The 72,089-nt window shown below is 36.3% G+C and overlaps 4 protein-coding genes across 8 annotated transcripts; 1 reads left to right on the forward strand and 3 right to left on the reverse strand.

Annotated features, from left to right (window-relative positions):
- Positions 1-8,986: 8,986 nt before the first annotated feature.
- Positions 8,987-15,108, reverse strand: LOC113348012 (ABC transporter C family member 8-like). Of its 2 annotated transcripts, XM_026591701.1 has the most exons (12): positions 14,788-15,102; positions 12,527-14,481; positions 12,121-12,441; positions 11,916-12,002; positions 11,194-11,817; positions 10,950-11,114; positions 10,570-10,864; positions 10,284-10,498; positions 9,894-10,199; positions 9,719-9,782; positions 9,369-9,608; positions 8,987-9,296 (listed from the first exon to the last, which is right to left on the reverse strand). In XM_026591701.1, the coding sequence occupies exons 1-12, from the start codon at positions 14,801-14,803 to the stop codon at positions 9,175-9,177; spliced, it is 4,410 nt and encodes a 1,469-aa protein (XP_026447486.1). In that variant the 5' UTR covers positions 14,804-15,102; the 3' UTR covers positions 8,987-9,174. The 2 variants fall into 2 exon arrangements, 1 of the variants encoding a protein (XP_026447486.1); XR_003359405.1 differs by lacking the exons at positions 8,987-9,296; positions 9,369-9,608 and having other exon boundaries at positions 9,894-10,218; positions 14,788-15,108.
- Positions 15,109-43,130: 28,022 nt separating this feature from the next.
- LOC113348016 (glucan endo-1,3-beta-glucosidase 1-like) lies at positions 43,131-44,466 on the forward strand. The gene is made up of 3 exons (XM_026591707.1): positions 43,131-43,288; positions 43,379-43,630; positions 44,176-44,466. The coding sequence occupies exons 1-3, from the start codon at positions 43,216-43,218 to the stop codon at positions 44,208-44,210; spliced, it is 360 nt and encodes a 119-aa protein (XP_026447492.1). The 5' UTR covers positions 43,131-43,215; the 3' UTR covers positions 44,211-44,466.
- Positions 43,627-51,232, reverse strand: LOC113348014 (ABC transporter C family member 3-like). 4 transcript variants are annotated; one of them, XM_026591706.1, is made up of 12 exons: positions 51,107-51,232; positions 49,478-49,533; positions 47,931-48,884; positions 47,727-47,813; positions 47,026-47,655; positions 46,749-46,913; positions 46,343-46,637; positions 46,016-46,230; positions 45,621-45,926; positions 45,255-45,318; positions 44,854-45,093; positions 44,435-44,743 (listed from the first exon to the last, which is right to left on the reverse strand). In XM_026591706.1, exons 2-12 carry the CDS (start codon positions 49,496-49,498, stop codon positions 44,631-44,633), a joined length of 3,090 nt encoding a protein of 1,029 aa, XP_026447491.1. In that variant the 5' UTR covers positions 49,499-49,533; positions 51,107-51,232; the 3' UTR covers positions 44,435-44,630. The 4 variants fall into 4 exon arrangements, with proteins under 4 accessions (XP_026447490.1, XP_026447489.1, XP_026447491.1 ...); XM_026591705.1 differs by lacking the exon at positions 51,107-51,232 and adding an exon at positions 43,627-43,734 and having other exon boundaries at positions 44,610-44,743; positions 47,931-49,562; XM_026591704.1 differs by lacking the exon at positions 51,107-51,232 and adding an exon at positions 44,295-44,425 and having other exon boundaries at positions 44,610-44,743; positions 47,931-49,562.
- LOC113348013 (ABC transporter C family member 3-like) lies at positions 50,911-57,416 on the reverse strand. Its single transcript, XM_026591702.1, has 10 exons — positions 54,727-57,416; positions 54,531-54,617; positions 53,798-54,427; positions 53,567-53,731; positions 53,103-53,397; positions 52,787-53,001; positions 52,367-52,672; positions 51,891-51,954; positions 51,464-51,703; positions 50,911-51,356 (listed from the first exon to the last, which is right to left on the reverse strand). The coding sequence occupies exons 1-10, from the start codon at positions 57,097-57,099 to the stop codon at positions 51,244-51,246; spliced, it is 4,488 nt and encodes a 1,495-aa protein (XP_026447487.1). The 5' UTR covers positions 57,100-57,416; the 3' UTR covers positions 50,911-51,243.
- Positions 57,417-72,089: the final 14,673 nt, after the last annotated feature.

Here is a 72,089-nt window from a genome sequence, read left to right on the forward strand (position 1 = left end):
TTTCAGAAAAAGTGATACTTTCGCCCCGTTTCAGAAAAAGTGATACTTTCGCCCCGTTTCAGAAAAAGTGATTTTTTGCCCCGTTTCAGAAAAAGTGTTTTTTTGCCCCGTTTCAGAAAAAAGTGATACTTTCGCCCGTTTTAGAAAAAGTGATATTTTTGCTCTGTTTCAAAAAAAGTGATATTTTGGCCCCGTTTCAGAAAAAGTGATATTTTACCATGTTTCAGAAAAAGTGCTACTTTTACCCCGTTTCAGAAAAAAATGATGCTTTCGCCCCGTTTCAGAAAAAGTGACATCTTTGGTTGTATTTTCTAATACATTTTCTTTTTTGGAATTTTTGAACATCTTTGGTTGTAATGGATCTTTATGAATTTTTTGAATTTTATAAGGGTAAAATGAGAAATATGCTCCCTCGGTTTCTAAAAAATATGCTTGTTTGGTTTTCACAAAAATCAAGAAAACTAATCATTAGTGCCACTTTTTCCATGTGTTTTCCTAATCTATCATTTGATCCCCACTCATTGGTTATTAGAAAAAAGAGGAGAGAGAAGTGGTCTCCTTTTTATATTAGGAGAAAAAAATAGAGAGAGAGAAGTGGTCCCTCTATAAGTATAGTAGTAAAATCATAACATTTGACTTTTTATATATGGAAACAAACTTATTTTTTTGACATACCCAAAAAAAACCTGCTTATTTAGTAGAAACGGAGGGAGTATAAAATTGGCTACAAACATGATTTTAAAAGACATTATATAATGATATTTATATAGATAGGTAAACCTCTATGTAGAACCTTTTACCTATATAGAGGAAAAAACAAACATGTTGTTAGCTACGCCTTATTTGTTGCTAAACCAACATAAAGTCTATCAGAAACATGCTAGCATATCCCAAACTTTTATTCTCGAAGAGTAGCACCAAACCTTGGTCTCTAGAATTCTGGGATTATATACGATTCCAGGGCCTATGCACCCAATGGGCCTTTGTCACTATTTTTTTTTTGTTTCTTGTACGCTTAAGGAAATAGCTTAACAATCTTAGATACTCGTGGTCGCTCATGCATCCTCTATTAACGGGAGAACAATCTCCCTTTAGATGGCCAAAAGAATCTAAAATACACATCGCTAAAAAGATAGAAAATATTTAAGTTTGTTGCATGGAGGAGATAAAAGGAGGAAGAGAATCAGACATACTTCTCATTCATTGTGTTTCTAATTAAATACATGTAGAAAAGTAAGAGAGAGTAGCTAGTCCCATTACATGTATAGTTAATGGAAGAGAAAATACAACAGGTGTTAAGCATGAAGGAGACATGAGCATGCACTATGACACATGTAGGTAGTGGTCAGACACATGTCACTACAACACTCCCCCTTGGATGACCACCATTACAGACTCATTGCGTTGTTAAGACCTTGCCAGAAAAATTCTTCAAGGTAAAAACTTGTCGAAGGAGAAAGACGATATTTGAGCTTCTAGAATGGCGTCAACTTTCAAGATTTTTCTTCTTTGTAGAACCGTGTCAGGAAAAACATTTGGTAGAAAAACCCGAACACATACAAAGATAAGAATAACCTCAACCGAGAAGTTATATTTCTGGTGATATTGTTGTCTCATTAAAAATCTTTACGGATAATAAAACCCTGTGGGAAAAATAACTTCGGTGAAGGAAAAGAGTGCAACACACCTTTACGTCAACATCACATCGTTAGATGCTCCCCCTGATATCGACATCTCCCCATGATTTGTATTATGGTATTATTGTTGTCTCATTAAAAACCTTTCCGAGTAGTAAAACCCAGTGGGAAAAAGTGACCTCGATGAAGGAAAAGAGTTCAACATACCATCAGGTGCTCCCCCTGATGCAGGACAATTTCTTTAGACTAATATACTCATGGGAGTGGACAGTTCCTTTAGTCCTATGGGGTCATGGAAGTTCGGACAATCTCTTTAGTCTTATACTTCTTACATGTTTTTCAAATATGGACTTAGGTAATGACTTAGTAAATAAATCTGCCACATTTTCGTCAGATTTTACTTTACTGACCTGAATGTTTAGAAGACATTGTTGTTGCTGATTGTAAAAGAACTTCGGTGATATATGTTTCGTATTATCACCCTTGATATACCTTTGCTTCATATGTTCGATGCAAGCTGCATTATCTTCGTAAATGCAAGTTGGCTCTTTAGTGGTAGAACTCAAACCACATGTTCCTCGAATATGTGTAATGATAGACCTTAACCATATACACTCACGAACCTCCTCATGTAGCGCAATGATCTCAGAGTGGTTCGTGGAGGTATCCACAAGGGTTCGTTTGGTCGATCTCTAGGATATCGTTGTATTTCCGATAGTGAACACATATCCAGTTTGTGATAGACCTTTTTGTGGGTATGAGAGGTACCCAGCATCAGCAAAACCAACCAAAATATTATTTGGGGTCTTGGTGTAAGGAGTCGCAATTACATTAGCATCTCTCCTTTCGTCTTCATAGGGATAAAACAAATCCAAGTCAATGGTTCCCTTTAGGTATCTAAAGATATTCTGTATACCATTCCAATGACGTTGCGTTGGCGCTGAGCTATATCTAGCTAACAAATTCACTGAGAATGAGATATCTGGTCGAGTACATTGTACTAAGTACAATAATGCTCCTATTGCACTTAGATAGAGATATTCAGCTCCTCATACATCTTCACCATCTTCCTTTGGACGAAATGGATCTTTATGTATATCTAAAGTTCGACCAATCATGGGAGTGCTAGCAGGGTGCACTTTGTCCATATTAAATTGCCTGATTATTTTATGGACATATGCAGACTGGTGGATTAATATTCCACAAGCTCGATGTTATAGTTCAAGTCCTAGACACATTCGAGTTTTCCCAAGATCTTTCATCTCAAATTCGGATTTCAAATAGCTTGCGGTTTTTCTTAGTTCATCAAGAGTACCTACTATGTTCATGTCGTCGACATAGACAGCTATAATAGCAAACCCGGAACTTTCTTTCTTTATAAACACGCACGGGCACAATTCATTATGTGTATATCCCTTCCAAATCAAATAATCACTTAGACGGGTATACCACATCCGCCCGGATTGCTTTAATCCGTAAAGTGAGCATTTCAACTGAATTGCAAATGCACTCCGTGGTTTAGAGTTACTTGATTTTCGCAATGGAAGTCCATCTGGAACTTTCATGAATATATTTGTATCAAGATCCCCATAGAGATGTGCGGTAACCACATCCATAAGTTGCATTTCAAGTCCTTCTGAAACTACTAAGCTGACTAAGTAACGGAAAGTTATGACATCCATTATAGGAGAGTACGTTTCTTCGTAATCAATCCCAGGGCGTTGTGAGAAACCTTGCGCCACAGGGAGATCCTTATATCTCAAGACTTCGTTCTTCTCATTACGATTTCTGACAAATACCCATATATGTCCTACAGGCTTTACACCTGGTGGGGTTAGCACTACCGCACCAAATACTTGTCTTTTTGCCAGTGAATCTAGTTCAGCCTGGATTGCATCTCTCCCTTGAGTCCAACCTGCTCTATTTTGGCATTCTGCAATAAAGCGTGGTTCGATATCATCGTGCTCTATAATCTCTCGAGCAACAGTATATGTGAATATATCATCAATATGGGTGGAGGATCTTTCCATCAACACGTATGAACTTTCACAATCCATAAAGATTTATTTGTTCTCTGGAATCAATTCAAACTTTGGGGAGTCCCCCAATAATGATTCATGGACATAACTGTAATCAGAGACAATCTCATGAGATGGATTGTCTGTATTGATGATATATGGATCAGTTTGTGCCTTACTCGACCTTTTCTTCCTTGGCTGAGTATCGATCGGACCAAGTGTCTCCCCCTCTTTCTTTTGGGGGCCACGGCCTCAGCTACACTTCCACCAAGTGAAGCCTTGGTACCTATATCTATTGTACCTTTTCCCTTGTCGGGAATTTCTAACCTTGCAGGCACGTTTGCAGCTGGTATATGTGATCTTGTCACTTTAGCGATATCAGTAAATGCATCAGGCATTGAATTTGCCACATTCTGAATATCGATAATTCTTTGCACTTCACTTTCACATTGTGGAGTGCGGGGATCAAGATGAGACAACGTGGGAACACACCACGATAATTCCTGTCGTTCCCTTTGGAAGTCCTTTTCCATACGTCCCGCTAACGACGGGAAGATTATATCATCAAAGTGACGATCCGCAAATCTAGCGGTAAAGAGATCGCATGTCAAAGGTTCTAAGTAGCGGATAATTGTTGGGGATTAATATCTAACGTAAATACTTAGTCGTCTTTGTGGACCCATCTTAGTACGTTGTGGGGGCGTAATAGGCACGTATACAACACAAACAAATATGCGTAAATGTGAAATATTAGGCTCATATCCAGTTACCAACTGGTACGCAGAAAATGGTTGCTAGCAGTGAGTCTAAAGTGAATAAGTAATGCTGCATGCAATATGGCGTACCCTCGGGCAGTAATATGCAGGTTGGAACGCATAACCAATGCCTTAGCTATCATCTGTAACCTCTTGATGGTAGCTTCTGCGAGACCATTTTGAGTATGTACATGGGGTACGGTATGCTCTACATCAATTCCATTAGACATACAGAAATCATCAAATCCTTTAGATGTAAATTCTCCAGCATTATCAAGTCTGATAGACTTGATTGGATGATCAGGGCGGTGAGCCCTTAGTCGTATAATTTGTGCTAGGACCTTTGCAAATGCAACATTTCTTGTGGACAATAATGTAACGTGTGACCAACGGGTCGAAGCATCAACCAGAACCATAAAATACCTGAATGGTCCGCATTCTGGATGTATGGGTCCACAAATATCACCTTGTATTCTTTGTAAAAATGGAATATTTTGTTTGGTATCTTTAGCATAGGATGGTCTCGATCCTGTCTTTGCTACAGAACAAGCTTTGCAGAATGAGCGATGTGCCTTCGATAAGGACACCGAAGAAGCATGGGACAGGGGGTGCGCTTCAATTACTTTGGAAGGCGAAGGTTGTGCTTCTCTTGCTTTAGAAGGCATAGATTGTGCATCATTTACTTTAGAAAGAACATTGTTACTCTGCATTGTAACAATCTGTTTACCCATTGTCTTTTTCATTCGAAAGAAGGGATGTCCGTGTGAGTTCTTCAAAACACGGATCATCATATCATGACCTGGGTGCCCTAGTCGATCGTGCCAAAGCTTATATAAGTGACTGGCCAACAGTTCATCGTTGGCAACAACATGGGATTCAATAATCCTAATAGTAGTGATATACAATCCACTAGATTGACTCATTAGTTTCTCTAAGATGCGCTTCCTTCCGCATTCATTAGAGGTCACGTATATGTACTCAATTCCATTTTCACAGTGAGTTTCCAAGTGATAACCATTTGCAAGGATATCCTTGAACTCAACAAAGTGCGGTGAGCTCTTGGTGCATATAGAGCTTCTGTGACTTTAATCATTGTGTCGTTTGGAAACAAGAATTGGGCAGTACCAATATTTGTGTACGTACCTTTTAGATTACACGACATCCATACATCTGAAGACTTAAAGAAAAATGTGGCCAAGTTGATTTGTAAGTTCCTTTCTCCACTCAGCACTTCCATGCTCAAAAAACTACACAAGTGAATTCCGAACACTATAATCAGTAAAGCCCCCTAAAATGAACGTACAAGTCCATTATGAAACTGAGTGCCTAAGTTACTCAATAAATTTACGAGATATACCAAAAGAGTGAAGAGAAACTACTTTAAAGAAAAATGGAAAAGCTCCAAAATTGGCTATTCAGACCTTTTGAATAACATAATTTCCAAATACATCGGTCACTAGTTTAGAAGCATGGGGAAGAACTTCTTGAAACACTGATGCCTTTTCTTATGTACCACAGTTTTCTAACTTCTGGTGAATAAACCGATTTCCATGTTGATCAGTATTGCAGGCATCCATGTATGAAGAGTCATTTTGTGTATAAAACTAATGCTCCAACGATGTTAATTCAATGGGGAAAGAAAAACAGAGAAGAAAAGCTAAGGAGACTGCCTGAATTCAACAATACGACCAGCAATGTCAGAGAGCTCGAACTTTCGGGATTTACTGGATTTCAGCCACAAACATAGTATCCAGCGGCTGCTACTTTGTCTACCAGCTTCTTGGAATTACAAAACGTATTATCACTACATTGTGTTGTATTCTTAAATTAACAGTAAACAGAACTTCCAAAACTAATATTAAGTAACAAACTTTAGTTTTGAATTCAAGAGTAAATGGAAGTTAACTAGACATTTACTTAAAGTTAGGTGTTTCAAATCTTGCAAAATAAAAAAATTTGAGACCATTAGTTACACGAATACAAACAACCTTTGATTCTGAGTGAACCCAAATTATAAAGCAACAAATTACAGATGATTGAAGTTCCTAATTCATCTAAGGATCTCAATTTTGTTTTAAGATCAGCCTTGTCCATTATTGTCTGGATAAACATATCGCTAAGCTCAGCCAATTACGCACGACGTGCGGTAATCCATCTCAGTGGTCAAAACTGAAATAAACAAGAGAAACCAAAAAAAATAAATATAGATCAACCCAATACAAACCCCACGAATTATATATATTAGCTCAGATTCTACAAAGAGAAACCAAAACAGCACCCAAACGAAAAATTAAGAAATCTATAAATCTTAGTCGTAAATGATTCTGTCTACTTGTAAATTTAAATTCCTTAATAAAAATTGAACAAAAACAAACCCTATAAAATCAATACAATACAGTAGCAAAACTCAAGACTCAAATTCACAAAAATTGGGAAAATAGTTTGTTAGGGTTTCTGATGGAGAAATCACATGTATCTAGGGTTTGAAATGAAATTGGGATTATCAATGATTGGGTTTGGTTTATGCAAGATGGTTTTTGATTCATCAGATTAGGGTTTAGGAGAAACGGGTTCTGGTTTCGAAATTTTAGATTTGATTTCTCAGTTCTCAGTTTTGGGTTAGAATTAGAAATAAGAAGAAAAAGAAAAGAGAGGAGGAGAAGTCGATAAAGTTTTGGAAGAGAGATGAGATAGGAAAATAAGAAAACAGAAAGAAATTGAGAATAATAAGATTTTATATACTTTTAAGTCCTCACCTATTTAAATAAATTACTAGCGTGTCCTTTTTTCTTTTTTTCTTTTCGGTGATTAGTGTTTAGTGCAACGTAAAAAATTGATGTCTAACGGATTAAGGTCCCCAACGCATATATCTGTTGCACACCCAAAAAACTACATGTTGCGAAATCTTGGATTTGGTGTAGTGTTGCAAGTGTATGATAATCAAAAAGAAGATATACAAATAAGTGTGAAAAAAATAATATTATTTTATGACTTTAGTTGTAATCAGGACAATATCTAGTGGTAATAATTTTTTGTTCCCTACTTTTTCTAACAAGTAGTACAAAATCATAATACTATCTTCTTCTTCTTTCTTTTCATAATTTTTTTTATTAATGTACATGCATCTTGTTTTTCAAAAGGTAAGTCAAAAGTAAAAGACAATATATTATAATATCATAAAGGTATAATTTTATATGATAAAGTTTAAAACAAATCAAAAATGTGTCTATCACATTAATTAATTTATTAGGGTGAAAAAGACAAACATTTATTATTTTAAAGGAGATATTTATAATAGGTGATTAAACCAAATATGTCTCTTTCAAGAGGACAAGCATGCATGCGTAAAAAGAAATACGTTTCTTCTTCTTCTTCAAACAAGGACAAATAAAATTATTTTATCACATATTTAAAATCTCTAATTAAATAAGGGAGATAAACATGCAACATGGATTATTATATTTCCTATCACATGTATTATCAAAAGAAATTTATAACTATCAAGAGAGTATACAAGCAAGTGATAAGAAAATAGAGTAAAATACTATTATCAACAATTATCATGTGATGAAGAAAAAGGACAAACATGCATTTAAATCAAAAGAAGAAGAAGAACAAACATGCATGCAAATTACTACTATTACTACTATTATGAGTATTGTATTTTAAGGGAAATATAGAAAGGAAGTTTAAGGAATACCTTCTTTTTGAATATCCTACTTGATATTAATTGTAGAACCAACAACTTTTGTTCGTGAAGGATTAATGCTCAAGTGGAAACAAAGAACAAAGTGTTGATAACGTATTTAAGTTTGTTGCATGGATGAGACAAAAGAGTAAAACATAAAGGATATAAAAGGAGGAAGAGAATCAGACATACTTCTCATTCATTGTGTTTCTCATTAAATACACGTAGGAAAGTAAGAGAGAGTAGCTACTCCGATTACATGTGTAGTTAGTGGAAGAGAACATACAACCCTAGTTAGCAATTCGGGATTCGGTAAACGTACGGAACGGCAAAAGTACGAGTATTATACGGTTTTGTAAAATCCAGATTCGGTCAACGGGGCGTGATTCGTCAGTAATTCGGAACGGCATACGTACGTGTATAATTCGATTTATAAATTTGAGTTCGGCTCTTAAAATTCGGTATCTATATATAACAAATAATTTGTATTTATAAGGTCATAGACCAATTTTTATGCATGTGTGAGTTGTTTAAAGAAAAAATAAACTTAATATGATGATATTAATAATATATACAACATTACTCATCCAAGAGGACATGGTATGGTGGTTTAGATGCTTGGTTAGTGAGTTTGAAATCTCTCTCACCTTCACCTTCAAATTTCTTCAGTTATTTCTTTCATAAAAATTACAACAACGTTTGATATTGTGTCGTGTATGCTCGGGAGGCAGTAAAGCCCAAAAAGTGGGGCCTTTGAAAATGTAAAAGCTAAAGAATTTCTGACGAATTAAGCGGACGTATCATTCGGGATACGTAAAGTTCGTGAACGGTTCGCGAATAATCCGGGAATGCCACATAATACGCGTCTTTGGTTCGGAATTGCAAACGTACGCGAATAAGACGGTAAAATTTGTGATACGGCAAAATTCGCGAATGATTCAACGTACTAACTAGGCATACAACAGGTGTTAAGCATGAAGAAAATATGAGCATGCACTATGACACATGTAGGTAGTGGTCAGACACATGTCACTACAACATAAAACACTTTATATATATATATCTATACTTTAATTCTAGTGTTGGAGATTTTGAAGAGAACTTCTCCTGCAACTAGACCAGTATTCACCCACAAGCTTTGAGAAATATGAGTTACTTTCCATAAGTTTTGAAGGTTCATCGTATTCAATCAAGTTTCCTGCAATATCACCAATAAAAATGAATTGTAGTTCTTAAATGAAAAAGTAACGAGAGACTTGAGTGTCCTTACCATAAGAGAGGACCATGACCATGTCACTATCTGTAACCGTGGGAACTCTGTGAGCTATTGTTATGACCGTGCAATTCTTGAACTCCTGCCTTATAACTCGCTGTAAAATAGCATCTGTTGCAGAATCAATTGATGCAGTTGCTTCATCTAGAACTAGAATTTTGTTCCTTTTAAGAAGTACTCTTCCAAGACAAAAGAGTTGACGTTGACCAGCACTCCAATTATCACCATCGTCGCTCACTGTTAAGAGACCACGCAAAATTATAAGAAAAAATAAAAAAGAAGAAAAAAAAATCAAATTGCAAAAAGTAATGAGACAAGTTAGATTCTGTTTCTCGCATTAATCTCACCTGACGAGTCTAGAAGATTAGGGAGACTACTGATTGTAGTTTTAAGCTGGCACTTCTCTATTGCCTGCCATTTACAATGTAATGAAGTTAAAATAGTGACAAGGTAAGCCCTCTAACATTAGATATAGTAATGAAAATCAAGGAAAGGAAAGTGACAGGGAATTGGTTAACATACCTTCCATATCTCTTCATCAGAGTAAAGGCCTAGAGGGTCTAAATTAGTTCGAACAGTTCCTCGGAAGAGAGTTGCTTCTTGAGGTATTATACTGAGTTTCAATCTTAAATCCTTTAGACCCATCGAGCAAATGTCTAGCCCATCTATAAGAATCTTCCCACTTGCGGGTTCTACAAGGCGAAACAAGGCACTAATGAGTGTAGTCTTTCCACTTCCGGTTCTACCAACAACACCCACTCTTGATCCTTCTTTGAAAGTGCAAGTAATTCCTTTGATAACCAAAGGAGCATTTGGGCGATACTTTATCTGCAACCATTACGGCGAACTGTCGGATAGTTATGAGTTGAACAATATTATTGAAGTTACTACATCAAAAATGATAAAACTGACCTTAAGATTTTCCAAGTCTATCCTTCCTTTAGAGGGCCATGAAGGTGGCGGTCTTCTGTCATCAATAATAGCTGGGGGCTCTGATGGTATATGCATGAATTGTTTAATTCGTTCAACAGAAATGATGTAGTTAGCTAAGTTGCAGTACCATCGAGTCAGAAAAACTTGGGTGCCGGTAAGCGCCAAAGCATAGGATAATGAGAGCCCCACAAAACCTGAAACAACTATGGTTATCAATATGATACTCAAATTAGAGAAGAAGAATCGTTATGGTTTAGAGAAATACCAGGATTTACGGTACCCCGAGGAAGCAAAACAAGGAGAAGAGCTGCGGTAAACAATGTCAAATTCTGGAGCACTTCAACTCTTATAATTAACCACTCCATGGCAGCATTAGAATGAAAGAATAGCTTAGCATCCGTGTCGATGAGCTTGTGATAACTTTCAAAGAACCTTCCAGTCATAGAAAAAGCCCTTACCGTGACAACTCCTAGTGATGTCTCAGCTGCGTAGTTCATTACAGGAGCTTTAGTAGTTCCATTAATCCTAATTAACTCCCTTGCGGACGCCAGATAGTAACCCTTGATTGAAACACAACGAGACTATAAGAATTAGAAAGTCAACAAAAATGATACATGTGAAGAGTCAATGTGTGATGAGATCCACCTGAACATATTTTACAGCTACCATCGCAAAAACAGCCACAATGAGAACTGGCCATGTCACCGAGGCCATTATACAAACGGTTGCAACAATCTCAAAAGAAGATGCAATCACAAATGCAACAGAAAAAGGTACGTCGAAATCCAATACACTCAAATCTGATGATACCTACAATAATAGGACATGTACATATTAATTCGAGATCATTTTAACTTGGTGAAAAAGATACAAAAGGAGTGCATCTTACCCGTGTTAAAATCCTTCCAATTGGGGTTGAATCAAAGAAGAGCATTGGAGCCTTAAACACAGAATCGGTGAAACCATAGAAGAAGGCTTTTGAAGCCTTCAGTCCTAAAAGAGCTGCGAAGTAGGACCTTAAGTACACAAATAATGTACTTACAGTTGAAATCCCTGCGTAAACTCCAATTAACATGCTATTGCCTACACTAGGAATATTTATGGCAATCGCTAGCCAATAAGTAGCAGCAACTTGGAAAGAAAAGAAAAAAATCTGAGATAATGCTGATGAGCCGAAAAAAAGTAGTCCCTTAGACACAGTGATATAATCATAAAACGGCTTCCACCCAACATCTCCACTCTCCCTCCCTTCTTCTTCTGTCAACTGAATCCCTGGCATACCCTTCACTGAGATATCATCATCAGCATTGTTTTCTTTTATTGCAAGGGAATATTTAGATTCCTCGGACCTATTCGAATCCAGTTTTTCAAATTCACCCTGGTTTCCACTTTTTGCAGGGTCAATTTCTGCCATTGAACTCTTATGGGCACTAACAAGCTGTTCAAATGCTGTCCCAACAGTTAAAAGCTCCTCATAAGTTCCTAACTGAGTCGCATTTCCATTATCCATAACCTAAGCAATTGAGAAAGTTTATCATTGTTTATAGAAAAGCAATAACAATGAAATGCATTTATCTATGGTGTTTACTGTCTAGAGGTAAAACCGATTACCAATATTTTATCAGCTTCAGCAAGAAACTCAACTTGGTGTGTCACTAAAATGACAGTCTTCTTAGCAAGAGCTTCCATGACACATTCCTGAGCATACATCATACGGATATGGCAAGTCAAATAAACAATTGTACACACAGTTCATGAAGTTCATGTACGGGCCATGCAGTCAATATTACAAAGGAACAAGAAGCACTGGACTCACATTGAAAAGAATCGAAGCTGTATGTGCATCAACAGCACTAAATGGGTCGTCAAGAAGATAGATATCAGCATCATTATAGACAGCTCTAGCGAGTTGAATCCGCTGTTTCTGTCCTCCACTCATGTTAAGCCCTCTCTGGCCAATTTCTGTAAGATCGCCATGGTTGAAATTTTCAATATCTTTATCCAAAGCAGATGCTTTAATGGCCTTATTGTATCTTCCTTTGTCCATTGGCTGTCCAAACAGTATATTGTCACGAATCGTCCCGCTCTGTATCCAAGGCGTTTGTGATACGTAGGCGATAGACCCAAATACATCAACCTAGAAACAACAAAACAAACAGTATAAAGACAGACTTGATTTAACCATTCTAAATTTCTATGACTAGAGTCTTAGTGTCACTCACTGATCCTGAGATCTTTGGTATTTCCCCCAGTATGGCGCACAAGAAAGAAGATTTTCCAGCACCAACAGGTCCACAAACAGCAATTTTCTGTCCTCTTTTTACCACAAGATCAACAGACCTCAAGGTTGAAACCGCTAAATCTAGCTCCCAACTGAAAATACCAGACTCTATTACAATATCGAAACCACAGTTCTCCTTTTGATTCTTCTTCACAATATTTGCATCAGTGAGCTCATCATCCAACAAAAACCTGTTAAGGCGATCTAAGGAGACCTTGACTTGAATTATAGCAGAAAGAGCCTCAGGAATCATTCTGACAGGTTCTGACATGGTCCTCAGCGTTGCAAGAATTGTAAAAATGGTGCTGGCATTCAAAGAAGCATTTTTCACAAATATACATCCTAGAAAGACTACTGAAGACACCAATGTGGGTGACATCCAGTAGAGTGCAGTCCCATAAGATTTCTGAATTTGTGCCTTGGACAACCATTTGAACTCCTTATCTCGGAGGGACTCGATCAATTTTTTGAAATTGTCTTCCCAAGATTGTAATTTGATAATCTTCATATTGTTTAGAACCTCAGAAGTGGCTCTTAATCTTTCATCTTGGGCAACCATAATTTGTGTCTGACAAGTCTGAAGCATCTTGGCAAAGGGCACATTTAGAACTGCGCACATGAAGAGAGGAACTAAACCAGGAAGAGCCCCAAAACTAACTATTCCGAAAAGTACTCCAATCGCAAGAAACAATTGAACTGCGTAAGTCCATGAAGAATGAAACCAGAACGGGAATTCACCCATTCGATAAGCATCAACTGCAATGTAATTCACTATTTCTCCAGTTGAGTGTCTTTTTCGCCCCAAGCTAGAAAGTTTTAGCTGCTTTTGATAAACGGCCACCATTAGAGCGGATCTCATCCTCATACCCAACCTTCTTGAGCTGAAGTACCAATGCCTCTGAGATAAAGACTCTATAACCTTGACAATCACTAACAAACCAACTAGTGAAAGGCCGTGAGACAGACTTTCTTCTTTACGGGTCGAATAATTTACAAAGGCGTAAAGTAACAGCGGAGAAATTACAACACTGATGGTCCTAAGAAATGCATAGGTTCCTACAAGTACCATTTCTTTATAGTAAACTTTAGCTAGTGCCCAAAGCACCAGATTACTATCATTATCTGAGCTCTTTTGGCTCTGTAGAAGCTCCCAAGCGTGAAAGAATGCCTGGTAAGCAATAAAAGCTTCATCTTCAGGGACAAGATTAGGTATGTCTTCTAGAGTTAATGGTTTTGAATGACCCGTGGACATCAAAGAACTGAGCCAAAAAAATGTTAGCTTGCTAAACAAATTAGCATTTCCTAATCCTGATCTGTTACTTTCATCTTTCGCAGTTAATAGTGGCTCCGACAAAGCCTCTGCCTGAGTATTTTGTGAAACTAGCAGCCGCCTGAAATGCCTTAAAACACAAAAGGGGAGCAACAAACTTACAGACCATGAAACCATGTCGAGGATTTCGATTTTTTCTTGTTTCACTAAGATTTCCACATAATGTATAGAATTGAGTATAGAGAAGGAAATCCACCATACAGAAACCAAATTTCCTGCCCATTTGATCAGCGGCACAATGAGGGCGAGTGACACAAATATCCATATTAACCCCCTAATGAAGTAAAATGGCCAACTAAAATCAGATGATGCGTCTTCTTTCTGAAGTGCACCCCATGTAGAAACACTAAAATGTGCAATGGCATTAGCAGCACAACATACCGAAACAACTACTAGTAACCAATCTGTTCTGGTATTACCACGAATGAATTGCTTCCTGAAATAACCAATAATCCAAAACAAAGATAAAGCAGTGATGAACAAAAGGTTCAAACCATCAATTATTACTCCATGAGTGCATGAAGAGCCCCAACTAAATTCTCCTCCGCAAATCCAAGAGAAATCCCCTGTATTCATATGACCACAACATAAGGAACAAGCATCCAGTATTGCCTCTATGACTCTCAAAATTCAATGTAAACAACAAGCACTAAATATATTGGACAAAAATCAGCAATACATTAAGGGAACATAAAGATTATCATGTCTTCTCTCTAGACATTACTACAAGCATAAGAAACACACTAAAAACAGAATTCAACAAATCTTGGGTTTTCATGTGCTTGATAAATCCTTATCAAATCAATCAAAAATTGAAAGAAAATAATCCAAATTCAATGGAGACCAACATACTAAAAAAAAAAAGGATTTACCTTGATTTATCTCCATTTTTGAAGTGCTTCTTCTGTATTCAGAACTCTACACTTACTCAAGTAAGTAATAGAGGTAGAAAAACCATTAGAACCAGATTATGTAAGAAGTATGAACTTGATTTTCCCACTGTGAGTTATAAAAGGGAAAACACTAGTTAAATTGAATGGACTTTCCAACAAATCCCTATTTGGAATTGGATTGTTGATTTTGATTCTGGGTCCTCCTGTTTCACATTCCGTAATTGATAATCACTCATTTATGTTCCTATAATTGAATACAGATTACAGAGAAGAGGTTAGTATACTTTCTTTCTGACATGCACGTCGCTATAGTTAATCAATCTTGATGGCCAAATATTACTAAAATACCAATTATTCGTCATTATTCTCTCGTCTCGTCTCGTCTCTAACCTGGACCTAAATTTCTTGGGTCGAGATCGTCTGTGCCACTGCTTGTGTGTGCCCTATGTGCCACACCAATAGAAACACGCCACATCATTCCTCTCATTAACCATGACTAACTAAATAGATTTTCTATTTATACAACATAATCGATTAGGAAAGATAATTAATTAGTTAAAGAAGATATTACAAATCCAAGAGAAAATACCGTGTTTCTATTGGTGTGGCACATAGGGCACACACAAGCAGTGGCACAGACGATCTGGACCCAAATTTCTTAGGCTGTTTCTTCTTGGCTTCCTAGTTCCTCTGATTTTAGAGGTTCCCTTAAAGGATGTAGAAACCTAATCATCATTATCTATGGCTATAATTACAGTTACAAAATAACTATGTTAAATCAATGGTTTAGAAAGTTCCTAACTGAAAATAAGATAATTATGGTTGGAGATGTTTTCTATTCACCTCCTTATCTCAAGGAGATTTTGATCTCACATCCGTGAAAGACGACTTCCACATAAGACTCGCACCAAATTGCTATTAGAGATGCTCTAAAATAGTTTCCGCCGAATAATTAACGGTGTAGGGACAGAATAGTTGCTGGGTCTATTTCATTGACTCTCAACTGCGTCCTTAGAGCATCCACAGTGGGCGAGTATAACCAAAAATTTGGGATGAGATCGTGACGCAGTGGGACGGAGTAAAGATCAAATCCCAGCCAAAGATCAAATTCCAGACCATATTTGGTCGCGACCAAATACCAAATCCTAATATAGTCGGGCGTAAATTTAAAGTACGCTTGTTGCTGGGCGTAAATTTAAAGTACGCTTGTTAACGGGCGGAGATTTAAATTACGCCCGATGAAAATTCAAATTAAAAAAAAAAAAAAAAATGAGGCGTAAACTTAAAGTCCGCCTGGTGATTGATTGGGCGGACATTTGAGATACGCCCGATGAAATTTTTTTGGGGCGGATCTTTAAATTACGCGCGACCAAATTTTAATCGCCACCGTTACGTGACAACACGGACTAAACCCAAAATTTGATCTTTTTTTTGATCTTTGATCTTTGGTTTTGATCGCACCACTGCAGTTGCTCTTACTCCTCAAAAATATAAAAATAAATAAATAAAATAATTGTGTCTTTACGAAACAATTCTGAGTTTAAAGTGGGAAAACGATGCAGTTAAAAACAAAAAATAAGAAGTTAGTAGGGTGATATCTTCTAGTTATTATGTAGAAGTTAGAAGTTAAAATATTTTGTCACAAAAAGTTGATTTTGTTTGCTTCTAAATGGCTGTGAAATTTTATAGTCAAACTAATTTTTTTACTTTTTAACTTCCGACAGTTGAAAAATGCTTTTTCAGGATGTGTATCTAAACAGCCAATAACTTTTTTGTAAAATAACTTCGGGAATAAACTTCTGCTTTTGAAGAATACACATGTAATTTCTTGCACCGTTTTGAATTTCCACATTTGAAGAAAGATTATTCGTGAAAAAATGTTTAGGGATCTAGAAAAAAATCACGATGATTTAATTATAGAAGATGTTGACAGGTCTACTAAATGAATTTAGGCAAGTTGCACTTTATTGTTTTAGGCGTCTTCTTTTGCTGATACGCTATTTTCTCTATTTCTTTGTATTCTTAGAAATCTCTCCGTCACTTTTCTTTGGGCTTCTGGCTCTTGGTTTTTGTATTCGCCCACACACAGTTTGTGTGCTTTTTAATCTATTTTCTTTGATCGATCAAAAGAAAAAGAAAATACACGAGTGTTATTCATGAAATGACTTCGACTTCTAACTTCACAATTACACCCAAATAATATAAAGAGGTCTTGGATTTTTCTTTTTCCTGTGCAACTCTTTTGAAGATGTGACATCAGATTGACAATAAAAGTTATATGCTAAGTGAAGCATGTTTTCACACTAACTCGCAGACGAAATCTCGAAATTTCTCTCTGACAAGTAAATTTATTTTAGTTTCTGTAGTAGAAAATCACTTTAGAAGTGAGCAAAGACTACAGTGTTAAAAATGCACACATTGTTGTAGAATTAAAAGTAAAAATCATTAAAGGAACCAGGTAGTGCTCCAGCTGCCCCTCAATTTCTAAAATGCACCCAAATTCTTTGTTTTTATTTTTCTTTATTTTTTTCAAAAAAAAGTCCATCCAAATTTCTTATAAAAAAAACCGGCTACAATGAGAAAAATGATAATATCCCTTTTATAAAATCTCGCTAAATTGGACCTATCATTTCGTGACAAAAATGTTTAAAAATACTAAATTATCCTCTACACTAACCTTAATAATTCTAATTATAGATTTTGTTTTTTTCAGTTTCCATGATTATCAAAACCTAATCCTAAACACGATTTAATTCAAGCGATTGAGTTAATCCTTTTAATTCGTAACTGATTTAACTCTGAAATTTTAAAATTTTCTCATCATTTTTTTCTGAAAAATGATCCAGAATCGGTTGATATATGCACGAACTTATACCGATTATGTGTTGATGTTCATCAAACACAAAAAATACCCAGAATCGATACATATCACTCGTTACAAAAGATCGATTATAGCAATCGGTATTTACTGAGGTACACATGTACCGATTCTTGTAATTTTATTTTATTTTCTTTATCAGAATCGGGGTATGTTCATAGAAATGTGATCCGATTATGCTGACACAGAAATTACATTTTTACCATGTCTATAAGCTGTATACAAATTGACTCTTGTTAGCCAATTTCAACAACTCCACGTGTTCACACACAGATACCTTCTGGTATTCCACTTGTTCTTTGTCTTCATTCCCTATGACCAAGAAACAATTACATTTTCCAAAACTCATTTTGAATCACAATCTCATTAATCGAGTGACTCCTCCACTTTTTCATCGTACTTATTCACACTGACACATTTCATCATTACTAGTTTTTTCTTCTTCATGGTTTTGACATTCCTTCGTTTGGGAAGTAATAATTGGCTGGTCATCAATTCATTAATTGGTTGAGGGAGAAATTTATTTACTACCAACTCGAAAACTAAAGACCCAGAATCGGTCCATATGTTATGACATGTATACCGATTTTGTTGTAAACCGATTATATATCAATTTATGTGTGCCGATTCCGATGTTCTTCGACCCAGAATCAGAATCGGTGTATAAGTACATGAACATCCATTAATTGTGGGTTGATTTTTCTCAATTTTTTTCTTTTCATGTTTTGGTGATAAATCAAACATCAGTTGGTTTATATATTAAGAAGATTTATCATGTTTTGGTGATGAACCAAATTAACATTAATTAATCAAAGATAAATTAGTCATTAAAAAAATATTTGTTTAATGGATATCCCATTTTATTTCAAAATGTCTTATTTTTATCGCTAGTGATAGATCCAAACTAAACATCATAGGCCCCAATTTAACCAGGTTCTAAAATACCGAGGAAGCAGTAATTTTTTTTACCTAGTCTTTCAATCCTGTTTTCATCCCTAAATTTAGTTTAAATTTTCTACTAGACAAATGAAATAATGAGCGGTACAAATATCCAAAAAAAAAAAAAAAAAAAAATTCATACATTGATTATTAACATTCACGCCTTATCTTTTTATTAATCACTCATACCTTATCTAGACTAGCAATGGCTATATGTCAACTTGAAGTACCCATATCACTTTTGATTTAAAGATAAAAAATAAATAAATTGTGGTGCTGAAGATTACGTACGTCATTTTGGTTACTCTTTTGATCAAATATAATTATAATCTCTTTCAAGAATATAATTAAGAATCAAATTTGATTCATACAAAGTAATTAGTAGAAATCGCATTGACAGACAGAGAGGATCTAAATTAGGACAACAAACAGGATGAAAAACACTATTCAAATTCTACTACTTGCGCATGATGTACGTTTTTTATTTGGATGTATATCAAGGATCAAATTGGATCACGCAATTCTTGTAGTCACTCTGATTTTTTTTATTTGATGCCATAAACTAGTGGTCCCTAATGACAGGTGAAGAAAAAGATATTTCATTAATAATGAATATCAGTAAAATTGTTATTACAGGAGATGTCTGAACATAGCATTTATAAAGAGACACTAAACTACACTATACACGTGTAGTTACAACAGAGATTGGTGGCAGAGATTATATGTACAAACACTCTAAAGATAAGGGCACCATTACCCCCCTCAAACTGAAGTGAATAAGAATGAACTTGCAGTTTGTCTCTGAGATAGCCAAATCTGGGACCATGTAAGGCTTTGGTGAAGATATCAGCCACTTGTTCAAGAGTAGAAACATAAAAGACATCCAAGGCTTTAGATTGTACCAGTTCTCTGACAAAGTGAAAGTCCAGAGCAACATGCTTCATTTTACTGTGCTGAATAGGATTAGAAGCTAAAGAGATGGAGCTGATGTTGTCACAACCTAATCTGGGAACAGCAGGTAGTGGGAAATGAAGATCATTGAGGATAAAGCAGACCCAAACAAGTTCAGCAGCACTATGAGCTAGAGTTCTATATTCTGTTTCAGTGCTAGATCTGGCAACTGTACTTTTCTTTCTAGAGGACCAGGAGATAGGATTGGAACCCAAAAAAATGCAGTAACCACCAGTGGACCTTCTGTCATCAATATTGCCTTCCCAGTCAGCATCTGAAAAACCCAGTAAAAAAGAAGAACCTTTTGTGAATTTGATACCATACTCAATTGTGCCTTTTATATATCTGAGAATTCTTTTGACAGCTTCAAAATGAGTAGTGGTAGGATTCTGCATGAATTGGCAGACCTGATTAACAGCATAACATATATCAGGTCTGGTCCGTGTCAAATACTGAAGAGCTCCAACAATTAACCTGTATTCTGAAGGATCAGGAAGGAAGGAACCATCTGACTTTCTTAGTTTGACTGTTGCTGAGGCAGGTGAAGAACATGCTTTGGCACCAGTCATATTGGTTTTCTTCAGTAGGTCAAGTGCATACTTGGATTGAGAAAGATGCAGAGCATAGTTATCACTCTTGACTTCTAAACCCAAGAAATAATGTATGTTGCCTAGATCCTTGATGGGAAAACTAGCTTGCAGTTTTGTGACAATATTATGCATATGATTTGAATCATTGCCAGTGAGTAAGATATCATCCACATAAACTAGGATAATTGTAATAAATGATCCAACTTTGTGAATGAACAATAAAGTATCAGCATATGAGGTAACAAAGCCAAGAGAAATAAGAGCTTGAGCAAGTTTAGCATATCATGCTCTGGGTGCTTGCTTGAGTCCATAGATGGATTTATGAAGTAGGAAGACATGATTTGGGTATTGGGGATTAATAAATCCAGGTGGTTGAGCCATAAATACCTTTTCTTGCAGATCCCCATGGAGAAAGGCATTACTTACATCAAGTTGAGTAATTGTCCAGTTGAATTGAACTGCAAGAGAAAGAACAATCCTCACAGTTGTTGGTTTGGCAACAAGACTAAATGTTTCTGTGAAGTCAAGTCTTGGTTGTTGATGAAACCCCTTTGCCACTAGTCTTGCTTTTATATTTGTCCAGTGAACCATCTGCATTATATTTGATCCTGAAGACCCATTTGCAGCCAACTACATTTTGCTCAGGTGAAGAAGGCACATAAGACCAAGTACCAGCATTAAGTAAAGCTTCATGTTCCTGAAAAAGTGCTACCGTCCATTTTGGATTCTTTATTGCTTGAGAGAAGCATGTTGGAACTGGAGATGTTGTATCACTTAAGTAAGCTGCATGCAATAAATGTTTAGTGGCAAGCATAGTTTTTGGTTTAAACACACCTCTCTTAGCCCTAGTAATCATGGAATGATCATTTTGAGGAATGACTTTAGTTGTAGTAGTGGGAGTGGAGGTGGTGAGTATTGGAGGAGGAACTGACTCAGAGATTGAAGGAGCAGTAGAAGCATCACAAGTAGGAATGATGGATGGAATAGTTGCAGAAATAGTATGAGATGAAAAAGTCTTGAAAAGAAAACTGGATTCATTGAATAAAACATGTCTAGAGATATATACTCTTCCAGTGGTGAAATCATAGCATCTATAACCTTTGTGATAAAGACTATATCCTAGAAAGACACGGTGCTTACTTTTAGGTTGTAACTTATTTGATGTATATGGTTTCAGCCATGGAAAGCAGGAGCAACCAAAGACTTTCAAAAAATCATAATTAGGAGACTTATGAAAGAGAAATTCAAAAGGAAATACAAAGTTTAGAGCTTTTGCTGGTAATCTATTGATTAGATAATTTGCAGTTTGAAAAGCCTCTACCCAAAACATGGAAAGGAGACCAGATTGAATCAAAAGAGTTCTACCAATGTCCAAAATATGTTTGTGTTTTACCTCAGCAACACCATTTTGCTCATGTGTTTTGGGACAGGAAAAATCATGAAGTATTCCTTTTTGAGTAAGATAAGCTTTAAGAAGATTGCCAGTAAATTCACCACCATTATCAGTTCTAATGCATTTAACAGACAAAGAAAAGAAGTTTTCAATTTGAGTGACAAAATTAATGAAGACTTGTCTGAAATCAGATTTATTAACTAGTGGGAAGATCCAACAATACTTGGAGTACTCATCTACAACATTAGCATAGTAGTATGAGCCTGAAATAGAGCTGACATGACAGGGACCCCATAAGTCCATATGAAGAAGCTTTAAAGGTTGAGCAGCAACAGTATTAGAAAGACTAAAAGGAAGTTTGTGCATTCTTCCAAGTTTACAGTCATTACAAAATAAAGGTGTGCTAGAGACTTTTGGTAGTTGTAATTGATGACACAGTCTTTGCAAGGTTTGAAAAGGATGTCCAAGTCTTTTGTGTAGAATAGCACTGGTGATGAGAGAACTGGAGTATGCAGCAGGAGCAGTAGGTGAATTGAATTGAATAGGGTAAAGACCATTTTTATGTGGCCCTTGCAAAAGGATCCTCTGAGAGGTCAAGTCCTTCACATAAAAACCAAAAGAATCAAAAGTTAAAGAGCAGTGGTTGTCTGTTGTAAATTTGTGAACTGACAAAAGGTTTTGAGAGGCTTTTGGCACAACTAAAATGTTATTGAGAGTAAAGGAATGATCATTCACATGTTTTGATGAGTTGTCAATGTGAGAGATGTGCATACCTTGGCCACTAGCTGTTGAAATCATCTCAGCACCTTCAGATTAGCATCATTAGAGGTGATGTGATTGTTAGCTCCACTATCTGCATACCAGGGAGAATCATCAAAAATATCTACAGCTGCTAACATTTCCTGAAGATTTGCTGGTGGAGGTTTTCCTTGATAGGAGAAATTGAGCCTTTGGTGACATTCAGTAGCATCATGATTCTTGCCTTTGCAGATTTGACAAGGTTCAATTTCAGAAGTATTGCCTCTTCCATAGGAAGGTCTTGAGAAGAAATTAGGATTTGGATGTCGACCACCTCGACCTCTTGATCCACCTCTATGAAAAACTGAGTTTGAGTATGAAGGTCTAGGATTGTAACTAGAGTTAGGTTTGAACTGCTGATAATGTTGAGACGCAAAACATTTGGCTTCAGAATCAATTTTGGTATTGGTTACAACAATTTCTTCATTCATAAGTAGATTGAACAGTTCCTTGCTTGATACTGGCGGATTACGAATTCTAATGGAAGTAGCAAAAGAATGATACTCTAGAGGCAAGCCAGATAAAATAGTTACCACCATTTCAGTGTCTGAAATTTGAGATCCTGCAGCTGCAAGTTGATCTTGAAGGCTTTTAATCTCCATTAGATATTTTGATACATAACTACTCATTTTGAGAGATTGAAGCTTGGTACGAATATGAATCACATGAGTTGCAGAAGTATGAGCAAATCTTTCTTGAATGCTGAGCCACAATCCTCTAGAAGTAGCAGCACCAGCAACATAACCAATAGTTGAATCAAAAATTGTTGATTGAATCCAAAGAAAAAGAGTTGTATCTTCAGCAATCCAATCTTGATATTCAGTGAGTTGAGCTCTTGTGGTTCCTTGATCAGGACATGGAAAAGAACCATCGATAAACTTTTCAACCTGGAATTTCTTAAAAAGTGGTAACATTAAAGCTTTCCAGGTGATGAAATTATCATCCTTGAGTTTCAAAGGGATTATATGAGCAATAGTATTGGGCGGAAGTGTGGAAATTCGAACTGTAGGTCTTTGATCCATTGAAAGAAAACAAGATTTGAGATAAAATTGAAAAACCGAAGACAAGATTTGAAAAAACAACGAAAGTGAATGAAGATAGAAGCTAGTATGATGAACAAATTTGATCAAGAATTTGAGAAAACTTGATAGAAGAATCGAATTTGAAAGAGAAGTAAAAAATAGATCTGAAACAGAAAATTTGCAGGAAGTGAAGAAACAAAGAATACCGAAGAAAAATAATCTTCACCCAAGAGAGTATCTGTGAATCACTGTTGCAAGAGAAAAAGAACACAGAATTTTGTTGAAGATGAAGAAAAAATCACCATTGAAGGATCAAAAAAGCTTAAAAGCTTAACCTGCTCTCGGTACCATGATGACAGGTGAAGAAAAAGATATTTCATTAATAATGAATATCAGTAAAATTGTTATTACATGAGATGTCTGAACATAGCATTTATAAAGAGACACTAAACTACACTATACACGTGTAGTTACAACAGAGATTGGTGGCAGAGATTATATGTACAGACTCTCTAAAGATAAGGGCACCATTAGTCCCTAGACTACACCCAAACCCCTTAAATTGGAATGGATTTTAGCAATTACATGTTCGAATTCCTATCTCCGCAATACGAGAGAGCATGCCAATCACCAGACCACTTGGTGATTGGCTAGTCACTCTGATCAAAACAAAAAAAACTCACATAGTCACGTGCATCGTGTACAACATTTCTCGGTCTATGTAAGTTATTTCCGTACAATGTTATTCAAATCTTGTAAAAAAAATATTGAAATGCTTGGATTGATTGGCGTTTTTTTTTTGTTGCAACTCTAGAAGTGTTACTTTGGCTAGTTTTAAAAATTGCTTGACATTCTATATTAGCTTTTTGCATTTATGTGTCTCACATGAACTCAATGAAATTCATTCTTGTAAAAGAGGAATTGCTATTCCACTCACTTATCACTCCACTAGTTACCACTTACCCACATCTAGACCTTTGATTTTGGAAGTTAAAAACCTTTTTGGTAAGTAGGTGGGCATGGTCGAACAGCCTTGACCAGTATTATTTGGACACTTGGATTTAAGTGGTGAATGGAGTGCAGAATAGCATTTCCGATAAAGTAATTGTTGTTGGTCCGAGGACTTACAGCTAAGAAATTTCTGAAATCTAGTTAGTGGTACTACAGCTTCGCACTTCAAAAATATTCCCCCTGATTGCATGCATATCCTCCTGAACGGTTATCTTAGTTATCCCTTATCATTCCTTAGTCTGCCTGGGAGACCGCAATACCTTGAGCTCTCCTATAATAAAACACAAAATAGGTTAAGAAGACCAAAATCAACAATTCCTAGATAAAAAGGACATTTAGATTTTGATACTGTTTAAATGGACAAAAATGTAAAAATAGTCAGGATGTAAACACTTTAATCATACCCATTTTTAAATACTTTTTCTTATTTTTAATTTATATCAAGATGCATCCAATTTTATCCTTGCTATTTTTTAAATTTAAGTCAGGATGAATCCAGTTTCATTCTTGCTATTTTTTGGTGTCTATTTCACCCGTAATAATTTTTTACTCGTCCATTTCAACCATGTTAAATATTTGGACACATCACTCAAATTCCGATAATAAAATCTAAAAATGAGCCATTTATCCACGGGAAGGAAACACACTTGTTAGATTGCAGAGGAGGTTAGTTTAATTACTCTCTGACATGGACGTTGACGTCGTTAGCTAATAAATATTGATCGCCAAATATTACTAAACTACTCAGCAATTATTCTGCATCGAACCTTAAATTTCTTAGGCTGTTGGTCGCCTTTGTCAGCCGACGTTTCCGTGCACGGAACAACTAAACTAGCCAGAGAACACGAATTAATCAATGCTCACAGGATAAAAAAAAATTAACGCAGCAGGGACAGGACAGAATAGGTGGGTCAACCTCGGCTGTCCTTCTTAGAAGACATTTCGGGTAGGCTACCAAACCTAGTAGTGCTAGGTTTCAAGCTGGAAAATCCTCAAATGAAAACAGTTCAATGTGGGAAGATAAATTTGGAGAAGTAATTTTTACATGATTTATAAAGGATACGAGTTCTACTATGTGCTAATACTGTTTCATGTATGATAAAAAAATCTCATCGATCCCGACGGTTGGATCGATGAAATGGTATCAGCATTTAGTAGGACTGGTATTCCCTTTTATAAATCGTTATTTTTCGATTTAAAAATCCTGGCTAAATTGGGGCATATGGTGATTAATTGGGCCTATAGATTTTTTCATCCACTCCATAGAGAATTATAAGGGGTGTCTAAGTTTGATGAAACTACCATTTTACCCTCTATGAAATTTTAATACTACCAATTTATCCTCATTAAAAAAAATTAAAAAAATTAAAAAAATTAAAAAAAATCAAATCAAATCAAAATCACTTCCATTTCCATCAAAATTAAGAATTCAAAATCAAACGAAAATATTGTTGATAATCACCAAATTCACCAAAATAGGTAATTTTTCGTTTTAGATCGAATCAGGTACTTTTCTATTAACCCAATCCCCTAGAGTAGATTTCGATAACATGTAATCACTCAAACAATCCAATTTTTTTAAATCAAAGTTTTTTGGGTTTATAACAATCGGTCTACGTCAATGCACTTGTAAACCGATTTCATTTAGAAACGGTTGTTGTTTATGCCCACAAAGACCGATTGTCCTGGATGGCATTCTGGTCGGAGGAAATTGAACCACAATCGGTCTAAGTTAATGCCCACATAGCCCGATTCTTATATGGAAGAGATAATTGTTTTCATGTGTTTTTTTTTGTTAGATTCAGTTTACACTATACATATATAAAAACCGATTCTGGTTAGCCAAACAAAAAAAAAAGTTAATACTCGATCATAAAATGAGTATGAAATCATACTCGATTTCATTTCGATTAAAAATGAAAATGAAAATGAAAATAGTTCTATATGCTTTTACCCGAATTGAAAACGAGTATAACTTTGTACTCGAATTGAAAACGAGTACAACTTCTTAAACGATTTGAAACTGAGTATGAAGTCATACTCATTCTTAACTCGGGTATAAATGAATTTTAATTTTATTTTATGTTTAAAAACACATAATTCACAGATAAAAAAGAAAAAATTTACCCACAATCGGTTTATGTTCATGCCCATATAAACCGATTATGGATATCGGTTGATTTTCATGTCCATATAAACCAGTTATGGGTAGAAGCAAGTTTCAAAAAATCTCTGTATGTTTTTGAGGTTATAATCGGTTGATACCAATGGCAATATATACCGATTCTGAGTTGGTGTTCTTCAAAAATTTTCAAATTTTCAAATTTTTACATGTTCAGATAATTCATTAACACAAGTTAATTTCACATCTAACACGATATTTTACCACTAATCACCCGAATTAACACTAATTAATCAAGGATAAATTAGCCATTAAAAATAGTTGGTTAAGGGACTTTCTATTTTATTTCAAAATGTCTCTTTTATGTCACGTAGTGATAAGCCCAATTTATCCAGGTTTAGAATGAAACAACGCCGAATCAGGCTGGAAATAAAATTTAAGAGTGATTTTTCTTTTCTTTCTGAGTAGTAGAAATTACTATTTGTTGTTTAAATAAGTTAGGAAACAGACTGGATATCTCTGAAAGTTATTAGGTTGGAATTGTATTGGGTTTACTAGCTGATGCAATTACTGTGTGATTGAATTTTGAGAAATTGGGTCAATTGTCCAAATATTTTTAAAACATGATTCTAATGGACGAGTAAAAATTAGTATGGGTGAAACAGACACCAAAAAAATAGCAAGAATGAATCTGGATTTATCCTAGCTTAAACTTAAAACATAACGAGGGTGAAATTGGATGCATCCTGATATAAATTAAAAATAAGAAAAAATATTTGAAAATGGGTAGGATGAAACTGTTTACATCCTGGCTATTTTTACATTCTCGTCTATTTAAACAGTATCAAATTCTACATTTTTTTTTCTGAATCACAAAATTTTTATTGAAAATGCCAAATAGGTAGCCCAAATTACAAGAGACTCAAATAGAAATGAAAAAGATACAGGACCAAATACAAGAAGCTAAAACTAAAGTATAAAAGAGGCAGGCCCACGAACAGACCTACTACTTTCACTTAACCTTTCTTTTCAATCAAATCTATAATATTCAACATTTGGAATTTCAATCCTTGGCAAACATTGAGGTCTTCCAAGATGAATCTGTCTAACTCCAGCTGCTAAGGATGCTCCCTTTTTTGCCATATTATCTGCAGAAAAATTGACTTCCATGTATCAATGTTGGTATATTATAAGATTAATCATCCTTGTAGCCATACTCCATCTCCCCCTAAGAAACCATGGAACCTTTCCCAGGGCAAACTCAGCCAAAAAAGTTTTAGAATCTGATACAATAATTATCTTATTCATACCCCATTGCACTGCCAGCTCCAATGCACACATAATTCCATAGGATTTTGCAAGATAGTTAGAAGCACCTCCAAATGCCACTAGAGAGAGTACCTAATACCTGACAGTTTGAATCTCTAACTACAACCCAAATCCTGCAGAACCAGGATTACCAAATGATGAACCATCACAACAGAACATCACATATTCATGTCCCGGTGGAAACCAATAACATGTTTTAATGAACTGAAATCTGGACAGTCTTTTTCCTAGATGAAATTTTTCAATGATTTCTTCATCATAATTTTGGTTCCATTTGGTACCTGTAATTCTCATCCCACCTTCATTTACTAATTTCATAATCTTGCTCTTGAATCTGTGCATACTTGGATTTATATCTTCAAAAAATCTTTTATTCTTCTGAAACCACAGTTCCTTAAGAATATTACATGATGCATTTATCCAAACTTGTTTCACCTGAGGACTGCAGTTAGAAGCATTCTTTCATACATCTTCAAAGGACTTTGGCATTTTGAACTGAAATATCTCACAAATCCATCTCCAAATCTCATAGATGAAACTACAATCCCAGAGAAAGTGATTCATGCTATCTTGTGCAGCTTCACATATGCAACATCTTGAAACTATTTCATGTCCAAACTTAATCTGCATTGATCATCTACATATATTCCTTGTATTAGCTTCCAAACATTACTAGCAATTGAAGGATGGAGATAATGAGACCATAATTTTTTTGACCAATTGACAGGCTGTTCTTTATGTCTCAGATTATCAATTGCCACTGCAGTCAAAAATTCTCCTTTTAACGTTCTTGTCCATACCAAAGTATCTTCTCCACCAGTAACTACAGGCATTTGAAGATTGTTAAAGATCTGCTGAAGCTCACTATTTATATACCACTCTCCATTTAGCAAAATATTTGAAACTTTCAAGTGTATGTTCTCAGTAACATAACTATGATGTTCAAATCTATCAATGAAAGCACCATCTTCTATCCAAGAGTCAAATCAGACTGATATTTTTTCACCATCTCCTATAATCCATCTCATATCATCTTTCATCATTTCCCAATCCCATTTCAGTCCAGACCATACTGAGGATTTCTGCCATTCAGTCTTCCATCTTCCATTTCTATCTTTGTATTTAGTATGAAAGAATAATGCCCAATCTTCTTTAGAAGTCTTAATTTTCCACATCATTTTCATAAGTAAGGCTCTATTAATATCTTCAAGTATTATAATCCCTAATCCTCCTTCACTAAAGGGAATGCAAATTCTTTTCCAAGAAAAATTATTGTACTTCCTTGTCTCTCCATCTCCAGACCACAGAATGTTCCTCATGTTTCTTTCACAGATTTTAATTACAGATGAAGGCCATTTATACACTGCCATGTTATAAACTGGAATACTACTCAGCACAGGTTTTATTAATACTAATCTTTCTTGAAAAGATAGTAATTTACCTTTCCACATGGCTAGCTTCCTTTGCATCATCTCAACCATTGGCCACACTGTTTCTACTTTTACTCTCCCTGTTGTAAGAATGACACCAAGATATTTATCAGGAAATGAACTTCTTTCCATTTGAATTATCTCCTTAAGATGATGTTTCCTTAATTCAGAAGTCCCAACAATAAACATTTTTCTTTTACTCTTGTTGATGACTTGAGCTGAGCTTTTTTGGTAATCCTTAAGAAGTTTCATAATATTTAGAACACTCTTTTTAGCTCCATTAATGAAGATAAACACATCATCTGCAAAGAATAAATGTGTAGGGTGAATACCTTTCCTTTCCACCATAGGACTAATCAAACCTTCTTGCACCATTTGAGATAATCTTCTACTCAAAGCTTCCTCCATTAACACAAATAAAATGGTAGACAAGGGATCACCTTATCTCATCCCTCTACTAACAGAGAAGAACCCACATGGTCCACCATTCACCATTACTGAGATTTTAGCTGATTGAAAGAGAATATGAAGCCAATCACACCAGCTTTTAGGGAAACCAAATTTCTGCAACACCTGAAATAAGAATTCCCAGCTCACAGAATCGATCATAAGCTTGGGAAATATCCAGTTTAAGAGTTGCATTGCCACATCTTCTCTTTTTGGTCATTTCATTAACTAATTCTGAACTAATAATATTTGATCTTGAATACATCTACCCTTGACATAAGCTGCCTGTTGAGGAGATACCAACTTATTCATCAATGTACTCAATCTAGTGGCTAGAATTTTGGTAAAGATTTTGAAACTAACATTGCTCAAACCAATTGGTCCGAAATACTGTGGATTTCTTGCTCCTTCAGATTTAGGGATAAGAACCAAAAAATTAGAGTTTAATCCTTTAGGTATAAATTTCCTTCTCCAACAAAACTGAATAGCGCTTACAGCATCTTGTTGAATAACATTCCAGAAAGCTTTATAAAAACTCCCTGAAAAACCATCAGGTCCTGGAGCACTATCTTCATCCATTGCAAACAATGTTTGTTGAATCTCATTTGCACTTGGAATTGCCTCTAATATTTCTTGGTCTTCAGTAGTTATCACTTCTGGAATGCCATTAAGCATATGATCTACATTTTCCACTTCTTTATACTTAAAATTTTCTTCAAAAAATTTTACCAAAACTTCTTGTATTTGTTTCTGATTATCAATAACATTTCCATCACCATCCTACAACTCAGTTATCGAGTTTCTTTCTTGTCTAATCTTAAGTTGAGCATGTAAGAATCCTGTATTAGCTGCACCTTCTTGAATCCATTTATTTCTAGATTTTTGTTAAAGGAAAGTGTTCAACTGTACTTCTTTAGAGTTAAATAAATTCTGAGCTTCTACCAAAGTGTTAAGAGATGCTTCATCAAATGGATTATTATCTGAGTTGACCATTGTATCTTGAACTTTAGCTTCAGCTTCCTTGATTTGAACATTTATGTTTCCAAATACCTTCCAATTCCATTCACTAAGTAACCTTTTTAATTTCTTTAACTTCTGTTGAAAGACAAAAGCTGGATCACCAGCTATTTGCTCTGACCAACATTTTTCAACAACTTCCATAAAGTTTGGATGTGAAATCCACATCTTCTGAAACATAATAGGAGCATTATGTGGCTTTGGGATTTGAGTTCCACTACCCAACAAAGGAGAATGATCAGATGTTATTCTTAGTCCAACTTCTACATGTCTTTTTCACCCGGGAATTTTCGTTATTGGGTTAATTGACCAATTTTGTGTTGAATTTTTTAGTTACCTAACTAAAATTAAAAGAGATGTAATGTTGCGTTTTAGCCTCGGAAAGTTGACATCTTTGTTGTACCAGACATATATAGCCTGCCCATCCATTTTTCCAGGGAGTCATGTTGTCTGTCTAATCTAGTGAGATTTTTGTTGCAAGAAGTAAGAACGATTTCTAAAAAGAAAAATATTAACTTTCTGAGAAGCATTATTTATTTATTTATTTATGGGGATTGGATTTCACGTCTAAAAAGCCACAAATACCCTTTATAAGGTGTCTGGATATATCCATAGATTTAATACAAAGTTCAAAACTTGGATTCGATAATATCGATATTGATAACACTCTAAACCTTATCTTGAGTAACAATGGTTATATTAGGAATTATAGTCGGGTCTTGGTCAAGTGTATTGGTCAAAAGTCGGGTCAATTTATAATATGACCAGGATTATAATAGTGTCTGAACTAATATAGTCAATCTTGGATGTCTCGGACGAGATTCCGCCAAGATTTCCGCTTCTGCCTCAAGAGTATACGATTTTTACAATCTCACCAAGACGAAATATCAGCTAAAATTTCTTTGTGGGGTATTTGATAAATCAGAAGTATGCTGCTTATTCAAATTCCAGGGGAAATTTGAAGCATCCCCAACCTCGACTTTGACTGAATCCATTAATTTAAATCATTATCTTTCTCCCTTTTCATATGGTTATTTTTTCCTTTAAGAGCTTGATCAACAAACTTTGCTTTCTCGATCTAATTCTATGATAGTTACCTCTTTATCAGTTATCATCATTTTTGCTTCGCAGATGATTATTAAGTTCATCGGTGCTTTTGAGAAGGTGTTTTTTTTTCCTTCAGATTTTTCTAAACTTGTTTTGGTATGAGATGCATGCGTAAATATACAAATTTTGTGGTATTCATGCTCATTCAGTGTTTGTCAATATTGCTCATTGTTAATGGTGCTAATTATAGTATTTTCTTTTCTTTAGTTGATCGGAACTGTTACATCTTCCTCATTAATGGTTCCACCATCATTATGAAATTATATTATTGATGTTGAGAAGACTTATTCACTGTTATGTGGTTGTGAAAGGTATGACATAGCCTACTTTTGCTTCCATCGTTTAAACTGGTGATGGAAAGATCTCGAGAAATGAATATTGCTAAAGAAACGTCAAGTGATGATTGTACTCTGAAAGGGCTGGTTGATTGGATTCCAAAAGGATGCAGCGGTGGTTATAACATGTTAATGTGTAAAAAATATTTGACATATATGTATGATAGATATTAATCTTGAAACTGAAATTTTACCCGAGAATTTCCCCGGGATAAAGTTGTACCAGTATCTCGCTCCCGGCTCAGACGGACCGAGATCCGAAATTGACTACATTGATCTGAACATGTCTTGTATGTATTGTTGTTCTTACACAACCTTAATAAGAATTTCTTTATTTTCATATACACTGATATTTCACAAGGTATCAGATAAGTTCTGATCCAAACCTTCAATTTTTCTCAACAACTTTCACAAATCAACCTCAATATCTTTCTCATTATCTTTTTCGTCTGATTTTCATATCAATTTCCACAATTTTTCACAACAATTTTATACCTAATTTCCATCAAGAACCTTTCTGTTCTTGATAATTTTTCAGTCTGATTCATCTTTTCTGGGTATGCAATATTACATCAGGCGTAGAAAGAAAGTTAACAACGACATCAACAATGATACTCAATCAACAATGTCTTCCGCTGCTCATCTTCCTGATTCTGGTAATTCAATGAATTTTTCATTACCTTTTACAAGTATCACTAATTTTGTTTCGTTAGAAGTTGAATTCTTCAAATTTCCTTCTCTTGCGTGATCAGTTCGAATCGATTTCGATAACAATTGATGTATATGGTCATGTTATTGGTGAAACACAAGAAACACAGGAAAGAATTTTAATTGATAGTGTTCTTAGTTTAAATCCAAGGTGGGTTCAGTGGAGAAGAATGGATAGATTTGTAGTTTAGCTGTTTTAAAAGCGAATTTTACACCAATTGTGTCTGGTGATGTGCTTGGATTATAATCACTGCAAGGGAAATTTGGCAATATCTTGAAACTAATTTCAGGACACGGTATCTTTCTCGTAAGAATATGCTTAGCGTCATAGTTGTTTGGTATTTGGAAAGGGAATTTGACCATAGTGGTTTATCTCCATAAGATAAAAGAAATTGCATACTCTCTTACTGCTATTGGAGAAAAAGTTAGCGATTCTTATCTTCATATACATGTATTTAATGGTTTAGGCAGGGAATATGATAATTTTGTTATATCTGCTCAAAATAGAGATACTCCTTATTCTTTTGGTGAGTTAAAAGCAAGATTGATTACAAATGAACAATCGGTCGATGATCAAGAAAAGGAGAGTTCTGGTGTTATTGATGCTCAAAATCCTGCTGCCTTTTATGGAAGAAACGCCAATAGATCATGTTATAATAATGGAAACAAGAAGAAGAATGGGTATGGTTCTACATATGTTAATAACAAGAATAATGGCAGTAAGAATCATAATGTAGCATTTACAAATTATCACAATGGGCAGGTTGCAAATGGTAATACCAGAAATGGGTCTTCATCTAATACTGATACAAGTAAAGGACAATGGGGTTTATTTGCATAAACAAAGGCCATTATGCTAGCATGTGTCATTTTAGGTATTATCCACCACCAGCTTCTGGATTTGTGAGTGTTTCAGAATCTTCTCATCAACACCAAAATGGAACTGACAGTAACAATACTACACAAGGTTTTACTGGTTTTAATATGAATGTTATGTCAGCTAATGATGATCCTTCCAGTTTAACACAACGGTTATCTGATTCTGGTGCTTCAGCTCACATGACTAGATATTCTTCACTTCTTCGGAATACTTCTTCTTACAAGGAAAAAAACAGTGTTATTATTGGCAATGGGCAAAACACGTAGAAGTTCAATATCAAGTGGTCAGGGATTTGGTCCTTACTGTATTTTTGAAGGTTCAACATGTTGCATCTCAACATCGACTTTCCGAACTATTTAAAAAAGGTGTTGCAAATATTTATTCTGGTTATGTGAGTTCTGAAGGTGTTACAGATCTTTCTTTCGGTGCTGCTGCAGAAGAAATTTCTTCAGAAGAGGCAGTCTCTCACTTTACTGGATTGACTTTTCAGTCTGTTAATGTTACATGACATTTGTTTTAGTTATCTATTTTTCCAAGTTCAATTTTGTGTCTGCCAATATGAACTTGAGGGAGGATATTAGGAATTATAGTCTAGTCAGGTCTTGGTCAAATGTATTGGTCAAAAGTCAGGTCAATTAATATGACGAGGATTATAATAATTGCATATTAATAGTGTCTGAACAGGTCTTGTCTGTAATATTCTTCTTACAACTTTAATAAAAATTTCTTTCTTTTTGTATGCACTGATATTTCACTGGTTATGTGCCTATGTGCCAACTTCAAATGCTCATATCTTAGGTAGACATAGATAAAAGAGATGAAAAACTCCGGTGGTGTTGAAGATTGTGCAGATGATTTTGATTCTTGCGAACAAAATAATAATTTTAATCTCTATGATTAGAAAAGTATTAAAAATCAAACTTAACCACAAAAAGTCATTAGTACAAATTGGGTTCGCTCACAGGATTTAGATTAGGACAACAACCAGGTTTTAAAATCAGTATTTAAACTCTACTTCATGCGCATCACTATCAACCATCAAGTATGTATACATGTTAGGAATTATTTATTTGAAGGATCAAAATTGGATTACCCAACTCATGTGCATCGTTCACACAACATTGTGGGCTTACATATCATTTTGAAAGTGAGGTGTTCATCCATGTTAAGTTATGAGATGCAATCATAAAAAAAGCACCATCATTTGGGCGGTGTAAAATAGTATACGTTAGGGTCCACTGAAGGACTAATTTCCATTAAACTGATAAGCAAGGTTGTGAAATCATAAATCGTAACATAAATCATTTTTCATATTTTAAGAATCATATCGTATATTGAATCGTGAATCGAGGATTCATGGTCGATTATTGGATCGCTAATATAAAAGTGCATTTGAACAAATAAAAGGAAATATATAGTGGAGAGGTGAACTTCTATAGTGAGAAATGTAAAAATATATTAAAAAATCATAGATTTCACAAAAACAGGACATAACCCAATGGTTACATCTAGACTTGTGTGGGCAACAAAACATGAGTTAAAAGCTTACTTGAAATAGTGGGGGTCCAAAAACTACACCCAATGTTTCGCTTAGCAATCTGTATGGACTAACTCCAACATACTTTCAAGAGAATCAACTAGACAGTCAGACTCAATCTTAAGAAAAGTATATCAAAGAGTTATATCTCAATTTCTCAATTCAATCTGCAATCAAACAAATAGGAATTTGCGAGCCCGATTGAATATAAGAAATAACTTGGACGGTATCAAAACCAATATCCAAGTGTCAATCAATTTAATCAAAAACCAAAGGTTGGATTCACAATTGATTGAACTTACGCACAACCTATGATATTTCAATTATATAAACAAATACAATGCGGAAAAGAATAACACAGATACCAGAAGTTTTGTTAACGAGGAAACCACAAATGCATAAAAACCTCGGGAACTAGTACAGATTTGAACACCACAATGTATTAAGCCGATACAGACACTAGCCTACTCCAAGTTAACTTCGGACTGGAATGTAGTTGAGACCTAACTAATATCACACTGATCAAGGTACAGTTGCTCTCCTTACGTCTCTGAATCCCAACAGGACTCTATGCACTTGATTCCCTTAGCTGAACTCGGCCACAACTAAGAGTTTCTACGACCCAAAGACGAAGACTTGATAAACTAATCAGTCTCACACAAAAAAGTCTATTGAATAGATAAATCTTCCTCCCAAAAATATACCTATGAGTTATACGACTCTGGCTTAATCAAGATATATCTTGACAATTCTCTCTGAATCCCCTGTCCCAAAAATCTCTCTGAATCTGTGGTTTCTAATAATAAAATGCCAGGTGTCTTACACTTTCAGTTTATTTCATGCCGTCAAACAACACCTATACCTTATTAACCTATTTCCCATGACGACGAAACAAAAAGGATCATAAAATTTTGATTCTGGAATTATGTTGCCATCGTATATTCGTCTTCTTGATTATGAATACCCTTTTGATTCCGTAAGCAGGTTTTTCATTTCCTTTTTGAATCTTGTAATGTGTTAATGGTGGTCACCGTCGAATTTAACAAAGTTATTTTTCTTTTGTACCTTTTTTTTATTGTGATACTCTTTTCGGCAAAAAAATATTTTGTAACTTCCGTAAGTAGTTTTTTTTAGTATAAATGTATTAGGATTCTTCACTTAAACGCAAGTTTTTTTTTTAAAAAAAAATTTGAAAAGTAATGTGTTCATGAATCAAATCTATGACTTAGGAATAACAATCCATACTCTTTGGATTTAATCTTATCTGATGGATCAGAAAAAACCTTATGTGTCATCAAGACGTGAAGGACGAAACTCCGCGGTGTGTCACTTGTAATGCAGTGACTGGATCGTAAAGCTTCACTTTTCACCTGGAAAATGCACGTCAATTTCCCATTGCAAGCATGATACTTAAACACAGCTTCCACGCCATTCTAATGTACACTTGTTCTTCGATAGGTGCAAAGACATAAAGGCTAATGCTAATGCATTTTGCATACATCACCGACTTTAGAGTCTTGTCTAGGCATATGGCATACGCCTTGGATTTTCACTTAAGCCATTGAAATCCTATTTTACAAGTTCCTTACTTCGCTTCGGCATTGCTGAAAGTATATAGAGATCTTGCTCGTGCCAAGGGTGCATCAGTCAGGCCCATGCCATCCTTTCCTTGCATCATTCCAGTTATGCAAGTGGCTTATGCAATCCTAACTTTCAATATTGAATAATTTTTCTTTCATGAGCATGACCAATTCGCAATTAATACATGCCTAAGTATAACGACTTGATAAGGAGCATGCGCATCTAAAGAATACACTACAACTACCTCAAGTATGGAAACACTCATCCCTTGCATCGCATTATCGAACCAAATGATATGAATTACCAAATTTTTGCAATCACCTCGCAAACAGATGACATGAGCGACAAGTTGCTCTACCAAAAATGTTGTAACTCATTGCGGCTGCCTACGTACCCTACTCCGTAGTTCAAAATGATAAATCATAAACCATAGTTTATCTGTTTCGGGACTAGCAACTAAAGTCAACTCATGTTGTAAGGCTAAAGCTAAGCAAAGCCTAGTCCGTACAGGCACAAAGGTCTTTCACAAATGGTGTGCACCTTTGGATTTTCGTGGAAAAAAAATGATGGTGTATTCTTAGTTTAGCGACAAATGAGGATGCTTTCACATCATATATGCTCCACCTCCCAAACTTTATAGCTTATTGATTGATTTCCCCTAAATGCACCTTCAGCCAACACCAACACCAATTCCTTATATATGTCTTATTGACATTTTTACAAGTAGAAAAATAGGAGAGGATGGACATGTACCAAGTCCACCTGCTTTCGCGGGAACGAGTTTCAAAAATAGCACATATTGGTGCAATGTCAATTCTTGGCCAATGATCAACTTGGAAACTGCACCATAGTGGTGCAATTTCTCTATTGACCATCATCCCACTAATTTGATGCACCATGATGATGCAACTTCTGTTCTGAGCCAACATGCCATAAATGCGTAGCACAAGTTTGAGATGAAGCTTCATCTCATTAAATGATGCATCTTTGAGCATGTGTCATGCGGAAACTGCTGGTGTTACATTATTACACCATTTAAAGAGTTTTTCTGCGAAGTTCAAAAGAAAAACTATTGTGGACAAGCTTCGCGTATTTGAATTTCATAAGCATATTCTCATACCAAGATGCTCAAAAATCACATAAGGTTTCTTCAATTTGTCGTGAATAACGATTATGACCTTCTGAGCGTACGTCCCATATCGCATACCTAGGAATCCAAAGAGAGTCCATAATACTAATGAGAATACTGATTTGGATCCCTTAAGCATATGTCTCATACCACATACTCAGGATTTCCAAAAAGATGTCTCTACAACGGATCCTAAGTGCACGTTCCCATATCGTAATACCCAGGAATCCCCAAAGTTCATAGTTTGGCAAGGGATATTGAATATGACAAGAAAGTTTGAGCGTTGTACTGTGAGGAACAAATTATAATGCGATGGCATTCAGATGCAAGATACTGTTCAAATGGTCTTCTGGGTTACCACTGATGTAGTGGGAGATAGATGGCCTAACAACACACACTTATCCAACTGGGTGACGGGATAATCAGTCCCAATATCTTATTACCATTCGAACGGTCTTCCGGATCACCAACTATCTGGTGGGTTGCTATTTAAGGTCTAGAAAACTCACAGTACTCGAGTAAGTCAAACATGATTTGCAAAGCAACCATTTTAGAAGTTACGAACTCTTTTTCCACGTAACAGTTGTCCCACTCTTACAAATACTTTTTACCTTTGAAAGAATTTTTTTTAAATTACAAAATACACAATGATAAGTCCAACACACATAGTCCCTAGTGTTATCTCGGAATTGCTATAATTCTAACTGTGATGAACCGCAAAATTCTTCCCCAGGTACCAAGCCGCGGGCTAAAGGGTCTTTCACAAATGATCTGCAAGAGTATGCATCATTGGATTTTCTGTCAAAATGCATCATGGTGGTTCATTCTTATTTTAGAAATGCGGAAACAATGATGCCTACACATCATGAAACTCTATTGAGTAAGCAACACGCACGGCATAAAAATGCTTTTGCATCATATACGCTTCACCGGTGAAACTTTCCCTTAGTGCACCTTTAGTTTACATGATTTCCTTATATATATCTTATTAATATTCTTACAAGTAGAAAAGGGAAGAAGATGAACATGTAGCAAGTCAACCTGTTTTCGTGATAATGAGTTTCGGAAATTGCACCATAGTAGTGCAATTTTAATTCTTGACCAATGATCAACTTGCGAATTGCACCATAGTGGTACAATTCTGCTTTTAGCCAGCATCCTAATAACTTGATGCACCATGATGGTGCAATATATGTTCTCTGCAAACATGCCCTAAACGCCTAACACAATATTAAGATGAAGCTTCATCTCATCAAATGATGCATCTTTGAGCATGCATTATGTGAGAAGTATAAGTGGAACTGGTTTGTGTATTACATTATTCGAAAAAGAATAAGAAACAAAACCTATAATTTAGGAGAGCTGGTCGCTAATCTTTTTTGAAGAGAAGGAGTTAACAATGTCAAAGGTAATAAAACGATGTTAATTTAATAAAATATTTGACACTATGTTGTTGGTGGGCACAAAGACAAGGAGATTGTTGGAACATAGGATCCGAAGCTTATCTTGTCATATCTTATCCTTTAAACAAAATTTTGAGAATTTTAATGTTAAAGGTATCACTTATTCACTCTCATCATCCAGAAAGACAATGATATCATCTGCAAGTTGTAGATGATTAATCTTAAGCGCATAACTAATAGATTTGAAATCGTAAACTAAGTGCAGAAAAGCGAATTTCTTGGTCATCATAGATAAAAATTCGAAAAATAAAATGAACGGAGTTTGAAACATAATATCACCTTGTTTGATGCCTTTGTTATATCTAAAACGAATAGAAGCAGTTACATTGATAACCACAAAGAATATTTTGCTTAAAAGGCATCATCTGATCCAATTCTTCTACGCCACTCTAAACCAAATCTAGCAAGATTGTAATCCATACAAGTCCAACCAACATTGTTAAAAGCTCTTTCCAAGCCGGATTTCAACATCAAACGATTAATGCCTTATTTTTCTCTAGAGTCAATCATCTCTGATGCAACAAGAATGCAATTATTAATTTTAAAGATTGTCCATAATGGCCTCCTGATATTCAGTATTGAAGGAATGAAGTATTTGCTTTAGTTCATCTACAGGTAACCTTCAAATGATTTTGTAGACACCACCATTAAAACTAATAAGTCTAAAACTATGCATAGATTACACTATCACATTTAAGGATAAGGCTTGTATTTGTACAATTTAATCTCCAATCAATTTTTCCAATTTGCTTAAACTTGTTCATATATCCCTCCCGTTAGCTTAGTTTTGATGATATCCAAAACATCCATGAAATCTTTTATAATATAACCATCAGGTCTTGGAGACTTATTCTTACAAAAACTCCAAATCATATTCCTCACTTCTCCTTTTTCAATAGGCTTCTCAAATATAATACTCTGATAAATACTTAGGCTTGATAATTCATCATAGGTAAATTTGTCATGCACATTCTCAGAAAACAAATTGACATAATTTTTTTTGTCTTTTTTATTGATCTTTCCTTTATCGTGAAACATAATTCCGTCGATTAAAATGGAGTTACTTACTTGTATTTACCTTCTGCTTATAAGAAGCATTTTTATGAATTTTTGAATTTTTTTTACTCTTTGCTAACCAGTGACCTTTAGCTCTAAGAAATTTTTCCTAATTAAGTTTAAGGAAGTTTTATTATGATTTATCCGAGGAATTTCATATAGGAGTTTAAGGATGTTAACAAAGTTATAATAAAAATAGCAGACGTATTCATTCAGAAGTATCTTCATTCCTAGGGAAATGAAGTAGCCAATGAGGTAATACTGGATGATGTCAATTATATTGCTGGTCGAAAATTATCTCCAAACCTTCTCCTCAGCCTTAGGTCTCTTAGAACAATTTATATTTTTTGAAAAGACTCCCTTTAAAGGGTAAGTCCCTACAATACATGAAAAACTAATATAATTTGGAAGAACAAGCTACAGAGATCTGATTTCACCCTATCAATCTGAGACAAATACATCCTTAAAAATTTGTAGAATAATAAAATGTAAGTTGTTTTCTGGTTTTTCTCTCCCGCCTCTCTTTCCCCCTTTTTCCAAACCCTAACCTAAAATCACCTTTGTTATTCTCCCCGGCTCTAGTTAGTTCTCGGATTAGATCCAAGAAGAGGTTTTTTTCTTCCTTACTAATATGTGTTATTTTTAATCTTTAATCTGGGTTAGATTTTAGTTTTTAATGTCCATGTTCTAAATGGTGGTATTAAACACTAAAATACACCTGCTTTATTAGCAGTGTGGGATAGATTAACTGATCAATAATCATATGATGGCTGGATCATGATTGTGGTGATAGTAGCTAGAGTTTTCTTTATGATATTATTACCTTCGTTTTATAAAAAGTGGGTCTTTTATTTTTCCAATTCGCTTATTATTAGGTAAAAAAAAAATTGCGAGACTAAGAGAGTATGCATCATGACTATAAACTACCTTCCAGAAAATTTTTTTTTACATGATGTCCCTTATTGGAACTCAAAGCTTGATCACCATCTGTTGAATACATGTTGTCCTTTCTCCTTCTGCGCGGAAAAAACAAATAAATAAACCTCTGTTAATATGTTTTCAAAAGAACAAAAAGAAAAAATGTCACCCTATCATGTTTCGACCAAATGACGTGCACCTACTGATATCTACTTAATTTTTGTATTAAAAGAAGAAAAAAAATAATCCAAGGATTTTCTGGGGACCACAAAAACTTTGAAAGGGACCATTATTTTATTTTTGGTAGGTCATTAGGACGTAAAGTTCAACACCGCTTATCTACATATTTTAGTTAATGATAAAAATACCCTTATATTATTTTGATTATATTTCTTATTTTAAAAAATTATAAATCTTTTTTATTCAATCTTATTTTGAAAAAAAAAAATTGTTATATTTTATTTTATTTTCTTAATTAATTTCTTTAATTAAAAGAGATGACGCCTTACATTGCTCACATGATGTTGGTCTTAAATTTTGGCATGATCTAGCTCGAGATACACTAGCTGATATGTGTTTTCGTGCAGGAATACCAGCGAAAAAAGAAGTCGCTTCAAGTTTTCTTTCGCACGATGGTGGGGAACTCAGACCAACATATATCTTGGCATACAATTGGGATAATGGTCTTGATGTATGTTTGGATGTTACTGTGGTTTCGCCTTTTGCAGGTGATGGTTCACATGCATTTACACCAAGGCTTGCTATGTCCAATGTTGTAGCTCGGAAACGTACCAAGTATTTTGATAAATGCAGGTCTCATGGATATGGTTTCGCCTCCTTAGCTTTTTCAACGTTGCGTGAACTCGGGGACGATATTATAGACTTTTTGAAGAGAATGAAGTACTATATTGCTAGCCACGACACCAACGTCAAAATTGGAAATTTTCTTTTCCATAGAATAGGGCTAGCAATTCAAAAAGGGGTCAGTGCCCAGCTAGTGGCTAGACTTCCGGATAACTTCTTGTAAATTCTTTGTTCACTTTAATTCAATATGGATGTTATAGGAAAAAAAAAATAATCAAACATATTATAAAAATCAAAAATTAAGAATATAATTAAAAATCTAAAATTAAGAAAGTAAAATTAAAAATTAATTAAGGAACAATCTAGTCATTTATGCTTACTAGAACATCCCTTATCCTTAGACGGTATCTGATCTAATAACTTAATGGTCCCAAAAAAAAAAAAAAAAAACCATGGCCCCAAAAAATCATTATTGATATAGTCCTGCTCTAACTGAATCCATTTTATGCCCATGCGCTCATGTAAGCCCAAAGATGTCCCGAGGTGAATTTCACATACGCTAGGGCAAAGCAAAGGAATCAAAACGGGACATTGTAAACCGACAAATCAGATGTGAGAATCAGTTATGGGGAAGTTGACATCCCAGTAGTTTGCTACTGGGGTTATCATGTGTCGTCACTACTACAGGGGCCTAGGCTACCTCATCCCTACCAAATCTTAAAACCAACCAGACATGTGACAATGAATAACTTTGATTACGCTGTACTCCCGGCTAGTCCAAAGGGACCAAACATTTTAAAGAAAAGAATATCTTTGGCAAAGTAGCTAAAAGCACAGACTTCTTTAATGTTGTATTCCTTACTTGAGATTTACTTCTAAGCAAGTGCTTGTGTTATGGATAACATACATTATGATAGATATAGACCACTCTGTTAGTCATATCTCAAAAAACAAGAGAAAAAATGCCATCATTTACAATATCAAGAATTCTGTTTGTTCTTCTCTTTACTATGATGATAATTCTGCAAAACTCAAGTAATAAACCTGTCATACATTTTGGTTCTGCCATAGGCCTTTGGTCATTGCTGAATTTGATGATTTTTTTCTTTTTCTTTTTATGTGTAGATGGGCAAATGGAGGAATGGTGCATAGCTGATGAACAGACACCACATGATGTACTTCAAATGGCATTAGATTGGGCTTGTGGAAGAGGAGGTGCTGATTGTAGTAAGATACAAAGGAACAAATCTTGCTACAATCCTAATACTCTGCTCGACCATGCTTCTTATGCTTTCAATAGTTACTATCAAAAATTCAAGAAACAAGGTGCTACTTGTTACTTTCGTTCTGCTGCCATGATCTCTAATCTTGATCCCAGTAAGTTCTTCTTCGCGTTACTCATAAATTTTCTTTAATAATACCCATATTAGGATTTAATCTTGAATTGATTGTTCAAACTGCATAAGAATAAAAAGCAAATCCTTGCCATAGTCGAGTATCTATCAGCATTGGCTGGGCTTTGTAATTGGAAAGTTTAGAATAGAAACAAAATTTTGTGCTACTATGTCAGGTTCGGGCATGGATCTTGTCAGAGGAACCACATTCAGGTGGTAGTGAGTGTTCCGATAATCAAACGAACTAGACCTACTCAAAGAGTACAAATTAAGTGGTAGATCTCATGTGAGCTTGAGTAGAAAGTATGGAATTATATAACATGGGTGACGAATCAACACAGGAAAATTCCATGTGCTAGACAAATGTAAGTGACACATGAATAGGAATGATGGACGCCAATGACTGTATTTTTGTAAGGAAATTGAATGCATTTACTTTTAAGGTTTTACTAGGAAATTGTAACCAAGTTCATCGTTTGAAAGTAGCATGTACAATTTTACTTAAAATGCTATCTTTTCTTGTTGCAGGTCACAACTCATGCAAGTTTGAGTATATTCCCTGATCAGTTGAACAAAGGAAGCCAATCACAATGCTACTTTTACCTCTTGTATTAGGTTATGATTTCATCTCCAGAAATTTCAGTGTTTTCTTCCATCCAATGAGTTATTTTGTTGTTTGGTTTCTTGGGTATTTTTCCAGAAAGTCTCAAGATCTCTTGTTAAAGATCTCAGTGCTTCGGTGTTCAGGTTTGAGACGCAGTAGTAGTTTCATAGATTCCTTCATTTCATACACAGAATGAAATAAATCATTTTTACGCACTATCTTTCTACTACATCACTAGATTTTGTATTCATAAAAGTAATAATGAGGGGTCTGTCAAGCAAAAAACTGGGATCACCATCCTCTCTGACAATCATGAATATGAAACTAAATTTGTGGGCTAATAATAATAAGAGGTTACCATTTAAAATCGAAAGCTCGATCATGTCAGAAAACTTGAACCTGATCTCGAGCTATACTCTGCCACGAGCTTTGAAAATGAAGATTTCTTGTTTTCTAGTAATTTAGTTGGAGAGTCGTATTCCACAGCAAGCCCTGCCACAAATAGGAATGTTTTTCATCAAAATGAGTCTTGACTAAAAAAGTTCCAGACAACAATCACTAGATAAGCTGTTTTTTTAAACACGCTTAAAAGTTGTACTTACCATGATCTAGCAGTAGGACCATGTCACTATCAAGTACAGAAGTTATTCTATGCGCGATAGTGATAACAGTACAGTCCCAAAACTGCAGTCTGAGTGTTTGCTGGATAAGATTATCAGTAGCAGTGTCGACAGATGCGGTAGCTTCATCAAGCACCAAGATTTTACTCTTCTTCAAAAGTACTCTCGCTAGACAAACTAGTTGCCTCTGGCCCATACTCCAGTTCTCACCATTTTCAATAACTGCAACCACCCAAATGTACATCATACTGAGAGTAGCGGAGATTTTAAGTAATGGAAAATCCAAATGCACAGATAGATTGATACTAAAACATCAAATGATTAAAGAAGTTGCAACTTAACAACTAGTTTGAATTTCAAATTTAAATTCGCAAATGGAATACCTGAAGCATCAAGCTTTCCTTCTTTCTTCCGTACTTCTTCTCCCAGTTGGCATTTATCTAGAGCCTATAACAACAAACTTCTGTCATTCAGCATGAAATGTGCAGTAAACACATTCTTTGTGGTAGTAAGTTTGTTGAGGCCACACGTAGTGTATAATGCAGGCGCTCTCAAAATGTTTCCAAGGAAGACTCCGAAACAACTAAAACAGATACCTTAACCACTGGTGAGCAACAACGGTACTACTTTTTTTCTTACATGGATGTGGGCAGCCAGCCAAATGATAATTCTTTTCTCTTCTGTTTCAATATTATATTTGAAAGTCTTGTTTCCTAATTTGGTATTCAATCTAATAGAAATGCACGTACCTGCCAAATCTGTTCATCGGTGTATTCCTCCAGCGGATCTAGGTTGCTTCGCACAGTACCCTCAAACATGGTTGGATCTTGGGGAATTATACTTAATCTTGATCTCAAGTCGTGCAGTCCAATGGTGGAGATGTTAACACCATCTATGAGAATCTGACCAGCAGATGGATCGACAATGCGGAACAGTGTCTGAATGAGAGTTGATTTACCACTACCTGTTCTCCCGACTATACCTGTCTTCTTTCCACCATGAAATGTACATGTAAGACCCCTCAATACAAGAGGCATGTGTGGAGCATAACGAACCTACATCAAATAGTTAACCTTGTCATTTAACCAGTGTCATTATACAACAGGCAAAGAAATTCAAATTTTGTTCACACTAGATTTATTACCTGCAGATCACGAATATCAACTTCTCCATGAGATGGCCAATCCTGCAATGGCCTACTTGCTTCAATAGCAAGGGGAGGCTCACTAGGAATGGATGAGTATTGAAGTATTCTCTCAACTGATATGATTCTATTCTCGACATTGCAAAGATTCAAAATAACCCATGTTTGTAACATGTTCAGATTAAGTCCATATGTCACCGTTAAACCTGCAACACCTATAAAATAAAAGAGAGGATAAAATAATGTGATCCATTTTCTTCCAGCACCATACGAGACGAGGCAAATCGATATGAAATCTTTTTATGGATTCATATGAGAACTACCTACCAGGATCAATTACACCCTGTGGCATGGAGATCAAGAAAATCGATGACAAGGCAAATATAATGGATGACAACAGGTCCAAGCGAAAGCATAGCCACTCCATTGCAACTGCGCTGTAAAATTTAGGTCGGGAACAAGCATCCGTCAACTTCAGGTTTGTGTCCATAAATCTTGGTTCCTGACTAAAACTTCTTATTGTTGTTGATCCCGATATAGTTTCAGCGAAATGTTGAATAACTGGAGCTTTGCAGATTCCAACTAAACGAGCTAGATCTCGAGCGGTGGATATGTAATATCGCTGGCAGATAAGATTGTAACTCATAAGTATATGCTTGTGCAGGAGAAGATAAAACATGCGGCATTTAAAATACTTTATTTTCAAAAAAAAAAACATGGAAAGCTGGCTTACCTGGTACCAAATGCATATAGCAATTACGGGGATAAACACGATGAAGAGCTGCCATGCAACTTGTGACATTACTGCAATTATCCCTAGAAGTTGTATTGTTGAAGAGGCAAGGTATCCCATTTGAGTTGCAATTTTGGTATCCACTGTACTTTGATCTGTAGAAACCTGAAGAAAGCAGCACTGGTTACTTCGAGAATGCTATTAACTAAAACGTCATTACAATAACATGATTCTGGGTAGAATGAAAGAACAAAAATGACCATCCATGTTTTCTCACTCTATTTAGTATCCTTCCACTCGGTGTGGAATCAAAAAATGACATGGCAGCTCGAAAAATACAAAGATGCATTTTGTTGAAGAGCAGAGTTGCATTCTTGTATCCAGCAGTTGCAACAAGAGTGGTCCTCACAAGAACGCAAAGGGAGCTTCCTACAGCCAACAGAACGTATACTAGGATGAGAGTGGAGCCTTTAACCGGAGATTCTACATCCTTTGATATCGGGGTTGCCCAAGCCATCCAGTAATTGCTCCCAATTTGAAGGGTCTGGAAAGTTACCTGCACTAGCAGTATCAGTGGTACAAGTGCACCTCCATATGCAGTGGTTATATATTTCCAATACACCCAAAAACCAACTTGGCCTTTCTCTGTCTCTTCTTTTTGAACCAGCTGGCCTTGTGGCACTACTGTTTCATCAGCTTTAAATTCCTGTTCTTCTCTTTTATCTTCTTTTTTATGCGCCACTTGCTGAAAATTCTCTCCGGCACCAGTTATTTTAACTCCTGCCTCAAAAGAATCAAGGGCCGACATTGCTATTTCATGTGCACCAACCAGTTCCATAAAATCTGTTCCTGAATTGAGAATATCCTCATATTTCCCTGCTTGAGTAATCTTCCCATCTTTCAAAACCTGACATAGAAAATATTCGGTAAGGAACTCAACAAATCGAAACTGAGAGAGAAAAAGAGACAAGAATGTACCAAAATAAGATCGGCAGAAGGTAAGAATTCCACTTGATGTGTAACATAAATCACAGTTTTGGAACTCAAAAGCCCAAGTAGACATTCCTGTTGTGCAGACATTTGTTAATACACCTACTTAACTTGGACGTGAAGAGTGCAAATAGAGATTTGTCAGAGAAACAAATGCACCCAATAACAAGAATTAGAAGCTAAATGAGTTACCTTAAAAATGTGTGATCCCGTGTGAGCATCGACTGCACTAAAAGGATCATCAAACAGATAAATATCAGCATCCTGGTATATAGCACGAGCAATTTGTATTCTTTGTTTTTGTCCACCACTCAAATTGATTCCCCTTTCCCCTATGACTGTCTGATCGCCAAAAGACAAAATCTCCAAGTCCTTATTCAGTGAACATGCTTCGAGGACCCTGCCATACATTTCCCTGTCCATTTCCTTACCAAACAAAATGTTATCCTCAATCTTTCCGCTCTGTATCCATGGGGACTGAGCAACAAAAGCCTTTGTTCCGCTAATCTTAACCGTACCAGATACCTTGGGTACCTCTCCTAAGATGCAGGAAAGAAAGCTCGACTTTCCTGAGCCAACAGTACCGCAGACAGCTACTCTCATGCCATGATTTACTTGAATATTTAGATCTCTCAATGTAGGAGTTGACAAAGAGAGATCCCACGAGAAATTCCCGTTTTCAATTTCAAGTGAAATACCAGAAGCACTTCTTGGAAGTTTCTCGACTATGTTGTCTTCAAGGTCACTGAGACAGAGGAATGAGGCAATTCTATCAAGTGAAACTTTAGCCTGAGCTACCATTGAAATTGTGTCAGGGAGTTTATAAATAGGCTCTTGTAGAATCCTGAACGTTGCAAGTGCTGATAGAATCTTCCCCGACTCCAGTGGAATTCCCATAAGCATGCACGCTCCGAAAGTGACCACGGACACAAACGTGGGCGCACCCCAAAAAACAAAGGTGGTCATGGCTGATGTATAGACATACTTCCTCAACCATCCTTCTTCGCTTTTCCTGAGATCAATAATCTTAGACAAAAACTTCATTTCCCAGCCTTGGAGCTTCAGAATTCTCATGTTCCTAAGTATCTCTGATGTTGCTTTCATCCTTTTATCTTTTGACGCCATCAATTTTTCTTGGAAATTCTCCTGCATTGCACCCAGAGGAACATTTGCCAGCATTACAATGACAGTGGCAACAAAAGCTGCAACTGAAGCAAGCCCAAGGTTTTTGTACAAGATAATCAAGGCTAAACCGACTTGGATTGGAACCATCCATAGATCATGCATAGACCTGCTAAAATCCCCTATCCTCTCAGCATCCACAGTCATGAAATTAATGATCTCACCGCTTGAGTGACACTGTCTCGACTGGCTTGAAAGAGTCAGACCCTTCGAATAGATGGCCCCAACCAGTGCAGCTTTGACTCTTACACCAGCCTGTTGCTGCATGAAAAACCAGTGCCTTTGTGCAAGGCACTCAACGAGCTTTGCAAGGAAAAATACAGACACCAAAACATAACCCTCGTGATTATATTCTTGATGGCCATTGAGACATTGGACAAAGGTATCAATAAGGTAAGGCCCAACATAGGTAGCAACTGTGTAAATCATTGCTAGTAAAGCTGTCACTGCAACTTCTCGCCAAACCGAGTAGATTATTGCCTTAACTAGTTTGAACGTATTTACTTCACTACCGGCACAATAAGATTCAAGCTTATTTCTAAAAATTGGGTAGATACCATTAGCACTATCAGCAACATCTAATCCAGGAACATCCTCGATGTCTAGCGTTTTCCTGTTACCAACACCAAGCAAAGGTCCCATCCAAGAAAAAGTAAGGAGACTGAAAAAACTTGCAGTAGAAAAGGGAGTTGCATTTTCACCACCATTATTATTCTTACTTGACTCATTAAACCTACTAGTATTGCTATCTATATCACCACCATTAACACCATCGCCATTCAAAAGAGGCTCATGAAGGGTATTTTCTGCATTCTTCTTGACAGAAACACCAGCATAGAAGATGAATAATCCCACCACAGAAGATACAACATCCAAAACCCAAAATTGTGCAGGCAAAATTTGATCATTTCGATACATGACAAGGTCTATAACTAGATAATAACAACACATAAAAGAACTAAAACCCCACCAAACCCTCAACCAGACTGGAAATTTCAGCTCACTTGACAATTGAGCGTGTAAATAAGCAAAAATTGAAATCCAAGCAAGAACTCTAAGTACTAAATCAAATTGAACCAAAATCCTTTCATCAGACCAACCAATTGTGCACCACATAAACTGACTAAATCCAAATATGATAAGATTAAGTAGTGATAAGCCTAAGCAAGATAACAAAAGGGTTGGCTTATAATACAAAAGAAATCCGGTTTTCTCTTTGAAGCTGCTTTGTATAGGAGGAGGACTAGGATTAACAGCTTTGAGTCTCTTCAGTATCCAATAGATAAACATAGCTAGAAACAGAGAGAGGTGTAAACAAGCTGAAAATTCATGTAAAAACATGGGTTTACTGAATAGCATTAGAGAATTAGTGTATGATGAGAAGATCACCATGATCATATCCATTTTTCAGTGATTCCTTACTGTTATTTTTTTAGTGATATGGGTACTTACAGTTAAACCAGGACAGAATAGAAAAGTATATCTTGAATGTTGTCCCCATAAATAATGGAATCAAGCTTATAGAAAAATAATAATTGAATATTTTATTCCCTTAAGACTAGACTTGGTTTGGTGTCATTGGGTATACCGTGGTGTGCAAGTACTTTTGACTCTAAAGTCATGGGGGAAGAACACAAGAAAATACCAGACAAAAAAGGTGACATCTCATATCTAAAGGTTCTATGTTTTCAATAATAATAAAAAAAAAAGGGAATCTGGCAATTGTCCCTTGGTTGGCTTTTACCCGATGGGATTTGTTTTTGCCCCCACCTTCGATTCTGGCTCCGCCAGTCTCGATAACAATATAACACAATAGAACTTTGTTTCAGTGAGAAATCTGTAATTGATGAGTATAATTGACTTTGTGGGTTAATTCATCGGGCTACTTGGTTTGCCAAACTAAGCGGCAGATAGTGCACTCGGATTGCTAGTGCAGGTACCTAACTTGGTAAACTAACAATTGTAACTAAAATGCTAGAACAACCAAAACTGTTGTAAAATTTAATTGCATTTATTGAATAGAACCAAAATTGGACGGTACAATAGTAAGTGCTTCCAACTATTCCTTTGCTCATTTGTTTTTATTTAGGAACTAAAACGCCAGAAATTTCTATATAATAAGCTCAAAACTATGTAACTAATAGACTGCGTTGTGTGAAATAATAGTGGTTTAAATATTAAATTACCTTAACAAGATACCTGCAAGGCATCACAAAGAGCTTACACTGCATAGTGAAACTCACTGTATCGTCATCATCATTCTTGTTATCTTCATATCTTCGATTCCTTAGTAAGTGGTTACCATTTAAAATCCAAGTTTCCATCATGTCTCGAAACTAGTACTTGATCTTGAGCTGTACTCTGCCACGAGCTTTGAAAATGAAGATTTCTTATTTTCTAGTAATTTAGTCGGAGAGTCGTATTCCACAGCAAGCCCTGCCACACGTGTGAATTTTTCTTATCAAGATGAGTGTGACTACAAAAGTTCCAGACAACAATCACTAGATAAGCTGTCTTTTGAAAACACTTAAAGTTGTACTTACCATGATCTAGCAGTAGGACCATGTCACTATCAAGTACAGAAGTTATTCTATGCGCGATAGTGACAACGGTACAGTCCCAAAACTGCAGTCTGAGTGTTTGCTGGATAAGATTATCAGTAGCAGTGTCGACAGATGCGGTAGCTTCATCAAGCACCAAGACTTTACTCTTCTTAAGAAGTACCCTTCCGAGACAAACTAGCTGCCTCTGGCCCATACTCCAATTCTCTCCATTTTCAATAACTGCAACCAACCCCAATGTACATCAGCAGGTGTTTATAGTATATTGAGAGGAGTTGAAGACTTGAAGTAACAAAACAAAATAGCACGAATATATATAAATCAGATTGATAGCGAAACATCAATTGATTAAAGGTCTTGTAAGTTGCAACTTAACAACTAATTTGAATTTCTAATAACAATGAAATACCTGAAGCATCAAGCTTTCCTTCCTTCTTCCGTACTTCTTCTCCGAGTTGGCATTTATCTAGAGCCTACACAACAACAAACTTCTGTCATTCAGCATTTAATATGCACTTATTTAACATATATTAGATAGCTTATAATGATAGTTCAAGACGACTAGGTACAACACTGGACCTCTAGAGAAATTATCCACATGTACTTTGTGGCAATCAGTTTGTTGAGGCCACACCTACTATAAGATGCGGATGCTCTAAATATATTCCTAGGGCAGACCAAGAAGCGCACATCCACGTACAACTAAAATGACCTAACTTCACCACTGGTGAGAATGCTGCATCAACAAGAGTACAACTCTTTTTTCTTACATGGATGTGGACAGCCGGCCAAAGCAAAAAAAAGAAACTTATCTGTTATAACTCGAAATATTCTTGAAAGTCTCCTTTCCTAATTTGGATAATATATCTGTGCAAATGAACGTACCTCCCAAATATGTTCATCGGTATACTCCTCAAGTGGATCTAGGTTGCTTCGCACGGTACCCTCAAACATGGTTGGATCTTGTGGAATTATACTTAATCTTGATCTCAAGTCGTGCAGCCCAATGGTGGAGATATCGATACCATCTATGAGAATCTGACCAGCAGATGGATCAACAATGCGGAACAGTGTCTGAATGAGAGTTGATTTACCACTACCTGTTCTCCCAACTATACCAGTCTTCTTTCCTCCCTGAAATACACATGTAAGACCCCTCAATACAAGAGGCATGTGTGGGGCATACCGAACCTACATCAAATAGTTAAACTCATCAATCACCCAGTATCATGTGTTTGTTAGTACAACTGGCAAAGAAATTCAAGAAAAAAAAATCAAAAAAAGAAGAAGAAGCAGAGTTATTACTTGTAGGTCACGAATATCAACTTCTCCATGAGGTGGCCAATTGTGCAATGGGTTACTTGCTTCAATAGCAAGGGGAGGTTCACTGGGGATGGATGAGTATTGCAGTATTCTCTCTACAGATATGATTTTATTCTCGAGATTGCAAAGATTCCAAATAACCCGTGCTTGTAACATGTTCAGATTAAGTCCATATGTCACTGCTAAACCCGCAACACCTTTAAAATAGCAGAGAAATAGAAGAATGTGATGCTCTTCCAGTAGTACGCCAAGCAACTTGAAAAGAAATCTTTTATAGATTCATATAGGAACTACCTACCTGGCTCTATTACTCCCTGTGGTATGGAAATCAAGAAAACCAATGAGAAAGCAAATGTAATGGATGACAACATGTCCAAGCGAAAGCATAGCCACTCCATTGCAGCAGCATTATAAAATTTGGGTCGGGAATAAGCATCTGTCAACTTCAGGTTTGTGTCCATAAATCTTGATTCCTGACTAAAACTTCTTATGGTTGTTGATCCTGATATAGTTTCCGCAAAATGTTGAATGACTGGAGCTTTGCAGACCCCAACTAGACGAGCTAGTTCTCGTGCCCCGGATATGTAATATTGCTGGCAGAAATTTTTTAACTTGTAAGTATATGCTTGTGCAGGAGAAGATTAAAAACATGCAGTGTTATTAGATATTTGATGCAGACGTAGGTCATAAAAGACTAATATGACTTCGACTCGTCTTATGTGAGAATATCTTATATTCGAAAAACATGGAAAGTTGGCTTACCTGGTACCAAATGCATACTGCAATTACGGGAATAAAAACAATGAAGACCTGCCATGCAACTTGTGACATTACTGCAATTATCCCTACAAGTTGTATTATTGAAAAGGCAAGTCCTCCAATTTGATATGGAATGTTCATATCCACTGCACTTTGATCTGTAGAAGCCTGAAGAAAGCAGCATTGGTTACTTTCCGAAAAAATAAGCAAAAGTAACTGTTTATGTTTACTTACTCTGTTTAATATCCTTCCACTTGGGGTGGAATCGAAAAATGACATGGCTGCTCGAAAAATACAAAGATGCATTTTGTTGAAGAGCAGAGTTGCGGTCTTGTACCCAGCAGTTACAAGAAGAGTGGCCCTCACAAGAATGCAAAGGGAGCTTCCTACAGCCAACACAACGTATACAAGGATGAGAGTGGAGCCTTTAACTGGAGGTTCCACATCCTTTGAAATTGGGGTCGCCCAGGCCATCCAGTAATTGCTCCCAATTTGAAGGAACTGGAAAATAACCTGCGCTAGCAGTATAAATGGTACAAGTGCTCCTCCATATGCAGTGGTAATATATTTCCAATAAACCCAAAAACCAACTTTCCCTTTCTCTCTTTCTTCTTCTTCAACCAGCTGGCCATGTGGCACTACTGTTGCATCAGTTTTACTGTCTTGTTCTTCTCTTTTATCTTCTTTTTTATGCACATCCTGCTGCAAATTTTCCCCAGCATCACTTATCATGTTTCCTGGCTCAAAAGAATCAAGAGCAGACATGGCTTTTTCATGCGCACCAACCAGTTCCATAAAATCTGTTCCTGAATTAAGAATATCCTCATATTTCCCTGCTTGAGCAATCCTCCCATCTTTCAAAACCTGATGTCGAAAATATTCAGTTGGGAAACAACCAAACTAAACTGACTATATACACATGAGAGAGAGAGAGAGAGAGAGAGAGAGAGAGAGAGAGAGTATATACCAAAATAAGATCAGCAGATGGTAAGAATTCAACTTGATGTGTCACATAAATCACGGTTTTGGAACTCAAAAGCCCCAGTAGACATTCCTGTTGTGCAGACATTTCTTAGTAATATTCAACACACATACTTAACTCGGACATGAAATTGGACGTGAAGCGTGCATTTGCTAAGAGTAACGAATGCACAATGACTTACCTTAAAAATATGTGATCCCGTGTGAGCATCGACTGCACTAAAAGGATCATCAAACAAATAAATATCAGCATCCTGGTATAAAGCACGAGCAATTTGTATTCTTTGTTTTTGGCCACCACTCAAATTGATTCCCCTCTCCCCTATAACAGTCTGATCCCCAAAAGACAAAATCTCCAAGTCCTTTTTCAGGGAACATGCTTCGAGGACCCTGTCATACATTTCCCTATCCATCTCCTTACCAAACAATATGTTCTCCTCAATCTTTCCGCTCTGTATCCATGGGGACTGAGCAACAAAAGCTTTTGTTCCACTAACCTTAACTGTACCAGATACCTTTGGTACCTCTCCTAAGATGCAGGAAAGCAAGCTCGACTTTCCGGAGCCGACAGTACCACAAACAGCTACTCTCATACCATGATTTACTTGAATATTCAAATCTTTCAATGTAGGAGTTGATAAAGAGAGATCCCACGAGAAATTCCCATTTTGTATCGCTAGTGCAATACCAGAAGCACTTCTTGGAAGTTTCTCAACTATATCGTCTTCAAGGTCACCAAGACGGAGGAATGAGGCAATTCTATCAAGTGAAACTTTAGTCTGAGCTACCATTGATATTGTGTCTGGGAGATTATATATAGGCTCTTGTAGAATCCTGAATGTTGCAAGAGCTGATAAAATCTTTCCCGACTCAAGTGGAATTCCCATAAGCATGCACGCTCCGAAAGTGACCACGGACACAAACGTGGGCGCACCCCAAAAGACAAAGGTGGTCATGGCTGATGTATAGACATACTTCCTCAACCATCCTTCTTCGCTTTTCCTGAGATCAATAATCTTAGACAAAAACTTCATTTCCCAGCCTTGGAGCTTCAGAATTCTCATGTTCCTGAGAATCTCTGATGTTGCCTTCATCCTTTTATCTTTTGCCGCCATCAGTTTTTCTTGGAAATTCTCCTGCATTGAACCCAAAGGAACATTTGCCAGCATCACAATGACAGTGGCCACAAAAGCTGTAACTGAAGCAAGCCCAAGGTTCTTATACAAGATAATCAAGGCTAAACCGACTTGGATAGGGACCATCCATAAGTCATGCATATACCAACTGAAATCCCCAATCCTCTCAGCATCCACAGTCATGAAATTAATGATCTCCCCGCTTGTGTGACCCTGTCTCGACTGGCTTGAAAGGGTCAGACCCTTCCGATAGATAGTCGCAACTAGGGCAGCTTTAACTCTTACACCAGCCTGTTGCATCATAAAAAACCAATGCCTCTGTGCAAGGCACTCAACGAGCTTCGCGACGAAGAATACAGATACCAAAACATAACCCTCGTGATTGAATTCTTTATTGCCATTGAGATATTGGACAAAGGTATCAATGAGGTAAGGCCCAACATAGGAAGCAAATGTGTAGATGATAGCTAGTAAAGCTGTCACTGCAACTTCTCTCCAAACCGAGTAGACTAATGCCTTGACTAGTTTGAACGTTTTTACTTCACTTCCGTCACAATAAGATTCGAGCTTATTTCTAAAAATTGGGTAGACACCATTAACACTATCCCGAATATCTAACCCAGGAACATCCTCGATGTCTAACGTCTTCCTATAACCAACACCAAGCAAAGGTCCCATCCAAGAGAAAGTAAGGAGACTGAAAAAACTTGCAGTAGAAAAAGGAGATGCATTTTCACCATTACTATTCTCATTAACCCTACTAGTATTGGCATTCTTACCACCACCATTAACACCATTACCATTCAAAAGAGGCTCATGAAGGGCATCTTCTGCATCCTTCTTGACAAAAACCCCAGCATAAAAGATAACCAAACCCACCACAGCAGATGTAACATCCAAAACCCAAAATTGTGCAGGCAAAATTCGATCTTTTCGATACACAACAAGGTCTATACCTAGAAAATAACATGACATTAAAGAGCTTAAACCCCACCAAACCCTCAACAAGACTGGAAATTTCAACTCCCTCTTGAATTGAACATGCAAATAACCAAAAATTGAAACCCAACCAAGAACTCTAAGAACTAAATCAAATTGAACCAAAACCCTTTCATCAGACCAACCTTGTTTATACCATATGAACTGATTGAATCCACAAATTATAACATTAAGAAATGATAAACCTAAGCAAGATAACAAAAGGGTTGGTTTATAATACAAAAAAAACCTGGAATTTTTCTCTCTGGAGCTCCTCTGCATTGGAGAACTAGCAGCAGGAGCTTTGAATCGCTTGAATACCCAATTGATAACCAAAGCTAGAAACAGTGTGAAGTGTAAACAAGCAGAAAACCCATGTAAAAACATGGGTTTAATGAAAATCATTAGAGAATTAGTGTATGATGATGAGAAGAACATCATGATTTCCAATTTTAATTTTTCTCCTGGAATGGGTTATTTTTAGTTAAACCCAGGTGAGAATAGAAATGAACATCCTGAATATTACCCCATGAAAGAATCAAATTTATAAGGAATTTATGATTCCTTTGAAAATTAGAACCTTGGTGTGCAAGTACCTTTGACTCTCAAGTCGTCATGGAAGAAGATCACAAGAAGATACCAGACAAAAAGAGGTGGCATCTCGATGTGAAGGTGTTCTGTTTTTGTAGGACTCAAGAAATGTTTTACAGATTAAAAAAGCCTCCTTTCTTATTGGGGAGTGGGGATGCCTTTCCGAGAAAAGGAAAAACAAGCAAGGATTCGTTGTTATTTTGTGGTTCTTGTTTAACTAAATTTTTACCAGAGTGTTTAGATAGGTCTCTAAAATTTTTAAAATATAGGCAAGATTGTTTTTCAATTGAAAAGGACATGGGCAAAATTTTCGAGACGTATTGAATTTCGAGGCATATTGAACAGAGTCAAGATCGGCACACAGTAGTATTTTGTTAATGATAAATCTATCCTTATTTATCTTTTATTTTTATTTTTCAATTTTTTTTTTCTTATTATTATAAAATTTTATTCTTATTTCCATTTATATTGAGGAAAAAAAACTACATATCATCAGGATCCGGTCCTTTCAAGAAACTGGTTGGAAGTCTCCCAACAAGCTGAGCTCCAACCCGTTTTTGAATAACTACGGTAATCCTATTGGATAAAAAGTATTACATTAACTAGTTGGAAGCCTAACAAGTTAAGCTCCAATAACAAACTACTACATTAATTGAACAGATTGTTGTGCTAGCCTCCAGCGAGCCTCATGGGTAACCTAGTGATTGACACAATTTTGTGTCTGAATTGTCCTCAGTGTCTGTATTGTTAGTGCTTGATTTTATACTTATTATGGTGTTTTTATGTTTGTTTAGGTGTTTTTGGAGAAGTACATTTGTGTGGAAAAAGTTGCCCGAAAAGTGCTTTTCGGACACCCGGAGAAAAATTACTAACGGCACCCTCACTTTGGATAAGGGGCACCTTAGTTGGGCACCTGCTATTTGCACCCCCGGTTTGGTTAGGGGGGTCACCTTCTTCACCTTTGAATTTGGAAATTGGCGGGAAAACTTGGTGTTTTAATGGCAGAATTAGGGTTCGAGTTTTGGTGCTCTTCCGAGGAGACTCAATGGCTGAAACTGATGGCAAGCATCTGTTAGAGCATAACAGGGATAGTAAGAGTGATTTTGTCGATTGAATTTCGATAGAACTCGAGTTAGAAGGAAACAGAGGTGTGAACTTTTCACGGGTATTTCAAGAAAGATTTTGCTGGAGCTTTGGCCGGATTCAATGAGTTCTTTGGATTGGATATACCCTGTTTCGACTAAACAGGGTCGGTAATCACTCCAGATTCGATAAAACAAGATTGATACATGACTCATAATCGAAAAAAGAGGAGTCTGTCGGACACAACAAAGCACGAGCATATCCTGAGTATAACTGAGGTTGGTGAGTATTTGGAGAGGATTCGACTCAATTTTCCATGTACTGGCAGCAAGTTTGGAACGTGTAAACGCTGGTTGACAGCGTGAGAAGGCAAGAATGGAAAGAAAACAACCCGAGAATATTTTTTTCTTTACTGCGAGTATGGTGAAGATTTTAGGAGTGAATGAGACGTTATTCTTGTGCCCGCCAAGTATAAAAAGGCATGTGGGAGCATAGAGAAGGGTGGCGGAGAGTTTGGGGAGTAGTTAGAACGAACAGAGAGTCGAGAAATCAAAGTTACAGGAAAAGCCATTTTTGCTGCTGCATAGCTGAAGAACACGAAGAACAGACCAACCAAGACAGTCTTAGAAGCTACAGTCTCAGCGACTGTTGCGCGACAGTCTTATTTGCTATAGTAACAGCGACAGTCAACATATATCGTTCTCTATAATTTCAATCATTCTCACACTTTCATCATTTGTAAACCATCTTTGAGCATAAATGAAATCAACTTTTGAACGTGTTTCCAACATGATGAGAGGCTAAATTCTCGCGTAACCAAGGCAATGGATGAAGCTATTTACACATGAATAATGGGTAACTATTTCATTTTCTTTAATGTTTAATTATAATTCACTCAATCACTGCTTTTGCAGAGTTTTTAAATGTTTAGATAATTTTCTTAATTACTTATGATTCAATTTGATAGATTATACTTTGTTTAATTAATTGATAGTCTATGCTTAGGGAATACAATTAATATTTGAGAATATGTTTGATTATTTGTGGATTAAGATATAAAGGATTTAAAGGCTAATTAGAGTTATGAAATATTTGATGTCATTCATTCATATGTAATAGTGGATTCTAGTGTCTTGGTTATCTTTAATATCTTGAAATCAAATTTTGAGTTAAGTTTTCTTTATTTTTAGTAAATCTAGAATCTTTTGCTTTCACAAGTCTCTAAGGGTCAGAATCAAGGACAGTCTAGTAATTCTCAGCCTCCCCCAGGTTTTGGTTATGCTAAGAACTCTTCAGGTCAACCCCAGTTTCAGAATGAGAAAAAGATCTCCACCTTAGAAGAAACCCTTACTATGTTAGCAAAGAACCATGAGATGTTATCAAAGAACCACTATGGTTTTCAAGAGAAAACCAGGCAGAATTGTAAGAATAATTCCAAGTCTCTTGCTAACTTAGAACTTCAAGTCGGCCAAATAGATAAGTTTCTTAGTGAAAGAGAAGATGGAAGGTTCCCTAGTCAAACTGATCCTAACCTTAAAGGAGAGAAATCGTACAATCATATGAATTTTATAATAACCCTTAGGAGTGGGAAGAAAGTTGACAATAAGGTTGCCATGCATGATAGTGAACATACTGTAGTTCACCCTTCTGAGACAGAAAATGAGGAGACTGATAGAGTCTCCAAAGAGACCAATGAGGGTCATGTTAAGCCCGGCTTTGTTCCTAGAGCCCCGTTCCCCCATCTTCTAGTTCCAACTAAGAGGGAGTCCAAGTTTAATGATATATTGGAGGTTTTTAAGCAGGTTACTATCAACCTCCCATTGTTAGATGCGATTAAGCAGATTCCCGCTTATGCCAAGTTTCTTAAGGATATGTGTACGCGAAAGCAAAAACTTACTGTCCAGAAGAAAGCCTTCCTAGCTAGTCACGTGAGTTCTATTATTCAGAATACCACTACTCCTAAGTATAAAGACCCAGGGTCCCCTACTATTTCTTGCACAATAGGTAAATACCGTGTCGAGAAATCTTTGCTTGACTTAGGAGACAGTGTGAACTTACTCCCATACCATGTGTACCTTAAGCTAGGACTTGGTGAGATGAAACCTACCCAGATGACACTTCAGTTAGCTGATAGGTCCGTTAAAATTCCTCGTGGTGTGATCGGGGACGTTCTTATTGAGGTCTACAAGTTTATTTATCCAGTGGATTTTGTTATCCTACCTGTCCATGACCCAGAGAACCAAATACCAGTGATTTTAGGTCGCCCGTTTTTAGCTACATCCAATGCGATCATTAACTGTCGAAATGGTATTATGAATTTGTCTTTTGGTAATATGACTATTGATCTGAACATTTTTAATATTAGTAAGCTACCCTCTGAACTAGATGACTCGAGCAAAGAAGAGGTGAACATGATAGGAACTTTAGTCGAGGAGTCATTACCAAACACTTTGTTAGAAGATCCATTAGAGAAATGCCTAGCACACTTTGGGATAGATTTTTATGATGACGATGTGATTAATGAGGTGAATGCTTTGTTAGATTCAACCCCTTTGATAGACACTAGTAATGGCTGGAAACCTAAGTTCGAACCTCTACCCGTTTCTAAGTCTACACTAGTTCCTTCGTTAGAAAATCCTCCTAAGTTGGACCTTAAACCATTACCAGATACCCTGAAGTATGTGTTTTTAGTCCCATCTAAAACTTTACCTTTGATTATAGCATCCGACTTGGATAGTGATCAGGAAAGTAGGCTAGTGACCATCTTTCATAATAACAAGGAAGCTTTAGGGTGGACCATAGCAGACATTAAGGGTATAAGTCCTACTGATTATATGCATCATATCTATTTAGAGAGTGACACCAAACCTTCTAGGGAGATGCAACGTCTACTGAACCCTAATATGAAAGAAGTAGTTCGAACCGAGGTTCTTAAGCTGTTAGATGCAGGCATTATCTACCCCATTTCAGACAATAAGTGGGTCAGTTCCGTTCAGGTTGTTCCCAAGAAATCTGGTATTACTGTAGTCCAAAATGATAACAATGAGTTAATCCCAACCTGGCTAACCACGGGTTGGCGTGTCTGCAGTGACTATAGGAAATTGAACAAGGTCACTAGGAAGGACCACTTTCCCCTTCCCTTCATCGACCAAATGCTAGAGAGATTAGCTGGACGTATCCATTATTGCTTTTTAGATGGATACTGCGGTTATAATCAGGTTTTCATAGCCCTAGAAGACCAAGAGAAAACCACTTTTACCCGTCCCTTTGGTACCTTTGCGTATAGACGCATGCCTTTCGGGCTATGTAATTCCCCTGCGACCTTTCAGCGTTGTATGCTGAGCATATTTTCTGACATGGTAGAACGGTTCTAAGAGGTCTTTATGGATGATTTTTCAGTGTTTGGTTCGTCTTTCGATGAGTGCTTTCCTCATTTGTCATTAGTTTTGACTAGGTGTAAGGAAAAGAATTTAGTGCTTAATTGGGAGAAATGTCACTTTGTGGTTCGTTCAGGAATTTTTCTAGGGCATATCGTATCTTCGAAGGGTATAGAGGTAGATAGAGCCAAAGTTGACCTTATTTAAACTTTACAGGTCCCAAAAACTGTAAGAGATATTAGGTCATTCTTAGGGCATGCAGGTTTTTATCGTCGATTCATTAAGGATTTTAGCTTGATTTCTAGACCTCTTTGCAATTTGCTTGAAAAAGACGTTAAGTTTGTCTTTGATGATGCTTGTTTAGAGGCTTTTGAGAAGGTTAATAATTTACTCACTACTGCCCCCATAGTCCAGGCACCCAACTGGAACCTACCCTTTGAGATCATGTGTGATGCTTCAGATTATGCTATTGGTGTTTTGCTAGGTCAGCGAGAAAACAAATTACTTCAGTGATTTACTATGCCAGCAAAACTATGAATGATGCCCAGTTGAACTATACCACTACCGAGAAGGAACTGTTAGCCATTGTGTTTGCCTTAAACAAGTTTAGACCCTATCTCTTAGGTTCTAAGATCGTAATAGATACTGACCATGCTGCTTTGAAATATCTTATGTCTAAAAAGGATACGAAACCTAGATTGATTAGGTGGATCCTTTTGTTGTAAGAGTTTTCTCCAGACATTAGAGAAAAAAATGGTGTCGAAAATGTAGTAGCATACCACTTGTCTAGGATAGTTGTTGATTCCCCTGATGATTCCCTTCCTATAAGGGATAGCTTTCCTGATGAACAACTGTTCTTTGTTACCCAATTACCTTGGTATGCAAATATAATGAACTATCTTGTTATTGGTCGAATGCCCCAACATTGGGGTAAACAAGATCATTCTAGGTTTTTAGTCGAGGTGAAGCACTTCTTTTGGGATGATCTTTATTTGTTTAAGTATTGTCCAGACCAGATTATTAGGAGATGTATACCTGAGACTATGTAGACTATGTCTCTAAGTGGGGTATTGACTTTATGGGTCCGTTTCCTAATTCTTTTGGTAACCTATACATCCTTGTCGCTGTAGACTATGTCTCTAAGTGGATTGAGGCGGTTGCGTGTAAAACCAATGATCACAGGGTTGTGATTAAGTTCTTGAAAAATAATATACTTACACGTTTTGGTACACCGCGAGCTATAATTAGTGATGGAGGGTCGCACTTTTGTAATGGAACTTTTAGTATTTTGATGAATAAATATGGTATTACACATAAGGTAGCTACCCCGTATCATCCACAGACTAGTGGTCAGGTAGAGGTTTCCAACAGGGAGAGAAAACGTATATTAGAGAAAACAGTTAATCCTAATCGGAAAGACTGGTCGTCTAGGCTTACTGATGCCTTATGGGCTTACCATACTGCGTTTAAGACCCCCATTGGAATGTTGCCTTATCGGCTTGTGTATTGCAAGGCATGTCATTTACCTGTTGAGTTAGAACATAGAGCTTATTGGGCTGTTAAGAAGCTAAATTTTTCAGTTGACAAGGCAGGAGCCCATAGGAAACTCCAGCTCAATGAGTTGGAAGAGATTCGTATAGATGCTTACGATAGCGCAAAGGAGTATAAGAACAAAATGAAACTTGTGCATGATAGAAATATTTTAAGGAAGTCATTTTCTCCAGGTCAAAAAGTTCTTCTATATGATACCCGCTTACATCTTTTCCCTGGGAAGTTACGTTCTTGGTGGACGGGTCCTTTTATTGTTCGCACTGTCTTTCCTCATGGAGTTGTTGAGATCGAGACACCAGATGGTAGTAGTTCTTCGAATGTTAACGGTCAGGGATTGAAAACCTTTTTAGAGCCCTTTCTTGCAGGTGATGTTGAGGAGGTCCCTCTGAAGGACCATGTTTACTTGACCATCGAGGCGATTGTATGTTGTATATTAGTTTTTCATTCACCCAGGTACTATATTTCCGACTTCTCTCTTTACTGATTCCTCATGTTTCTTTACTTTTTGGTATTGCTCTTTCATTAGAAACATTGAGGACAATGTTATATTTAAGTTTGGGGGTGGGGAAGAAACTTTTTGTTAGCTTTTACTTGAAATAAATAAACTACAGAGCCTAGAAATTTATGCTTATTAAGGTTGGCACTAACCAATCTAAGTGGATGGGAACATCTTGGTTGTAGGAGTTGAGGAACCAATCTGAGTAGATGGAAACAACTAAAGAGTCTATTCATAAAAGCACAGAGCTCAGGTGTTAGAATTAAAAAAAACATGGTAGTTTCGTCATATCTCGTTGAATCCTAATCCCTTCTAATGTTATTTCTTAAGTGATTTGGTGGGGCACACGATTCAAGTTGTTACCATTGCTAGGTGAAATAGAGTGATTGAGATACCAAAATAAATAAATAAATATATATATATATATATATATATATTTGAGACCAGACCATCAGACCAATCGGAATAAATTCAATAAAGTCGACCACTGGCGCACTTGTATATGCCTGTTGTGTTGATATTAGTCAGACCGGTATCTCAGTCCATTAGGATGGGTTCATCTTGGAAGAGGCCTTCAGACAGATATGGGAAACACTGTTCACTTTAAACCATCGATTATTTTTTCTCTTTATCCATCTTCTTAATCTTTCCATGTGATTGGTTGACTCCGGTTATGATGTCCAGAAACTATCTGAGTAGAGCTCTGTCACTTATATATGAATTTTAGTATGCTGAGTGCAAACGCGTGTACAACAATTGGAATTTTCCATCAGGGTACTTCCTCCTGTAGTCAATGAGAGTATGCCAACCAAGGAGATTCTTTAGTGCCTCCAAACGTTCTGTGTAGATAGCTACGGTCTGGAGTAAAGGTTTTGTGGGTACGCCTCTGGTAAACCCTCCGGAGGCAACACTCTGCCGCTAGGGCCACCTAGCGGTTTAACGGATTGCTGCACGTGCTGAGTGTAGTCATTTTTTTTCTAGGTTAGATTTTCTAGAGGACTAGCAAATAATAAGTTTGGGGGTATTTGATTGACACAATTTTGTGTCTGAATTGTCCTCAGTGTCTGTATTGTTAGTGCTTGATTTTATACTTATTATGGTGTTTTTATGTTTGTTTAGGTGTTTTTGGAGAAGTACACTTGTGTGGAAAAAGTTGCTCGAAAAGTGCTTTTCGGACACCCGGAGAAAAATTACTAAAGGCACCCTCACTTTGGATGGGGGGCACCTGCTATTTTCACCACCGATTTGGTTAGGGGGAGGTCACCTTCTTCACCTTTGAATTTGGAAATTGGCGGGAAAACTTGGTGTTTTAATGGCAGAATTAGGGTTCGAGTTTTGGTGCTCTTCCGAGGAGACTCAATGGCTGAAACTGATGGCAAGCATCTGTTAGAGCATAACAGGGATAGTAGGAGTGATTTTGTCGATTGAATTTGGCTAGAACTCGAGTTAGAAAGAAACAGAGGTGTGAACTTTTCACGAGTATTTCAGGAAAGATTTTGCTGGAGCTTTGGCCGGATTCAATGAGTTCTTTGGATTGGATATACCCTGTTTCGACTAAACAGGGTTGGTAATCACTTCATATTCGATAAAACAGGATTGATAGATGACTCAGAATCGAAAAAAAAAGAGGAGTCTGTCGAACACAACAAATCACGAGCATATCCCGAGTATAACTGAGGTTGGTGAGTATCTGGAGAGGATTCGACTCAATTTTCCATGTACTGGCAGCAAGTTTGGAACGTGTAAACGCTGATTGACAGTGTGAGAAGGAAAGAATGGAAAGAAACAACCCGAGAATATTTTTTCTTTAAGTATGGTGAAGATTTGAGGAGTGAATGAGACGTTATTCTTGTGCCTGCCGAGTATAAAAAGGCATGTGGGAGCATAGAGAAGGGTGGCGGAGAGTTTGGGGAGCAGTTAGAAAGAACAGAGAGTCGAGAAATCAAAGTTGCAGGAAACACCATTTCTGCTACTGCATAGCTGAAGAACACGAAGAACAGACCAATCAAGGTAGTCGTTTATCAACAGTGATAACGACACACAGCCGTGGGTCTTAGAAGCTACGGTCTCAGGGACTGCTGCGCGACAGTCTTATTTGCTATAATAACAGCGACATTCAACATATATCATTCTCTGTAATTTTAATAATTCTCACACTTTCATCATTTGTAAACCATCTTTGAGCATAAATGAAATCAACTTTTGAGCGTGTTTCCAACATGATGAGAGGCTAAATTCTCGCGTAACCAAGGCAATGGATGAAGCTATTTACACATGAATAATGGGTAACTATTTTATTTTCTCTGATGTTTAATTATAATTCACTCAATCACTGCTTTTGCAGAGTTTTTAAATGTTTACATAATTTTCTTAATTACTTGTGATTCAATTTGATAGATTATACTTTGTTTAATCAATTGATAGTCTATGCTTAGGGAATACAATTAATATTCGAGAATATGTTTGATTATTTGTGGATTAAGATATAAAGAATTTAAAGGCTAATTAGAGTTATGAAATATTTGATGTCATTCATTCATGTGTAATAGTGGATTCTAGTGTCTTGGTTATCTTTAATATCTTGAAATCAAATTTTGAGTTAAGTTTTCTTTATTTTTAGTAAATGTAGAATCTTTTGCTTTCACAAGTCTCAACAAATCTTTTACTACAACTCAATTGAAAATACCATCACCTAGCCAAGTGAGCCGAAGAGGATGGAGGGGCTGAGGTTGTGCCACAAGGGGGTGAAACTAACTCTACCTTTCATGTTAATTTCTGCAATATTACGCCATTGGGGGCTCGAAACCTGTGACCTCCTGGAACGTATGAAGCTTTAGGTAACGGGGATGACCAGCTGAGCTAGACCTTGCTTCAAGTTTAATTTCTTTTTCTTTTTTTTATTTAGAACTTATCGGCAAAACTTCTGCGTATTTCTTGGTTACACGAAGAACAATAAGGAACCCAGTTGATCACTTATCCGCCAAACCTAGGTATTTCGAAAACATTCCTAAAATCGGCTGAAAAATTATCAATTAAACTTTATTATATAATTTGTCGAGCTTATGTTCGACTAGTTGGAGCAAAATATAGGATAGTCGAACTAAGTGTTACTCTTCATAGAGTGAACTTCGGCTATCATTTTCGTGTTTAATTATCTGTTGAACTGTTCATTAGCACTTTTAAAATGAAAAAGAAAGTGAGCAGTTTGGCTGATAATTATAAGCAGAACTTCAATCTGTAACTGCCGAAAATTCCAATTTTTTTATTTAAAACTGATATATCAATCTAGCTCAGTTGGTCATCCTCGTTCCTCACAGGTTTGATGCGCTCCAAAAGGTCCCTGGTTCGAGTCACCTATGACGCAATAATACAGAATTTGATATGGAAGGTAGAGTTAGCTTGCCCCCATTGCAACATAATCAGCCTCTTATCCGCTTCGGATCCCTTAACTGGTTCCTCATAAGGCTCGCTGGTAGGCTTGCAAGACAACATATTCAACTACTACGGTACAGGTCCGCAATCAGGTGAGTCAAAAAAATAAAAATAAAAATAATTAATAAGTAAAGTAATCAATGGTAACTAAGTAACTTGCGTACCCTAGGATACCCGACCCTAGTTAGTTTAATCCTTCTGTATGTCTCAAATTTTTAAGTATGCCCTAAAACAAAGTTCATAAAAATGGTCCTTTTAACTGCGGTTTGCCTATCGAGTTTTAGTGGCGTATTAGTCCTCATCTTTCTTTATAACAAGAGACTCCCAAATTCCCACATGTCATGTCTACAATCAATTTAATCTGTGGTTAAAAACCAAAGAGTTGCAACTATTGTACCAAAGGTCACATTTTCGGATACCAATTGTCATGAAACATCTCATATTGTACGAACGACACACCCCAAACTTTTGAAAAACTACAAATACACCAATGAGGATATTATTTGATTATTACTTTTTTATTGTACAACGCCAATTTATAGGAACACCACATGAAACATCAAGTTCTTTAAAGTTACATAATCCATACAAAAAATATGTTCTGTTTTCTTTTTCTTTTTTTAAAAAAAAAAATAGTGGCCACATGTACTAGATGATTATTGATGTATTTACTCATCTAACAGAAGTGTTTAAAATTTCTTAAAAGCAAAAGCGGAAAAAAAAAAGTATTTTATTGATGTGTTTACCTGTGTAACAAAAGTGTTTAAAATTTCTTAGAAGAAAAAGTGGAAAAAAATGTCTAAATGGATGAAATAATCTAGAAGGAGGGTTTTTTTTAAATAATACCGTGAGATGACTTTAAACCCCTGTACTTGATGTTTGGTGTCTTTTATCCCCATTAAGGTCTATTAATCTGTTTTTTTAATACATCATTTTCATCTATATATGAAATATATGAAGAATAATACAACAGATGTTTTGTTATTTACATTTTTTGTGTTATGACAAATTGGTAACGATTACTTTATCGATTCTTCATAAACTTATCCGAGAGTACGGCGTTTACTTATTATTGTTCCCATAACAATATATAGATCGTACAATATTATACATTGTATATTTCCAGTTACAAACTCCAAAATAAACATTTTTTTGGGTTATTAATCTAATATGTATACACCGGGTTAAATGCTTGTAAATAAAGATATGATATGATGATATCAGTGATAAGAAGATACCTGATAAAAAAAGGTGGCATTTCGATGTGAAGGTGTTCTGTTTTTATATGCCTCTCGAATTAAAAACTTGCCCATATTTTTAAAAATTGTCACCCCATCATGCAGAACCCTCCAAATGAATATGTGAATATTGGGTGCATGATCTTCGCTTTCCATGGATCTTACCATTGAAAATCATCAGTTGTACTAGATGAGCTTGGTTGTATATCAATTAGGGTTTCAATAAAATATTTGCGATAAAACGTATTACTGGGGTGGGGTTTCCATGGGAGATGTTTTTCAACAACTTCCTCTGCATCAGGAAAGTATATGTTCAACATTTGAGTGGGCTGACTGGTCTTTCAAAAGGTGGTTGGCAAGCTCTTCATTCTATCTGGCTAGAGCTAGGATGATTATGTCAAACACTTAATTTATATTCCCGATAGGTACATTATTTTTAAGTTCTGGTATGAAATTGTGGTCATTTTCAAATAATTTCCAACCTAACTTGGCAACTTGAGCTTTGTTCAGCTGAGTAAGATACCTGGTTGGAGACATCAATACTCCAATGTGTCGTGGTTTTGGACATATTATCTTTGTATGTCCTCATAAGGAGTTTTATAAGAAAGCCCAAGCCTTAATGGATACTCTAGACTACTGTCCAGAGGATCACCATGCTCACAAGGTTGGAGAACTTACCCTCTTTTCTGATGATCATATTTGCGATCTTTAACATCTCTTCAAAAAGTAATCTATTTACTCCAGAAAAGCAAATGATTCTCTTGTTAGATGAAATTCGCTCAATGAAGGGTGCCTTCACTAAAGAAAGGTCAAACTTTCTTCTGGAAAAGAACAACTTACTAAGAAGATTGATAATATGTAATGTCAGCCGAATCACCTAAAAAAGGAACAAATTAGAATTAATATTCTTATTCATGACCTTAAATTTTGTAATGAGAAGAATCGGTATAATTCCAAATCGAGAAAATATCACATGATTTATCAGCAAAATACTTTCACACACAGTCCATTGCCTATTTATTCACGGTACTCCATTCGATCTTATGAGGCTGTGTCGTATGATTTTAGTAGATTTTGTTAGAGCATTGCTCGGTCGAACTCGCATGCGTTGCTATCTCAAGCATGTTTATCAATGTTAGTGATCAAAACTATAAGTCTACTATAGCTAAGGTCTCGGACTAGGATAGAAAGTGTAGTTGAGCTCAAGAACTCCAAGGCAATCATCATACAAGACGAAGGACTACTCAAGGAACTGGTGGATCTTCATCGACTAAAAGGTATGTGGAGACTTGAACTTATCTATCACTCAAAAGTCTATTTATCTCCTATCTTGATACAAAAGTCGTTTTGCTATATAGACTTAGATTATACACATTTGGTATTTCGAGCCGAGTTTATCTCGCCTATCTATTTCTCGAAATATTTTTTGGTAAGCTTTCGCTTTATCCAAGTTCATATTACCTAGTGACGAAAGTCATGTTATGTTTCAATCACTTTGAAAATTGCTCTGACGAAAAATGGTTTGTGAATAACAACTATATAACGTCCTCTGAGAATGTTTCAATGATTGAAATGAGAGTTTAGATTATATATCCATTGGAGGATATAAGCATTGTTGTGGAAACACATATATGTATAAATCCTTATTCCTTGAACCGAAGTTTGCGAACTTTATTGATCAAGTGAACTGGAGTAGTGCGTGAGCTAAGTCCGTGAACCCACTCCGCGAACTGGCGAAGTTCTCAAACCCGAGAATTTTTGCTGGGATGAGAGACGTAAGGAGCGCAACTGTACCTTGGATAAGTGTGAGATTGATTGGGGTTCAACTATAGTACAGACCGAAGTTAGTTGGTAGTAAGTTAGTGTCTGTAGCGGCTTAATACAGTGTGTGTTCAATCTGGACTAGTTCCCGGGGTTTTTCTTCATTTGCGGTTTCCTCGTTAACAAAATTCTGGTCTCTGTGTTATTTCTTTTCCGCATTATACTTTTTTATATAATTGAAATATCACAGGTTATGCGTTGTTCAATCAATTAGAATATCCGACCTTTTGGTTGTTGATTTAAATTGATTGACACTTGGATATTGGTCTTTGGTACCATCCAAGTTATCTCTCTAGTATTTGATAAAGACTCGCAGATTTCTATTTTCTTGAGTATATATCAAATCGAGAGATTGAGATATAAACTTTTTGATATACTTTTTATCTAGATTGAGTCTGACTGTCTAGTTGATCCTCTAGAAAGTATATTGGAGTTTGTCCATACAGATTGCTAAGCGAAATATTGGATGTGGTTGTTAGACCCCCGCTTTTTCAATTGGTATCAGAGCTGGCAAACACGTTTAAGACCTTAAAAGTCTATGTTTGTAGCGATCTGACTCTATGGACGATTAAGTCTCTTACAATGCTTCACCAGGTTTAAAAACCAATCGTAAAAGAAGTTCTGATAAACTGGTTATTCTCCAGAAAAATTTGGATGAACAAATCCGGATCAATTCTGATCTTGTTTCGGAAATTGCAATACTTAAGGATTTGAAACCCATTATAAATCCTTTAATGGATGTGAATAACTTCAGTCGTTCTTCTCTGAAGAACGGTCATATATCAGGTGATAAACAACGGTTAGATGTTGTGAAAACTGATATGATTCAGAACTGCTCTGCCAAACTAAAAAGTGTTGGCCCATGTTTGTTTTTTGATTCCTCCAATCACTTTCAACATGATTGTGTGTCTTTTCAAATGAGATTAAAAGTTGCAAGTAATCTTCACAAGAAAAATAAACAACTCATTGCTTCTCTAAAAAGACATACAAAACTATCAGGAAATCCTAAATAGAATAGTACTGATAGCATCGGAGCTTTTGATTTAAAATAAACATCACCCTTTCAATGGTTTCTTGATAGTGGATGTAGCATACATATGACAGGTGATCTTACTTGGTTTGTTTCTTCAGACGACTATGAAGGTGGACCAATAACATTCGGAGATGGGAGTTGTTGCTACATAAGCAAGAAGGGAACGATCAAACTACCTGGCGTAACTGAAATCCATGATGTAGTCTATGTAAAAGGTATGACTGCAAATCTTCTGTCTGTTAGTCAAATTTGTGACAAAGACCATCGAGTTGTCTTCAATGCAAATGGATGTGACATTGTAGAAAAAACTGAGAAAGTAATTTTTCAGGTAATTCATGGTAAAAATAACTGTTATCTTCTGGATACTCAGTTCAGCAATTGTTGCAATTTGACTAAGGTGGAATCTACACATCTTTGGCATGAACGTTTTGGTCACATCAACTATCTCCTTCTAACTAAGATCATTAATAAAGAGCTTGTTAGAGGCGTTCCCAAAATCAATGAAAAGATTGAAGGTGTATGTGGTGCCTGTCAAAAAGGTAAACAAAAGATAGTTCACCATAAATCATCTCGAGATAATCTCACTAAAGCACCACTTGATTTAATTCATATGGATCTCTTCTGACCAATTCAACAACCCACGGTTGCTGGTAAGAAGTATGCTTTGGTTATGGTAGATGATTACACCAGGTTCACTTGGGTTGCGTTCCTATCTCATAAGAATAAAACCCTTGATGAATTCAAGATTATTTTTAATAGAATCCAGAACGAACAAGGTCGTAAACTAAAGAAAATTAGAAGCGATCGTG

This window comes from Papaver somniferum, chromosome 2, assembly GCF_003573695.1.
Source record: "Papaver somniferum cultivar HN1 chromosome 2, ASM357369v1, whole genome shotgun sequence".
NCBI lineage: Eukaryota > Viridiplantae > Streptophyta > Magnoliopsida > Ranunculales > Papaveraceae > Papaver > Papaver somniferum.

What these genes read in the sequence shown, in the direction of transcription:
- LOC113348012 (XM_026591701.1), bottom strand. An exon ending in CTGAAGCTGATAAAATATTG is followed by an intron (nt 11,818 to 11,915) that starts GTAATCGGTTTT and finishes TCAATTGCTTAG; the next exon opens with GTTATGGATAATGGAAATGC. An exon ending in TAGCTGTAAAATATGTTCAG is followed by an intron (nt 10,865 to 10,949) that starts GTGGATCTCATC and finishes GTTTCAATCAAG; the next exon opens with GGTTACTATCTGGCGTCCGC.
- LOC113348016 (XM_026591707.1), top strand. Translation starts at nt 43,216, where the DNA reads ATGCCATCATTTACAATATCAAGAATTCTGTTTGTTCTTCTCTTTACT. An exon ending in GATAATTCTGCAAAACTCAA is followed by an intron (nt 43,289 to 43,378) that starts GTAATAAACCTG and finishes TTTTATGTGTAG; the next exon opens with ATGGGCAAATGGAGGAATGG. An exon ending in GATCTCTAATCTTGATCCCA is followed by an intron (nt 43,631 to 44,175) that starts GTAAGTTCTTCT and finishes TTCTTGTTGCAG; the next exon opens with GTCACAACTCATGCAAGTTT.
- LOC113348014 (XM_026591705.1), bottom strand. Translation starts at nt 49,562, where the DNA reads ATGGGACCTTTGCTTGGTGTTGGTAACAGGAAAACGCTAGACATCGAG. An exon ending in AGGAAAGCTTGATGCTTCAG is followed by an intron (nt 45,094 to 45,254) that starts GTATTCCATTTG and finishes GGGTGGTTGCAG; the next exon opens with TTATTGAAAATGGTGAGAAC. An exon ending in GGTCCTACTGCTAGATCATG is followed by an intron (nt 44,744 to 44,853) that starts GTAAGTACAACT and finishes TATTTGTGGCAG; the next exon opens with GGCTTGCTGTGGAATACGAC.
- LOC113348013 (XM_026591702.1), bottom strand. Translation starts at nt 57,099, where the DNA reads ATGATGTTCTTCTCATCATCATACACTAATTCTCTAATGATTTTCATT. An exon ending in GTGGAAGGATATTAAACAGA is followed by an intron (nt 53,732 to 53,797) that starts GTAAGTAAACAT and finishes TGCTTTCTTCAG; the next exon opens with GCTTCTACAGATCAAAGTGC. An exon ending in ACAGGGAGTAATAGAGCCAG is followed by an intron (nt 53,002 to 53,102) that starts GTAGGTAGTTCC and finishes GCTATTTTAAAG; the next exon opens with GTGTTGCGGGTTTAGCAGTG.